We start from the raw sequence: 72089 nt of genomic DNA, 5'->3' as shown, positions 1-72089 counted from the left end.
CATTTACAATCCTACCAATTCACTGAAAGATGGCAAGTGCTTCAGATATGAAGTTTACAATAGCAAAGCTCAACAATACCAACTACCAGCTATGGAAGTTTAAGCTTGAAATGCTGTTATCCAAAGATGACTTGTGGCAGGTACTAGATACACACAGACCCAATAACAACCCAGAAGAATGGGACAGAAAAAACAGGCAAGCAAAAGCAGTCATAAGCCTGTTAGTGGAGGACGATCACCTCATTCATATAAGGAAAGAAAGCACAGCTAAAGGTATGTGGACTGCATTACAGAAACTGCATGAACGTGCAAACCTAAACAGTAAATTATATCTGCTACGCAAACTGTATAAGATGAGGCTGGAAAAAGGGCAGGAAATGGGTGAACATGTAAATGCTATGCTAGAAATTGTGGACCAGCTGGGTGCAATAGGTGAAGATTTAAAAAGCAACCATGTTGTTTCAATACTTCTGTGCAGCCTTCCAGAATCATACAGTGCCCTTATAAATGCTCTAGAAACTAGACCGGAAACTGAACTGACGCTAGAATATGTTAAGGGAAAATTAATTGATGAATACAGCAGAAGAAAGGAAAATTTGCATAGTGAAGAGAACGAGAGACCAGAGGCAGCTCTAAAGGTGCATGAAGGCATAAGACAAAGCAAAAAAACCAGGGTATGTTTTCGCTGCAAAAAGGCCGGTCACCTGAAAAAGAACTGTTCAATCTGGAAAGCTGAGCAGCGAAAGCGGGAGCTACCCACAAGAGAAAGAGCTAAAGCAGTCATGAAAGAAAATGAAAGTGCATCATGGAGTGGTACTTTTAAATTACTCAGAAAAGTACCTCACATGGATGGTACATTGATTCAGGGGCAACAAGTCACATGACAAGTGACGAGACATTCTTCACAGAAATTGATTTTAGTGTAAAAGATAAAGTCTTCCTAGCAAATGGGAAAAGTATTACAGCAGAAGGTAAAGGTCAGGGATTTCTGAACTGCAAAACGCCATCAGGGGGCAAGCAGAGCATCTTTGTAAAGAATGTTCTATATGTTCCAAGCCTAGAAGGAAGCCTCCTATCAGTTAAAACCCTTGAAGCAATGGACTCACTGTCCAGTTCAGAGGTAATGAATGCACAATTCAAAATGGAAAGCAAACTCTAGCAAGAGGAAGATTAAATGAACATCTGTACAAACTCGTCACTGAAAGTGAGAAGGTTAATGCGGCAACTCATAACCCACATGACAAGTGCATCCACCTGTGGCATAGAAGACTGAGGCATCGAAACCCAGAAGCTATAAAGGATTTTGCAAAGAGAGGTCTATCAGAAGACATGAAAATATTGCCTTGCCACACACTCAGCAAGTGCACGTGTTGCATCAAAGCAAAGGCCACCCGAACCCCTCTTCCACAGACCAGTCAGAGTAAAACCATTAAACCCATGGAACTGATACACAGTGATGTGTGCGGACCAATGAAAACCATCACACCTGGCGGGAACAGATATTTACTGACTTTCATCGACGATTATTCCAGGTACACAATAACGTATCTAATGAAGCACAAAAGTGAGACATTAGAAAAACTTCAAGAGTTTGTAGCTATGACAAGCAACAAGTTTCAAAGGAAACCTGGAATAATACGCACTGACAATGGAGGGGAATATATGAATAAAGAGATGGAATCATACCTAAAGAAAAAAGGTACTATACACCAAACAACTGTACCATACACTCCTGAGCAAAACGGTGTAGCGGAAAGAAAGAATCGCACTCTTGTAGAAATGACAAGATGTATGATTACGGACGCTGGCTTACCTAACAAATACTGGGGAGAAGCAATAATGACTGCAACATACCTACAAAACAGGCTCCCATCAAAACCTATTGAGAGTACACCATATGAAATGTGGAATGGATCAAAACCTAACGTAGGACACATCAGAGTATTTGGCTGTAAAGCATATGCCCACATTCCAAGTCAGAAACACTCCAAGTTGGAGAACAAAGCCATAGAAGGCATTCTGGTTGGCTACAGTGAGCAGAGTAAGGGATATAGAATCCTTTGTCCAAAGACCAACAAGGTCACAGTAAGCCCCAGTGTTTATTTTGATGAAAGTGAAGCATCAGATAATACAATTCTTGAAAAATGTGGAGAGGATTTACACGCTGAATCGGCGAGAGACACTGACCCATGCGAAGCAGGACAAGAGCCAGAACAAGAAGTGGAACTTACAATCAACGAGCCAATAGAACCCACTGAACAACAAGAAATCAGAAGATCCTCTCGAATGACAAAAGGGATACCACCCCGCAGGTTATCATACGCTGCTAAAACACATCAAACACAGGAGCCTACATCCTGGAAAGACATAGAAACTTTGCCGAGAAGGGAAGCCGATCAGTGGAGAAAAGCAGCTGAAGAAGAAATAAAATCACTTCAAGAAAATAAAACTTGGTCACTAACAGAACTCCCTCCTGGTCGCAAAACCATCGGAAGCAAATGGACTTTTAAAGTGAAATATGATACAGAAGGAAACATCTATAGATACAAAGCAAGATTAGTTGCCAAGGGATACTCCCAGAAATTTGGAGAAGATTACGATGAGACATTTGCTCCAGTTGTGAAACATTCTACCATAAGAACACTCCTTAGTATTGCTGCCGGAAAGGGAATGCAAGTAAAGCATCTAGATGTCAAAACTGCCTTTTTGTATGGAGACATCAAGGAGGATCTGTACATGGAACAGCCACCAGGCTTTGAGAAAGAAAAGAACCTTGTATGGAAACTGCAAAAGAGCATCTACGGGCTCAAGCAAAAGGCGAGAGCATGGAATGAAAAAGTAAACGAAATACTCAGAAAAGAAGGGTTCTCAAAAAGTAAAGCAGATCCATGTCTGTATTCAAAGAATCAAGAGAACAAATGGACATACAGTACATCCTAATATACGTTGATGACATCTTGACGTGTTTTGAACAAGAAGGGGACTATGACCAAATAGTTCACAAACTGAAACAAAATTTTGAAATTAAAGAGTTGGGGAACATTACTCACTACCTAAGAATTCAAATAGAGCGGGAAGAGGATGGAAGCTATCTTCTTAACCAAAGTCAGAAAATTACACAAATGTTAGAACAGTTTCACATGCAAGATGCAAAGGAAGTGAAAACACCAATGGAACCAGATTATTCAAAAACAAGGGAACGTTATTGTTTTCTACAAAAGAGACTAAATGTCATATAATTATGCACATGCCGTTGAGATGGGGTGTTGGGAATGCAACAGCATGTACTATAATGTACTATATACAGTATTCTGTCTTAATATCACTTGACCAGTAGATGGCACTATACACTAAAGGTTACTAGTTGTGTATATCTGAAAACTTGTTTGTTCCTCCTCTCTCTCTATCATCTTCAGGAAGTAACATGTCTGCTGTGAAATGTGCTCTGTCTGTTTGTAACTTAAGCCACACAAGTAAAGCCTGAATTCTGCTATCACTACCAGTGTCTTCTATAACACATAACCAACACCCTTTACTAATACTCCACTAGTGTATGGTAGAGACAGAAGCAGTCCTTGAGGCAGAGACCAGGTTGGCCAGGACAGGAGGGACAAAAAAAGTGGGTGTTACGTCTTTTTCCGTGTCTTCTACAGACACATCTTCTTTGGGGTGACCTTTGGGTTGGGGTACCAGAGAGGACTTCTGGAAGATGGACATCCCATTTGTCCTTCCAATTCACTGCGCGCAATTCATCATTCCTCAAACAGACTTTCTCCACCTTTTCTAAGTCGGGTATTTACAAGCCATTGGGGGAAGCCCCAGTGATTAGGTGGCACAGTGCCACATGAGCCAATTTCAAGATTGTACAAATGTCTAAATAGTGGCACACTTGTATAGAAATTGTCCATGTAAAAGTGGTACCCCTTACGAAACAAAGACATCAAATCCCAAACTATCTTGCCACTGTTCCCCATGTAGTCTGGGCAGTCATGGGGGCTCTGCTTTGCTGTCTCTTCCCTCATAAATCCTAAATTTGTACGTATAGCCTGTAACCCTCTCACAGAGCTTATACAATTTTCCCCCACACAGTTCCCCACACATGGCTAATGTGTAAGGTAAAGTCTACGGGCTTGGTAAATTCTGTATGTAAATGGATAGAAAACTGGCTAAAAGATCGTATTCAAAGAGTAGTGGTTAATGATTCATACTCTGAATGGTCTAGGGTTCTCAGTGGTATACCCCAAGGGCCAGTGTTGGGACCCTTACTTTTTAATATATTTATAAACAATATAGGGTCTGGGATTAAAAATACCATTTCAGTCTTTGCAGATGACACCAAGCTGTGCAGTGAAATAACATCCTTACAGGATGTCTTCAATTTATAAGCTGACCTCAATGCACTGTTAAATTGGGCAACTATGTGGCAAATGAGGTTTAATGTTGATAAATGTAAGGTTATGCACTTGGGGGCTAAGAATATGCATGCATCATACATACTAGGGGAGTACAACTGGGGGAATCAATGGTGGAGAAGGATCTGAGAGTTCTGGTAGATCACAAGCTTAACAATGGCATGCAATATCAAGCTGCGGTTTCTAAAGTGAGCAAAATCCTCTCTTGTATTAAAAGAGGTATAAACTCCAGAGAGAGATATCACTTTACCCCTGTACAAATCATTAGTAAGACCTCATCTGGAATATGCAGTTCAGTTTTGTGCACTGATTCACAAAAAGAACATTGGGGAACTGGAGAAAGTACAGAGAAGGGCAACCAAACTGATAAGAGTCATGGAGGAGATCAGCTGTCACGTACCTGATAGCAGACTGAAATGACGAGGTTGGCCTCACTTGTGTCACTAGCCCTGACCCCACTGGAGGTGGAACAGAGGGTGTCTAGGGACCAGGGGGACAAGAGCAGATGTTGTTTGCAGCTCTTGCGGTTGTTGACCTTGGAAGACTGATGAACCTCTGATTCAGGCACAGTAGTAATAAGCAGAGCTGGTATGGTAGGTCGCAAGGTGTGCACCAGAGCAAGGCAGGAAGCTGGGATGGGAGACAGGAGCAATGTCATAGGAATAGCCGGGGTCATAAACGGGCGGACAGTGAGGTACCAAATCAGAAGCAAGCCAAAGTCAGGACCACAGCCAAAGTCTGGAACCAGTATCAAGCAGGAGAGTAATCAGAGTCAGGTCAGGAACAAGCCGGGTCAGCAACAAGGAAATCACAGAGGAACGAGCAGGAAACGGGGAACAGCTGAAGACCAGTCAGCACTCAGCACAGGCAGAGGCACCTTTTAAATAGTCCGTCTGGTGACAATCTTCGCCATGCGTGTGCATGTGCACGAACGCGCATTTCTGTGCGCATGCGCACGTCTATTCGCCAGCCGTCTCACCGGAAATCCCTTACATCAGCTATGAGGAAAGATTAGAGGAACTGAATTTATTCTTTCTTGAGAAGAGGAGATTAAGGGGGGATATGATCAACATGTATAAATACATCAGTGGTTCATATAGTAAAGTGTAGAGCTATTCACCCTGAGGTCATCACAAAGGACAAGGGGGCACTCTTTACGTCTGGAGGAAAAGAAATGTAATCTCCAAACACGGAAAGGTTTCTTCACAGTAAGAGCTGTGAAAATGTGGAATAGACTCCCTCAAGAGTTGGTTCTGGCCAGCTCAGTGGATTGCTTTAGAAAAAGGCTGGATTCTTTCTTAGATACACAGAATATAACTGGATACTAACATTTATAGGTAAAGTTGATCCAGGGAATATCCGGTTGCCTCTCGGGGGATCAGGGAGGAATTTTTTTCCCTGCAGGAGCAAATTGGATCATGCTTTGCTGGGTTTTTTTGCCTTCCTCTGGATCAACTGTGGTTATAGGATGATAACTTTTTTTTTTAATGGTTGAACTGGATGCACTTTTGTCCTTTGTCAGCCAGACTATGTAACTATGTAATTTGACCCCATATCTGGCACGCTTGCAGGGGAAGTACCATTTTAATGCAAGGCGGCCAGTAAAGTGAACGAGGAACTCATCCACGCAGATGTTTTGCTGAAGAGTATACACATCTGCAAATTTTTCAGTGAGGTGGTTTATGAGGGGCCGAATTTTGTAGAGTCAATCATGTTCAGAGTCACCTCGAGGATGACAGTGTGTGTTATCACTGAAATGCATGAAGAGCATTATCGTCTCATATCTATGCATGGCCATGGCAGCAGAGAACACGGGCATATGATGAATTGGGTCTGTGGATAAATTCAACTGCAACTCATTCATTTTTGTAATGTTGAGGGTTAAAATGTTTAATTTGGAAATCGTAATAGGTTTCCATGCGAAGTGTCTGGCAAGGTTTGAATGTCGGTTTGCGGTGGTATATTGTTGTGCATATAAATTGATTTGGCCCACAATCAAATTGTACAAATCTGTGAAAAACAGCTCCATAAAATCAAGTGAAGTAGTTAAATTTGCTATTTCCACCTGAATTCTGGATTGGGCAGTGAATGTGGGAGGTATGGGTGTTGCAGAATCTGTGGGCTGCCAGTCAGGATTTACAAGCACGTCTGGACGGACACTAGGGGCTCTATGGGCCTGTGTGCGTGAATTCTTGGTGGCTACGTGACACTACGTGGTGAGTCCCATAAGTGCAGTTGTCAGGGATCTCCTCGATCCCCGCCGCGATGGTCCTGGCGCAGGCGCAGTGCACCGCCCTGTGCAGGGACAGGGGCACTAGGTCCGGGCCGGCCGCGGCGTTCGAGTTCGCGCATGCGCAGTAGAAGCTGCGGCCGCCCGCTGGGCACCAATGGCAGCGCAGGGCGGGATATTTAAATGGACCTGAGCTGTCATTCAGTGCCTTCTGGTCTTTCCTGCATCCTGTGATTCTGCGAACCTGTGCCCTGTAAGTTATTGACCCGGATTGTACCTGACCTTGCCTATTTCTCCTGTCCTCACCCTTGCTTTGCCTGACCTCTCTCCTGGATGCCCCCTATTGGATTTGACCTGCTGTTGCTGACCTGGCGTGTGACCCGACCATTCTCTGCCCGCTGCCTTGTACCTTACCGTCCTCTCTGTTACCGACCCGGCCCGTCTGACCTTGCTCATCCATCTGTCCATCCCTTGCAGAGGGGTCTTCTGACCTCCTATCAGACTCTTTCCCGTGGGAGCCCTTGGCGCATACCACTACCACTGACGGACGTACCCAGTAGTCACGACCTGGTCTCGGGGGGCTCCAAGTCCAACCCCACCATCAGGGGCCCTGATGAGCAAGCACCCTGGGACTTAGATTCCTTGCGCTGGGGACGCCTATTCAGTTGAGTGCTAGTGGTACCGCCGGGCGGTCCTTTACAGCACCAGAAGGCCATGACCGAGTCTAGAGGAGGGCCCTCTCCGCTTGAGGAGATTTGCAGGCACCTATCTAATTTGACACAGGCCGTATCGGCCCTGCAGGACAGATGTCTGCAGATTTAGAACCAGTTCCAGACCTGCACTATATCCGTCCCTGCCCCATAGGCCGCGGTCCCCGCACCCCCGGCCGTAGCAGCCCCTGAGCCAGCTTCTGGGGCTTCCGCACCACTCCCGGCGGCCGAACCCTGAGTACCCTTACCAGAACATTTCCACGGGGACCGCACACGCTTCAGGTCGTTCCGTGAGTCCTGCCTTCTCTATTTTGAATTACAACCACGGACCTTTGTGACTGAATCCGTGAAGGTGGGGTTCGTCATCTCCCTCCTGCAGGGTGAACCCCAAGACTGGGCCCACCGACTGCGGGGAAAGAATGACCCTCACCTAAGTTCGGTTGACAATTTTTTTGACGCAATGGCTATCCTATACGACGACCCACAGTGGGCAGCCTCTGCTGAAGCTACATTGTACACGCTCCGGCAAGGCCGTCGAGCGGCGGAGGAGTACGCATCTGAGTTTAGGCGTTGGATGGGGGACACACGCTGGAACAAGTTTGCACTTCTGCATCAGTTCCGTATAGGACTATCAGCAGCCCTGAAAGATGAGCTCACCCGGGTAGAGGTGCCTGAGACTTTAGAGGACTTAATTGCGCTGACCATTAAGATTGACCGTAGACTGCGGGAACGCAGGTTTGAGAGGTCCGGTCAGGGTCATGGAAATCCCTGGGGGTCATTTCAAGGTCCCAGCCAAGCAACTAGGCCAAACATCCAGAACCGGCAACCTGGAGATATCCCTGAACCCATGCAGCTCGGCCTGGCACGGCCTAAACTATCTCCAGAGGAACACCAGCTCAGACGATCCCAGAACCTGTGCCTTTACTGCGGTGAAGCTGGTCATATGGTACGATCCTGCCCGCAGAAACTGAGTAAGTGCACCTCTTCTTCTTCCTTGTCCATTGGCAATGTTAGTCCATCCCAGTACTTGGTGGTGCCCCTTTACTTTCAGCTTCCAGAAAGGACCGTGGAGGTGATGGCCATAGTTGATTCGGGGGCATGCAGCTGCTTCTTGGACATTAATTTTGCTCACCAGCAGGGTATTCCCCTCCAATTAAAACAAAAAGGGTTCAATATATTTTTGGCCGACGGTTCCCGGATAAAATCGGGGGTAGTGAACCAGGAAACCCCCTCCATCGCCACTGTCATTGCCGGCCAGCACCAGGAACTCCTCCGCCTGGATGCTATAGCTTCACCCCTTTTTCCAGTCATTTTGGGGCTCCCATGGTTACGGGCCCATAACCCCCAAATTGACTGGGAGACCGGAGTAATCTTGTTCCCTTCCCCATACTGTCGGGTACACTGCCGCACTTTGGGCCCGGAGGTCCCCCAGTTCCTCCTGTGCTCTGAGGGGGATGTCGATTTAAAATAGGTAATCCCTGCAGCCTACCATGAGTTTCTGGATGTGTTCAGCAAATGGGGAGCCTATACTCTACCCCCCCACCGCCCATATGACTGTCCCGTTGACCTGTTTCCCGGCTCAGAGATGCCTTTTGGGCAAATCTTCCCCCTGTCAGAGCTCGAATTGGGGGCCCTGAAGGAGTACATCGAGGACAGCCTGCAGAAGGGGTTCATCCGCCCCTCCACTTCTCCGGCAGGGGCGGGAATTTTCTTTGTTGAAAAAAAGGACAAAACTTTAAGGCCGTGTATCGATTACTGGGAGTTGAACAGGGTCACAATAAAAAACCGTTACCCACTGCCATTGGTACCGGAGTTGTTCCAAAGTTTAAAAGCAGCAGTAGTTTTTACAAAGCTGGATTTGAGGGGAGCGTACAACTTGGTTCGCATAAGGGAGGGGGACAAGTGGAAGACGGCATTCCGCACCCGCTTCGGCCACTTTGAATATTTGGTCATGCCGTTCGGGTTGTGCAATGCTCCGGCCACTTTTCAACACTTTGTGAATGATATTTTTAGGGACTTCCTGGACGTCTTTGTTATCGTCTATTTAGACGACATTTTGATTTTCTCCCCTTCTTTGGGGGAACACAGAATACATGTAGCAAGGGTATTGGGGCGATTGCGGCAGCATGGGTTGTACGCCAAGGCAGAGAAATGTTGCTTCGAACAATCCAGCATTACTTTCTTGGGCCTGATTATCTCCACCGCGGGGGTCGCGATGGACCCTCAGAAAGTCGCTGCAATACTGGATTGGCCTGAACGCACGGACAGGAAAGGCGTCCAACGATTTATCGGTTTTGCAAACTTTTACCGGACGTTCATCAAGAACTTCTCGGGTCTGGTCTCCCCCATTACTCAGCTAACCAAGCTTGGAACTCGGTTCAGATGGACACCAGAGGCTCAGGAAGCTTTTGAAGCCTTGAAGAAGCTGTTCATCTCGGCACCCATTTTGGGTCACCCAGACGCCGCCCTGCCCTACATCTTAGAGGTGGATGCATCAGAGAATGCAGTAGGTTCCATTCTTTCCCAGCGGAAAAGCACCAAGGAATTGCTCCATCCTGTAGCTTTTTTCTCACGGAAGCTTACCCCAGCGGAGAAGAACTATGATATCGGTGATCGAGAACTACTAGCGATCAAGACGGCGTTAGAGGAATGGAGGTACCTGCTGGAAGGCGCCGTGCACCCCATCTTGATATTTACTGATCACAAAAATCTGGAATATCTGAGGACCGCCAAGCGTCTACGCCCACGACAGGCAAGATGGGCATTATTCTTTTCAAGATTTAACTTCCACATTACGTACAGGCCTGGATCAAAGAACACAAAGCCAGATGCGTTATCACGTATGTACGAGGACGCCAAGGAGATCCCAGTGCCCGACACTATCCTGTCCTCGGGTAACTTCTTGGCCCTTCAGTCGGACCTTCATTCCAAGATAATGGAAGCGTCCACAACCGTCTCTACCCCAGTCGGAGGGCCCCTCCAGAACAAGGGGGGACTCCTATGGAGGGAAGATCGGATTGTGGTGCCGGAGGAAGCCCGAACCCTGGTCTTGGGGCATTGCCATGACCACCCGATGGCGGGGCACTTTGGCCCAGAAAAGACCCTGGAACTTCTCCGACGCTCCTTCTGGTGGCCGGACATGGCTAAAGATTGTAAGGGCTATGTAAGATCCTGTATCACCTGCCAGAAGAACAAGCCATCAAGGAACAAAGTTTGGGGTCTGCTGCGACCCTTACCGATTCCTGAACGACCTTGGCAAAAGATCTCGCTAGATTTTATAGTCGAGCTTCCGCCATCGCTAGACCATCTTCATCCGTGAGGTGGTGAGGCTGCATGGGGTCCCCGAAGACATTGTCTCGGACCGGGGGGTCCAGTTTACGTCAAGATTTTGGAGAGCACTGTGCAAAGCCCTGGACATCAAATTGTTCCTCTCCTCTGCGTTCCACCCACAAACTAACGGACAAACCGAAAGGACCAACCAGACCCTGGAGCAATACTTGTGATGCTATACATCTTTTACTCAAGATGACTGGATGCCACTTCTACCCCTGGCGGAATTCGCGTACAACGCTTGCCATTCAGCAACGGGGCAGTCCCCGTTCTTTGCCAACTATGGTTTTCACCCCGTCTTCCTCCCGGATTTGGTCTCGGAATGCCCAGTTCCAGCAACGCAAGATGTAGTAACATTTTTCTCCTCGAACAACAAGAAACTTGAAGAGGCCATCAGTCGGGCCCAGGAAGACTACAAGAAGGCATTCAACAGGAAACAGAGGGGAGATCTGGTGTTGCGGCCTGGGGAGAAGGTTTGGTTAGCAACATCCAATTTAAAGATGCTTTGCCCTTCGAAGAAATTGTGACCCAAATTTATAGGCCCCTTTTGCATTAAGCGGATGGTCAACGAAGTGGCCTACGAACTCGTCCTCCCTGACACACTCAAGATCCACCCAGTCTTCCATGTGTCCCTGCTGAAGCCAGTGATCCCAGATGCCTTCCCTGAACGAGAATCTAGACCCCTGGAGGCCATAACGATCGATGGAGAAGAAGAATTTGAGGTAGAAACAATCCTGAAGTGCCGAAGGAGGGGGGGCCAGACCCAATTCCTTATCAAATGGAAGGGCTATGGCCCTGAGGACAATTCTTGGGAACCAGCCCATAATGTCCATGCACTCAGACTTGTCCGGAGGTTTTTTCGCGATCACCCGTGGTGGAGAGATCGGATGGGCATCCGGAGGTTGCCCGTAGGGGGGGGCAATGTCAGGGATCTCCTCGATCCCCGCCGCGATGGTCCCGGCACAGGCGCAGTGCACCGCCCTGTGCAGGGACACGGGCACTAGGTCCAGGCCGGCCGCGGCGTTCGAGTTCGCGCATGCGCAGTAGAAGCCGCGGCCGCCCGCTGGGCACCAATGGCAGCGCAGGGCGGGATATTTAAATAGCCTGAGCTGTCATTCAGTGCCTTCTGGTCTTTCCTGCATCCTGTGATTCTGCGAACCTGTGCCCTGTAAGTTATTGACCCGGATTGTACCTGACCTTGCCTATTTCTCCTGTCCTGACCCTTGCTTTGCCTGACCTCTCTCCTGGATGCCCCCTATTGGATTTGACCTGCTGTTGCTGACCTGGCGTGTGACCCGACCATTCTCTGCCCGCTGCCTTGTACCTTACCGTCCTCTCTGTTACCGACCCGGCCCGTCTGACCTTGCTCATCCATCCATCTGTCCATCCCTCGCAGAGGGGTCTTCTGACCTCCTCATATCAGACTCTTTCCCGTGGGAGCCCTTGGCGCATACCACTACCACTGACGGACGTACCCAGTAGTCACGACCTGGTCTCGGGGGGCTCCAAGTCCATCCCCACCATCAGGGGCCCTGGTGAACAAGCACCCTGGGACTTAGATTCCGTGCGCTGGGGACGCCTATTCAGTGGAGTGCTAGTGGTACCGCCGGGCGGTCCCTTACAGCAGTACAAGCTGGTGCGGTAGCTAGCACAAGTAGTGCTGGTATGAAAAAGACCAGGATATAATAGGCCGCTGGTGCTTGCCAGTTCACCAAAAGGTAGTGCGGCACTAGTACTCGCACTCTGCTGCATATGAGACAAGTCATGCTATCCTAGCACTTCAGCTTCATGGGGTCGGATATGCCTGATTTTAACAGGGACCTCTTTTCCATCATCCAAGCTACCTGTCCAGGTGCCGCTGCTGTCTACTGGTTTGTATTCTGAGGCGGATTCTGTCAAGAAAGGCTTCCCCTTCGCTCTCATCTGACATGCTCAGACTCCTGTAGGCCTATTCACTAGTGTACCTTTCGTTGGACATTTTGGGATCTAAATTTACAGGTACCTAGTGAGAGTCATGGGAAAAAGAGCGCCTGGCTGTCAGGGACTGCTTGAACTGCTACCAATAAAATTAACCTGCTAGTGCTGGCAGGGATCAGGTCTGATTCTGCGAATGCTGCAGTTTTGTGTACAATGTATTACAGGTGTCAGTGATCAGAAATTACACTGTCACTGCACTTCTTGGTACAGGTGGCGAGGGTTTGAGCGTTGGGGCTAAACGCTAGTGCTGGCAGTGAACAGGGATGATCTTGATAACACTGCATTTTTGGGGACACTAATACTAAGGGGGCACTGGTATAGTTTTGCTCGTGATCAATATATTGATCTGTACAAACACTATACTAGTAATGAAAGTGATCAGCGACCAATAGCGTGAGTGCAATAGTGTGCAGGCAATCTAACGTTAGGTGACCCTAGCTGGGAGGGACACTAACTGATCCTGATGCTCTCTGACATCGCTAGTGGCACTAATACAATGATCAGTGAAAAATACTGTACACTGACACTATACTAATGGCACTGGTAGGGTGGCAGGGGGCAATCAAAGGGTTAAATGTGGCAATCAAGGGGTTAAAATGTCTCTATCCAACGTGTATGGGTGCAGTGTGCTGCTTTTACTCATGTGTGATGTCTTTCTTCTCTCCCTGAAACAAAACTGGTTCCAGGGAGAGAAGAACCAGATAAATCCTGTGTCTATATTTACAAATACAGGCACAGCTCTGCATCTCCATTTGCTGTAGATCGGCAGAGTCTCGGCCAAAATCACTGGCCAAGACCTGCTGACATACAGTACACCTCCTACAATGAATGACAGCGGGGGTCAGCGGGGGGCATGTGTATGCGCGCTTTAAACCTGGAAGAGCAAAGCGACGTACAGGTATGTCGCTTTGCCTGCAGCTACCGCCTGTAATACCAAACATTGCGGGCGAGCGGGCGGGCGGGAAGCGGTTAAACATTTTGTTTGATGATGGTAAAATATTGTGGAACAGCATGGGATGGCTATATGGATCAGATTCAACAAACCCAAAATAATTCAGATTCTGAAGTACACTTTGTTAGATTTTTTGTTTTTTTATTCTTTTACAAAGACTTTAGGAAAAAAAACCCCACAATCCCAATATTTTGTAAAATATCAGAAAGAAAAAATTGCTCCTTGGCGACTACGGGTTCAAATTTTTCTCCAACTTGAAAAAAATTGAGGCAGATCCAAGACTAAATTGGAAGTTGAATTTACAGTTGTGTTCATTCAAAATGATGGACCTTATCTGTGAACAGTACACACAAGAATTACATCTTCTGGATATTGAAATTCAGAAGTGGCATACTGATAATAATAGTCTAATATCAAATCCCTTATTTAACCAGAAAGAAAGTACTTTAAAAACCCATCTAGAAACTTATATTACAGTGGAGCTCCACCCAAAAGGGGAAGTTCCACTTTAAGCCTTTGTCCCCTGCCCCCCATTAATGATTGACACCTTTGGGGAGCAGGGGGGTTGGAGCTGGTACCTGAATTTGACAGGTCCCTGCTCCAACTATGATCGCCTAGGTGATCAGAAGCGGACGTTGTCCTCCCTCCTCCCACCCCATAGTCTTTTGGGACATGTGACAGGTCCCAGAAGACTACAGGGCCATTCACAAAGCGCTTTTTGCGCATGCGCAGTGGGCACCCGGCTGTGAAGCCGCAAGCTGTCACAGCCGGGTGCCCCCACTGAAGATGCTGGCGCTGGGGAGAGAAGACGGCCAGTGAAACCAGTTGTGGTAAGGACACCATTGGACCGAGGGACAGGTGTCTGTATTTTAAAAGTCAGCAGCTACAGTTTTTGTAAAAAAGTATAAGAAGCGAGCGCTGACCCGTCTGCAGCTGTGCACTCAAGGTAACCAACAAACTCTTAATGAAATCAGTAAATAAATAGTGCAGCGCTAAATTGATGATTCAAATTTTAACCAGAAGAGGAAAAAATAAGCAATAAAATATGAGCGTACTTATGAGTATTAATATATATAAATATAGAAACATATGACGAGTATCAATCCTGAACAGTATATAATGACATTGGGCAAAGTGATCCGTAATGGTGAATAAATAGTGCTCTTAAAGTCCCCAAAGTTTCAAACGGTGCTTGTGCTTGTGATAGCGGAAGAAATGCGCACTCACCGGATGGGCAATAGTAATGCGTGTTTAAATATATTATCCTGATGTCATCAAGGTAATCATCTGGACCAGTAGGTAGGAACAAGGGCTCTCTCTCAGGGTGGATGGGCCCTAGGACTTTAGATGTTGATGATCCAGGGGTGTCCAGAGTTCCCCTTAAGGGATAGGTGGGTGCAGCTCACAAGGGTTAACAGGAGGCTCCCTCTCTGGAGGCAATGGGCTGGTGCTGGGCGTCTAAAGGATTAAATGCTCCCCACAGGGGTCAAAACGGAAGAATGCCCATCGTGTAGTATGTTAGGTAAACATTTATTGGTAAATAAACAGGATGCATCCAAAAACAAACATCAAAATTCGATTGGACTGACCATCCCTGAATAGAGATGGCTGCCGGAGCTCCACGATGCTCCGACGGCATGATATCACAGCGTGAGTAGGCTCCTCCTTAAGCGTTACGTGCGCACGCACATCATCTGAGGAAGAAATTAAGAATACCTCTTGCAGAGAAATGTCTACGTCCATTTTAATACACTCGCAACAACAAGCATTAACATCCCTCTTAAATAATAAGGAAATTGTTACCAAACCCTCAGACAAAGGGGGAAATATTGTGGTGATGGAACTTGAACAATACGAGCATATGGTGATTGTCAGGGCTCCGGGTATGACCAGAGGTGTGTGGACTGACACAGGGAAACGCAGGCTTCAGGTATAGCGTAAACAAGACAATTTATTAAAAGACTAAACAACACAAACGCAGTGCAAGGTAAATATAACACAGTGCAAACAACCCAACCTCCAACAGATAACCATATATACAATCAAACATAGTCGGGCAGGCCGGGTCGGTAGCAAACGGGCAAACAGGGTACCAGGAGCGAGAGGAAGAGTGGTCAGGAATAGCCGAGGTCAGGACAGGCGGAGTTCGTTCAGAGTCAGGATCAGGCAGGAAGCAGACAGGATGCAGGTGCAGGGGCTCATGGAAAACATACACCAAGGCACTGATCACAGGCCTGGTCCTGCATAAATACACCTCCTGCAATCAGCCTCAGGTGATGGCCTGATTGCAGGAGTGAGATTCTGGCTGCTGAGAGCACCCGCTGGCCAGCCTTGGTACTGCAGCCCACAAGGCAGGTGAGTCCCACCACCATTGGCGAGTCCATTCCTGACAGTGATGAATACTTTGAATAATCGAGCATGGTACAAGCCAATACCATCTAGTCGAGTCATTTCTACTACCATTGAATATAAAGCTTAAGTCTGGCATATCGTCAGGGAATTATAGATAAAAACACACTGACTTTTCTCAATGTTAAAAATCCCAAAACTCCCACCCTGTATGCATTACCTAAAGTTCACAAAAACATCCGAACACCTCCAGGCTGTCCAATAGTGTCTGGAAGAAGTTGTCTCACTGAAAAAGTGAGAAAATTGATTGATGAGTACTCATATACAGATGTGATTGCTTTTACATCGTATGTTAAAGATACTATTGATTTGTTAAAAATTTTGGACGATACGTATGTTCCAGAGGATGCATGGCTAGCTGCGCTAAATGTAGAGGTCCTGTACAATTCAATTCACCATGACTTAGAGATAATTTTTGTCTGAAAGAGGTCTGCTCATCAATATAGTTCTAGAACATTTGCGGTTCATTCTAACACACATCTTTTTATTCAACCGCTCCCACTACCTCCAGGTGCAGGGTTTTGCAATGGGGACTCAGTGTGCCTCTTCTTATGCAAACTTGTACCTGGGGGGGTGGGAGCGTCAACTTTGTTCAAGAGGGGATTTACAGGATGACATAGAAAAAATAATTACATGGCACCGCTTTATCGACGATGTCTTGTTCATTTGGGGAGGCACTTACCTTGAACTACAGTCATTCTTATCTAAGGTGATCAAAAATCAATTCAACTTAAAATTTACAATCAATTATGATCAAAAAGCTATTATTTTAGTCGATGTTACAATTTTTGATATAAAGGATGGAAATACTGGTTCCTCACTTTATAGGAAACTGTCGGCAGGGAACATCATCCTTCCTACTACGACCTAAGGCTTTACAAACATGCCTTCTGCAACGGGGCTATAGCAGATCCTGTTTAAAAAGATCATACAATCGAGTTAAAGATTTAAATAGGTCCCAATGAATTCATCAATCTAAATCGAGATCCACTCCTTCTACAAAAGTAATTATATGCTTTACAAGTCAAGATAAATTGGTACGTGAAATTTTGGGCAAATTTTGGTATCTCTTGCAAGCAGATGACATGGTTTCTAAATATATTAGTCCTTTTCCACAGATTACATTTCATAGATCGAAATCTTTGAAAGACCAATTTGTACAAAGTCACTATGTAAGGAAAGGTACGTTAAAACCTCAACAAATGGGCACATTTCCTTGTGGAAGATGTAACTTCTGTTTTCTCTTAAATGCTATTACAGCGAATCTACCAAACGGACGTGTATATACACCAACATGCTCAGTAAATTGCCAAACTATGGGTGTTGTATACCTTATGCAATGTGATTTTGAGGCATTCTATGTGAGAAAGACTAAACGCATGTTCTTTCAATGCATCCATGATCATACATTACTTATTATTAAAAAAAAAAAGACTAGAGACCCCCATTAGTAGGTTTTTATAACAACTATGATCTATCCAAAATACATTTTTGTGCATTAGAGCACATCACCATCTACGTGACAGAGGTGGGGACGTGGATTGTCTTTTATTGCAGCGTGAAACAAAGTGGATTTTCATTTTGCAAGCCACCAAACTTCCAGGTTTAAATGATTCCCTAAGCTTCAAGTCCTTTTTGTAGTTAAAACAAATGAAGAACTTGATCATGATAATAGCCACCCATAACTGTGTCTGCTTATTCTTTTTCAGGTTAGTGTATTAGGCTTTTCATTTGAATAATTGTAAAAAATTTGATGGAGGGCACCCATGTTCCAATAAATTGATATTTCAAATAGTTCAGAAAATCGAATATTGAGAGAGATATATATTTACCGTAATCTGTTTTCGGCCTGGATATGTGATGTTTCAACGGCTACGTGAATGAGTTTTTAGGATGTTCACTTTGTCCATCATATGTAAGGAAAGACATCTATTTATTGAACATTTTTGCAATGTGCTCCAAATCCCCCAGATGGCGCTACTAGTATTGTAACACTTGAAGTTAGCTAAACGTATTACATGGTAGTATTCAATGTATTATTGGTAGTTTTAATGTGCTCTCTTCCCATATTTTTCCTGCTAATGTGTGGTAAAATTAGTTATACTATATTTTGTTTGTGTCCTATTGCTGAGGTTCCACCATGTTTTAGTTGGCCTTGTGTAGGTGAGGGACGGAAGTGGCATCTGACGTTTGCGCAGCATCATGGACGTTGGGTGATGCAGGTGAGGTTCAAATTTAAAAAAGCTGGTGTGGTCTATTGCTTTGTTGGCTGATGGGGAGGTGGTGCGTGTTGATATTAATTCACTGTTTATCTTTGTTTAATAGCAGCGTTATGTATTTCTATCTGTGAATATTTTCCCCACTTGCTTGAGGGTCTTCTGTATCAATCAAATTAGTATCTGGCTTTTGCCACCCCCCCAATGGTGGATTGAAAGTTTTGACAGAGGCAAGCTGCCTATTCCATAAAACACATATTTTTTACACCATGTTAATTGCAGCATTATAGGTATTTACTATTTTATTCCATATTATATTTTGATACCCAGTTTGGGACATATGATTTCTGGCTCCTTTGAAGAGATATATCTAAGTTAAACAGGACATTAACAAGTATTCATGCTGCTTATTCATCTAGTGGTGCAAACTTCATTTCTTAAAGGTATATTTCCATCCATTGGTTTTATGGTACTTTTTTTTTTTTTTTTTTAGATATTTTACTGGTTAGTAGAGGAGTTTTCATTGTATGCAGATTAAGTTCATAGTTATTTAATTATCCAATCCAGCTTTTGTATCCCTCCAGCAGCCATGAGTGGCTAAATGGTTAGCACTTGCAGGCAGTACTAGGGTCGTTGGTTCGAATCTCAGCCATGGTACCACCTGCCTGGAGTTTGCATGTTCTCCATGTGCCTGCATGGGTTTCCTCCGGGTACTCCGGTTTCCTCCCACAATCCAAAGACATGCTGGTAGGTTAATTGGATCCTGTCTAAATTGGCCCTAGTGTGTGTGCATGTATGAATGTGAGTTAGGGACCTTAGATTGTACACCCCTTCAGGGTTAGGGACTGATGTGAATGTACAATATATATGTGTAAAGCGCTGTGTAAATTGACGGCGCTATATAAGTACCTGAAATAAATATTTTTTTCTGGGCTATACAGAGGATTGAGTGTCCAAGCAAACTACACCACGTTAGCCATTATTTCGTATATCATTCTCAATTCATGGGATATGTATAAATTACTTGGCAAGTGGCTCTCCATCAACTTTTGAAGCTTGTGCTTCACATATACATACATCACGCACAGTTTGTAAAGATATGAACTTGTTTGATGTTCCATATATGATACACTATGATACATGTAACTTGTTGGCATATTTTGTAATGAATATGAATCTGTTTGTTCTAGGTGTTATATAAAAAATATCTCCTGAAGAATCCTGAAATAGGCAAAACATGTTGAGAAATAGGACACTGGAAAATATCTTTTGAACGAGTACAATCAATAATGCTTTGATACGAAGTGTATTTCTATTATTCTTTATTTTAAATTGATTCATAAATAAATATTGTAAATTTCAGCTTTTGTTGTTATTATATCATTTGGCACTTTAAAAATCCTGTTATCTCCCCTCAATATGGGGAGGTTTCCCTTTCTCCCCCCTTTACATTATTTATACTATACAGTAGCACTCTTCAAGAGACAGGGATTCTTTTAGTTTGTGTCTGATACCATTTCAAAACTTTTCAAAATAGGGTTTAATGATGAAAATATCAAAATATTTACAGAAAAAAAAAGTAAACAAAAGACACAATAAGGCAACAAAAAATTTAAAAAGGAGTTAAAAATGAAAAATAGTTGCAAAGTCCTTGGTTTTAGCAGAGTTCAGTCAAAAAGCAAGGTGTTATCGGATCTCATAACTTCACAGATGCTCCTTTGTTGATGGTATACGAGAGCTATCAAAAAGGTCCTGACATTCCCTTTTTCTGTGGTATCAAAGGGATGTTGACAGAGACCCTCTGACTAATCAATTCAATCAATTCAAGGGGTGGGTTATGGGAGGTCACCACGTTCATGACGAAGTCCCAAATACAGTTTCTTATAATTATTCATATTTCTGCATACCTGCCGTTAACAGTTTGCTACCATGCAGATTGTTGTCCAGCATGAAATTAGCTTTAAAATGGATATTGCTATGACAGGTCTTAAATATTTGTTTCTCATAGGAGGGGTGTGGAGGCCTAATCACCCTGGTACCTCCTAGCATAGGGGTGTTTTGATTCAAAATACTACCCAATAACTGAGGGAGATAAATATGATTATAGTCTGGCTGTGCAGTCATTATTTCATTAATTATTAAATATGCTGAAGTTTTAGAGTCTTGGTTAATAATCAGTCCATCAAGGATGTGTATTCTACCAACTAAGGTATTTATGACCCAGTGTCTGGTAACTTTCTGGTCATTGAAACAGCTATGTTAGACACTTTTATGGTGCTGTGCTGTATATTGGGGGTTCGATTCTCCTAGTCCTGTTACCAGGCTGATAAGGCGTGTCTGCCAGCAACTAAGATTTTGTGGATTGCATGAGCTGCAAGTAAGTGGGAGGGGGAGAGAGGAAAAGGTCACTGTGGCGATTACTCTCTTATGACAAAATGGCATGGAAGACTTGAGACCTGAACAAGATGGTTGTTGCCTACAGCTTTCATGTGCCTAATGCGCACAACCATTACCATAACAGGATGGTGGGGCACAGCACACCACAGCTAGTGCTAGCTCGGCCATTTCCTGCCTTACTCTGCATGTATCAGCAGGGGGGATGCGATCTACCTATCAGCTTTTGTGGATCCCCAATTGAGAAACCCTGTTCTAAGCCTTTAAAGCTTCTCCTTTTTCACCCCAAATTTCTCTTTTAAGGCCTCATGCACACTGAGCAATAAAAAGACTGATTTTAGGGATGTCTGGCACTTTTTTTCTGCCTCTAAACACCCACCATGTTAGCCTATGTATCCACACAGTGGTGTATTTAATTTTTTTTACAATTCCTTTAAGAAAGTTTCAACAAAGAACAGAGTACAAAAGCACATTGCAGTGTATCATAACTGGGTATTACACAAAAAACCTTATGTCAGGCATGTAACAGCATTAGCCCAGGTAAAACTGCGAAGAGCATGTCCAGTGATCAAGATATCGCAGCCTAGGCTGCGTACGATACCAGAGCAATGCCACAGTGGGCAGTGGTCAGCTAAATAAAATTAGAGGGAAACATGGGTTCATACAACCAGCTTATCACAATTATGATGGGAGAGCCAACAAATACCAAATAATCGACACAAACACAGAATGTAGGGCTTACGCAAACATGGGGGGAGGGGATAAAGAAGAGGAAAACAGAAAAAGCAGCCTGAACAAGTAAAACAGGTACAGGTAAAACAGGTAGGAGCTCCTCAAAGAAAAAAAAAAAAGGGAAAAGAAAAGAGAAGAGAAAGGGGAGGTGTCCCCCCTCCGGGTGAGAGAGAGCCAGGGAAGTGGCATCAACGGGTTACAGACATCTCCCTAAAGTAGGCATCGGTGTATATAAAATAGTGTCATGGCCTCCAAGTTTCAGTAAAGACTTCTTCCGTATTATGTAACGTGGCCGAAAGATTTTCCATATCCCTGAGTTCATTAACTTTAGCAAACCATAGAGCTGTCGTCGGCGGGTCAACATCTCTCCACCGGAGCAGAATGCAGGCTTTAGCAGAATTCAGGAGTTGTATAGTGAGGGAGCGTTTGTATTTTTTAATGGGTCTCTCCATCAGGTGCAACAGACCATCAGGGTCACCACTCATGTCAACATCAGTAAGTTGTTTAATGACGCTGAGCACTGCTTGCCAAAAAGGTTGAATTAATGGGCAATGCCAGAAAATGTGGAGCAAGGATCCCTCCCCCGTCCCACAACACCAGCAGGAGCAATCTCAGGGGAAATACGATGGTGTAGTGGGGACCCTATACCACCTGGTGAGAATTTTATAGCCAATTTCCTGAACCCTAGAAGCAATCAAGGAAAGCATATAGCTCAGAGAGGAAATGATGTACCGGTTCCCTCTTATGTCAGACAGCCTCAAATTGTGTAAGGGGTCTAGAGATGCCGGGAATGCGAGAGCAGTGGCGGAGAAAGAATTGTAACTGAAGACCTCCCCAAAAGTCCAAGGGAGTATCCACGAGGCGAGAGAGGTCTGCAGAAATGAGAGTACCTCCTGAGGTCAAAAGTTAGGTGCGTTTGTCCAGAACTTTTTTTTTTTAGTCTAAACAACTTTTATTGTCAAGATAATAGAGAAAATGGAACAGTACTTACAGAATCCACAATGACATTACTGCAACAGCAGGATTACACATAAATGAAACAATGTGGATACGCAGATCCTGTAATAAACAGTATAACAGAAATGGTAATCAAACAAAACAGAGAGCACAAGGATCCAAAACTTTGACGATATCTTGATTTTTCTTTTTACGTCTTATTCCTTCCCGACCAGATGTAAACAGAAATGGGGGAAAGGAACAAACCCAAAACATGTCTTCAAACAATAAAAAAAAAAAAAAAAAAAAAAAAAAAACACATCAACAACCTCTGGTTCACCTGAGACATCTCAGCAAAAAGAATAGGAGATGCACATGAACTCCCACAGGGGGAGGAGTGGAGCCACAAACCTGATATAAAATATCACACCTGCAGAAGTCGGTCTACTATCAATTAAGGGGCAAGACCAGGTGTATCCAAACCAACACTGCCATACCTGCTGGAATTTACGATAAGCATTGCGATGTTGGTACATGAGTTTCTCTTGTGGGAGTAAAGAATTAACATAATCTATGCATTGCTTACTAGTTGGAGGAGCCGATGATAACCAGTACCTTGCTATCAACTTCCGAGCCAGATATAAAAGTCTAGATACCATGATATACCCTCCTGGTTGGAACAGTTCTTGGTCCAGTGCACCCAACAGACAATGCAAGGGATCCTGGGAAACTGTATATTGCGATACCAAAGAAATAAATTGGAGAACCTCACTCCAATATCTATGTAACTTGGGGCAATGCCAGGACATAGGAATGAAATCACCCTGTTGGACCCTACACCTCGGACAATCAGGTGAATTCTACCTGCTCCACCGATACAGATGCACAGGGGTCCTATACGCTCGATGGAGAATAAACAATTGAGACAATTTATGAGGAGAAAGGGAAATTCCCAGAACACATTCCAGGGTAGCATCTCAGACATCTCTAGCAAACTCTGCAATATCCCGGGACCTCTGCACCCTGGTCCGAACACTAGCTTGATCCTGTAGTGTGAACAATAGCTGGGAGTATACCTGAAAAATCATGCCCTTCTTATGGGTTGCCCGAGTGACATCCTTAAGAAAAACTGAGTCTGTCAATGTGAGATTAGAGAGCGAAGACTGAGCCTGTATCGCATGGCGTAGCTGAAGATAGCAATAAAAATGCTTTTGTGTAAATGTAAATTCCATTTGCAGTTGAGAAAAGTACTTTAGGATTGCTCCCGAATACAGCTGAGATACAAATTTGAGGCCTCGATCCCTCCAGTCGTGAAAAACCTCCAGGTTTAGCCAATTCTACATAATGCGGATTATTCCACAAGGCAGTACAGGAAAGAAAGCCGGTAATATGAAAGGGCGCTTTTATTGTACTCCAGACACGCCTCAAGAGGTCTGCAGTTGAAGCCATGGATGGAAGAACCGGTAGAGCCATCTCAAGATGAGAAAGAGCTGAAATGGTGGGATCAAGAAGGGAAATCAAACTAATAATGGGATCAGTATTATCAGGTGAATCCCAGCCAACTAGTTGCTGCAATTGGGCTGCCAGAAAATAAAACCTGAGCTCAGGAACTACCAACCCCTCGCCATCTTGCAATGTGGACAATTTTATCCTAGCTACTTGTTTTTTCCAAATAAGACTCCTAAACTGGGTCTATATGTGATGAAACCATTTCTTAGGAATCCACATGGAAGAATTATGAAAAATATAAAGAAGTTGCAGGGCCCAGATCATTTTAATTAAATTGACCCTACCCATCACTGACAGAAGGAGTTTGCACCAACTGTTACACTTTAATTTCTGCTGATGGAGTAGAGGTAAAAGGTTAAGAGAAATATACTGCTTAGGATCAGGAGAGACTACCACCCCCAAATACTTAAAAGTAGACACTACTTGGATATGTTGTGCACAGGCCAGGAGGGGGAGTTCTACAGGATCCACGGGCATCAACACCAATTTATGATAATTAATTTTAAAGCTGGAAAATCCATCAAAGCGTTCAATAAAAGGGACATAACAGCATCTAAGGATGTGGAAGTATCGCCCAAATATAAGAGTGTGTCATCCGCATAAAGGGATCTTTTCCAAAAGAACACCCTTTATAAAACCGACGATGTCCGGAGATTGTCGCACCAAAATTGCTAAAGGTTCTAATGCCAAAGCGAACAAAAGGAGCGAGAGAGAGAACAGCCCTGCCTCGTTCCCCTCTGCAACCTCAATGAATCTGACAAGTCCCGTTAACCCAGATTCAGGCACCAGGGGCCGCATAGAGAAGGCGCACCCAGCTAATGAACTTGGGACCAAAGCCGAATCTAGACAATACTTCCCATAGATAAGGCCATTCTACACTATCAATTTCCTTAACCGCATCTAAAGACAAAATTGCCCTCCCCCCAGGATTTTCAACCAGAACTTGCAAATTCCAAAAAAAAGTCTACGAATATTATTAGCGGTTGCTCTAGAAGGAATAAACCCCAACTGATCTTTATGTAAGTTATTACTGTCCGGAAGTTTGAAGGTGAAGGATTTGGAGGTGACACCGACCAGGACTAAATTCCGGATTACCCAAGATAGGGTAGGATGTGTGCCAACGTCCCTAGGTAGTGGAGCGGAAAGCCAAAAGCAGCTCAAGGCCGTACCCCTGGAGTCCTCCAGTTCCATGTCCACCCAATGTTTGGCCCCCCTGTGACAATGCCAATCCACCACTCTGGTGAGATGAGTAGCTCGGTAATAAGCCTACAGCTTACAGACGCCGTATCCCGCTTCCTCGACGACTTTCCGCCTGGCTACCCTTCTTCCTCTCCTCTGAGCTACCCACCATCATCCTTGGTGACTTCAATATCCCTATCAACGTCAACAACCCGGCTACATCCCAACTCCTCCACTTAACCTCTTCTTTTGCACTCACACAGTCCTCCACCCACACCGACGGGAACACCCTGGACCTCGTTTTCTCTCATCTCTGCACCCTCCACAACCTCACAAACGCCCCTTTCCCACTCTGGCCACACCCTCATTACGTTCTCCGTCTCTCCGTCCTCTAACACCTCCCCCCCAAAGTCAAACCATCACCAGCCGTAACCTCCGCAACCTGAACCTGGCCCCTCTCCACTCTGCAGCTGACCATCTGTACGACAGTATCCTTCCACTGTCATGCTCTAACCTGGCCACTACGGCATATAACGACTCGCTGTCAGCTGCCTTAGATTCCTTAGCACCCCTAACCACACACAACATTAGACCCCAACCGCTTCAACCCTGGCAGAACAACCACACTAAAAATCTTCAACGACGCAGTCACGCGCTGGAGCGATTATGGCGCAAAACCAGATCCCCTCCAGCGTTCTCCCTCTACAAATCACCTACACCTCCTCCCTCCATGCCGCCAAACAAGCCTACTTCGTAACCCTCATCAACACCCTCTCCACCTGTCCTCACCGGCTCTTCTCCACTTTCAACTCCCTACTCTCTCCCCCCCCACCTCCACCCAGTACCTCACTCACCGCCCACGAGATTGCCAATCACTTCCAAAACAAGATCGACGCAATCCGTAAGGACATTGCCAATACTCAATCTACACCTTAGACCCATCTCCCTGCTGCCATTTACATCCAAGCTCCTTGAGCGCTTAGTCTACAATCGCCTAAGCTCCCACCCCACTGACAACAACCTCCTCGATCCACTACAGTTCTACAGTCTGGCTTCTGCCCCCTATACTCCACCGAAACCACCCTACTCAAAATCACTAATGACCTGCTAACCGCCAAAGCTAATGGCCACTACTCAGTCCTCCTACTCCTCGACCTTCGACACAGTTGACCACCCCCTCCTCCTTATTAAACTACACTCCCTTGGCATCAAGGACTCCGCTCTCTCCTGGCTCTCCTCCTATCTATCCCAACGCTCCTTCAGCGTTACCTAGAACGCTACCACCTCCCCCCCTCTCCGTTGGGTTCCCCCAAGGCTCTGTCCTCGGGCCCCTTCTCTTCTCCATCTGCAACTCCTCCCTCGGCAAACTGATACACTCCCACTCAACTATCACCTCTACGCCGATGACATGCAAATTTACCTCTCCAGCCCTCACCTCACCCCTTCAGTCTCCGCCCGTATCACCCACCTACTGAACAACAGACTGAATGTCGCTCCATTTTCTCAAATTGAACCTTTCCAAAACCGAGCTCCTAATTTTCCCCCCAGCTCGCACCCCCCCCATCCTCTCCATCACGACCAACAACGCCACCATCAGTCCCACCCCGCAAAGCAAAGTCCTAGGTGTCACTCTAGACTCAAACTTGTCCTTTCAACCCCATGTCCAATCGCTGGCAAACTCATGCAGGCTCCACCTCCGCAACATCTCGAAAATATGTACGTTCCTAACCCCAGACACTACTAAACAACTTGTTCACTCCCTTATTATCTCACGTCTGGACTACTGCAACTCCCTTCTCACCGGCCTACCCAAACACAGGCTATCCCCGCTTCAGTCTATCCTGAACTCAGCAGCCAGACTCATCCACCTTACCAACCGCTCCGCTTCTGCCACCCCCCTCTATCATTCCCTCCACTGGTTTCTGATTGCCCAACGCATTAAATTCAAACTACTAACATTGACATACAAAGCCATTCATAACACTGCCCCAAACTACCTCACTGACCTGATACCCAAATACCACCCAACCCATACTCTTCGCTCCTCACAAGACCTCCTTTCTAGCTCCCTGGTCTCCTCCTCCCACGCCCGACTGCAGGACTTCTCCAGGACTTCCCCCATCCTCTGGAACTCACTACCCCAATCCATCAGACTGTCACCTACCCTCCTCACCTTTAGATGCACCCTGAAAACCCATCTCTTCAAGGAAGCCTACCCCACGCTCACCTAACAGCCAATCTCCCCCACTTCTCCTACCACTCCATCCCCCACAGCCACTTCCTCCTGTACCACTATCCCCTTCCTCCTAGATTGTAAGCTCGAAAGAGCAGGGCCCTCGAACCCCTCGTGTATTGTTTAGTTACTGTATTGTCTCATGTACTGTCCCCCACTATAATGTACAGTGCTGAGCAAACCTTTTGGCGCTATATAAATACTGTATTATAATAATTATAATAAGCCTGAATATCTGGAAGGCCGACACCCCCCCCCCCCCCCGACATCTTGGGTAAGGTTAGGCAATGTAGAGTCAAACGAGATTTCCCTTGCGCCCGAAGTTCCGAAAAAGGGAACGGAGTCTGCAGAAAAACGTTGGGGGCAGGCAGATCGGGATAGCTTGTAAGAGACAGGGGACTCTCAAAAGCACGGTCATCTTAAGAGCAGCACAGCGACCAAACCACGTCAATGTCAGGGAGTACAAACGAAGGAGGTCGTCCTTCAGTTTAAGAAGTGGTTTACAGTTTGCCCCATATAAATGAGAGTGATCAGGAGTAATGTTCGTGCCCAAATACCTAACGGCTTCAGTCGCCCACTTGAACAGAAAAGAGGGTCTACGTCCCCGTATAGTGATTGCGTCAGCAAATATGTTATGATATGCATGGAGGATTTTGACAAATTGACCTTGAAGTTAGACAAGGAGCCATAAGTCTGTAAGGCCTGCAGTATCAAATGATATAAGCGGGTTTTTGAAAAAAAAAAAAAATCAGGTCATCCGTGAAGGCTGCAACTTTGTGGCATCCCGAGGGTTTGCAGTAACCGATTATACTAGGGTACGAACGAATCATATACAAAAAGGGTTCCAGTGTTAAAATAAAGATAAGAGGAGAGAGAGGACAGCTCTGATGCATCCCGTTCGAAATGGGGAAAAAGTCCGACTGCGTCTCATTAACCTTCACCGCCGCTGAAGTGGAAGAATAAAGGGCAGAGATCCACCGACGCATAGGGGTCCAAAGTCCTATATATTCAAGCGTTGCTTGCATAAAACGCCACTAGACTCTATCGAATGCTTTCTCCGCATCTGTAGAAAGTAAAATCAGTGGACGCTTACAGGTCTTAGCGGTATGAATTAGGTTAAGCACCCATATAGTATTGTCTCGTGGCTCTCGCAAAAGGACAAAGCCTGCTTGGTCCTTGTGGATCAACTGGGGAACATGTGGGAGTAACCTGTTGGCGATAACCTTCGCAAGAAGTTTCAGATAAGTATTGAGCAGGGCTATCAGCTGATAACTACTGCAGAGGGCAGGGTCCTTGCCCTCCTTGGGGATCACTGAGATATAAGCCCAGAGAGAATCAGTGGGCATGGTCATCCCCTTCACCAGGGCATTCCATGTGGACACCAGGTGGGGGCCCAGTAAGTCACCAAAGGTATTATAGTAGGAGGCAGTGAAACCGTCCAGGCCCAAGGCCTTTTTTGGCTTGGATTGGGACAGGGCCACGCTGTGCTCTTCCAATGTAATTGGTGCATTCAGTTCCTTCCTGATGGTGGAAGGGATGGCATCCCGGAGGCGGTAATGCAGGAACGGGCGTCCAAGGAAGAATCCCGAGCAACCGAACTGATAGAGGGCGACGCAAGGTTGTACAGGTCATGGTAAAAGGAGCAAAATTCCGAGGCCATGTCCTGTAAGGTATTCAGTTTGGAACCAGACTAGGAAGTGATGTGGGAAATAAAAAAATGAGCACGGGGGCCACAAAGTGCCCTAGTCAGGAGAGTACCCGGCTTGTTAGAAAACTTGTACATCGTGCGATGGGATCATGCCAATTTCTGTTTAGCTTTATAAAAGAGGAGAGAGTTCAATTCCTCCTGTGTCTGGAGAAGCTCCCCATAAGTGGCGTGTGCTATGCTAGCCTTGTGCGCACTCTCAAGCCGGCGTAAACTAGCTAGCAGAGTTACAACCTGTAGGGTCCTTTCTTCTGTGCATTTAGGTTTTGTGCTGCCCTAGGCAACACAAAAATCATCTGCCCCCCCCCCATGGAAAGAGCCTGACATTGACCAACAACACCCATGCCCCCCACCTGTTAGAGCCTTCCTCTACCCCCCTGGTGATAGAAAGACACATCTTCATCTCCAGACATTCCCGGGAATGAGAGTCAGGCTTTACATAAACCATCAAGCAGCCTCTCTCAGATCCCACCTGGCTCCCATGGCGCATGTGTCCTCCTTTCATCCCTTCTTCTGGGGGGAGGTGCTGCCCCCCTGAAAAATGCCACCCTAGGCAAGTGCCTCGTGGTAAATACACCCCTGCACACACACATAAAAGTTTAGAGGCAGCAAAAACTCACTGGCAGCAAATCCAGTAGCAGCAGCATTTTGGCAGAAAAAAAAATGCTGGATTCCTGTAAATGTGTGACAACGCTTAAGCATTTATTAATTTCAATAACCAGAACAAATTATTATTCTGGCCAATTAAAAAAATACCCAAGCGTTTGACGCCCCTAAACATGTCTAGACCCTTTAGCGCCCATTCACACCAGATGCAGTTGGATGCATTTTTGACTGCACTCCATAGTCTAAAATCCAGGTTATCCTATGGGCATAGTTCAATCCATAGCGGAGCAGTGAAAAAAAAAAAAAAGTACAGCATGCTGCATTTTACACACCACAAAAATGCAAACACATCAAAGTGCACATAAATGCCCAGGGAAAGGAAGAAATTGGCCTTACAGGACAAATGCAGATAGCAAAATGTGCATCAACTGCATGCATACGTTCAAAGAAAAAATGTGCAGATTCTAGAGCGAAGAGGCCTTTAGGGCTCATGTACACGGGGCGTTTGGAAAACTCTTCTGAACGATGGAAACTGACTGCTGAAAAACGTAAGTTAAAAAACGCCAGTTTAGCAGCGTTTGCATACTGCATTTATGCGCATTTGCATTTAGAATTATTTTTGAACAATAACCTCAGGAGACCCTCCCAAATGCCCAGAATGCACTGAAAAATAGTAAAATATTAATTATTTCAGACATTTTGAGAGGAATAGAGAGAGCAGAAGCAGCGAGAGCAGTATGTGTTGAGATTATCTGTCTTTTTTGGTTGTATTCACTATGGATCCCATCATGAGCACAATGCAGCACGTTCTAACATTTTTCCCATAATGCAAAACCTGGAACTGACAGCGCTGGTGTACCGGGTCCATTTGAATAAATGGAAAACACTTTGCATGCATTTCTGATGATCTGGACATGGAACAGTTAAAAAAAACACTTATAAATGATCCTACTTCTAAAAGCAAGTTTGGTACATTAAAAAAAATGACTGTAAACTCAACTGCCTGTAAATGACTATGAGTACATGGACACATAGGAAAACAATAGGGAGAGTTCAGAGGCTGCAGAAAAACCGCTGAACAGCTCCTCAACGTCAGCTCAGGAGCTGCAATATACATGAGACTTACACGCATCAGGCATTTTTTTTTCAGCCAAGAGAAGACTTACATAGCTTTGGCCATACTTTTATTTTACCGTGTCCTAGAATCCCAGGACCTGGCACTGCTTTCTCAGCTTATCACCCAGGGTTTATTCGTGCACACCAATGATGCTTCTTCCAATGGTGGGCTGCCTAAAACCCTCAGGGCACACACGGCTTAGCTATACGCCTGCACTCCCACTCCGCTCCCCGGCCAGTCACTGGCGCCAGGTGAACATGACTGAGGAAGAGCTGCAGCGGGCACGAGCGCGGAGCGGAGGGCAAGAAACGTGCGCGCTCCCTGCAGTCGTTGTACACTGGGGAGGGTGAGCCTGGCTAGGAATGCGCGGCGTGTGTAGGAATGTGATCCAGACAGTCAGCGGCTAGAAGGTGCGATCGGTTTCCCGTGGAAGTTTGGATCACAGAGCGGAAGGTGAGCATGGTGCACGTTGTATTAGGCCGCCGTACGGAGCGGGCTGGTAGTTAGACGGAGTTTGCGGGGCGATGGGGAAGTGCTTAGGCCGAGATGAGGAGAAGTTGTTGGTCGGTGTTGGCGGTGAGGTTCTGGAAGCGGAAAGCGTGTGAAACAAGCCGGGGGAGTGTTCTGAGCAGAGCGGGAGGGTAGAGGTGACTGGCTGGGGAGTTAGGTGGACGTTATAAACTTCCACACGGCCAGTCCCCCCTCTCCTGTGCTGTAAACATGGAAGAAGCTGGGCCAGAGTGTGACAGTAGGGGGGGCTAGCGGCGGCGTCCGCTCCCAGGCCTCAGCAAAAGTTTGTTGAACACGGAAAGGGGGGGGGGGGTTGTCTGCTCGTCGTCACCCCCTGTGGGTACTCCTCCCCTGGTGTTGGCGGTGGGAGAGGGGGGTGACCAGGCGAACAATGTGCAGCTCTCACGGCCCCCATCTGGCAGTGTGTCATCGTTTGTGAGCTCCCTGTATGAGACTTGAGTGGCATAGGAAGTGTGTTGTTGCGGCCCCCCCCAGAGGCCTCCTGTTCGGAGACGTGGGCGTGTACAACCTACAAGTTTAACAAGAGGAGCGGAAACGGCGTGCACGACCATCACTACTGGGCTATGGACTGCTCCTGTGGGATTCTATGTGATTCTACACAGCACACTGTATACACTCCGGGACAGTCCTCGCGCTAGGTCCTTATGACAGAGAGGACATTGGCCAGCTCAGGGTTAAGGTGGCCTTGTGTTCTTCACTCTTACACTATATTGCTAAAAGTATTGGTCGGCCTGCCTTTACATGTGCATGACCTTTAATGGCATCTTAGTCTGTAGGGTTCAATATTCAGTTGGCCCACCCTTGCCGCTATCACAGCTTCAACTCTTCTGGGAAGGCTGTCCACAAGGTTTAGGAGTGTGTCTATGGAAATGTTTGACCATTCTTCCTGAAGCGCATTTGTGATGTCAGGCACTGATGTCGGATGAGAAGGCCTGGCTCACAGTCTGTGCTCTAATTCATCCCAAAGGTGTTCTATCGGGTTGAGGTCAGGACTCTGTGCAGGACAGTCAAGTTCCTTCACCCCAAACGCGCTCATCCATGTCTTTATGGACCTTGCTTTGTGCACTGGTACGCAGTAATGCTGGAACAGGAAGGGGTCATCCCCAAACTGTTACCACAAAGTTGGGAGCATGAAATTGTCCAAAATGTCTTGGCATGCTGACGCCTTAAAGTGTTACTAAACCCACAACAGTAAAATCAGTCTGTATATGCAGTAAAGCATGCTTGTTATACTCACTGTGGAACCTAAGGGGTTAATCCTCTGCATTGTGTAAAAAAAATGCTGTTTAATCCTGACTTCTCTGACCCTACCTTTCTTCCAGCGTCCCCCTTTTTATCTTCGGATAAGACATAAATCGTGTGGAGACACTCTGCACATGCTCGGTTTGGTGTGTATTGCTAGAGAGGTTTTTTTTTCTTAGGAGAGTGCATGTGATCAGCACTGTCCAGACAGGTCATGGGTCCTGCATCCTCCTAGAGCAAAATTAAAACTCCTACAAGCTTTAATGTGCTCTGCTGGACACTGATAGAAGTCACTAGACTAACTGCTGATGAGAAAAAGTATTTAGCAGTTTAAATTTACTAAAATAATTGCATTTCCATGTTCTGTGGGAGACTGGATATAGTGAATGCAGGCTCCTGGGTTTTGTAACACTTAAAGAATGCCCTTCACTGGAACTAAGGGGCCAAGCTCAACCCCTGAAAAACAACTCCACACCATAAATCCTCCCTCCACCAAACTTTACACTTGGCACAATGCAGTCAGGCAAGTACCATTCTCCTGGCAACCGCCAAACCAAGACACGTCCATCGTATTGCCAGACAGAAGTGTGATTCTTGACTCCAACGAACACGTCTCCACTGCTCTAGAGTCCAGTGTTGGCGTGCTTTACACCACTGCATCCAACTCTTTGCATTTCACTTGGTGATGTATGGCTTGGATGCAGCTGCTCGGCCATGGAAACCCATTCCATGAAGCTCTCTACTCACTGTTGTGCTAATCTTAAGGCCACATGAAGTTTGGAGATCTTTAGCTATGGACTCTGCAGACAGATGGTGACTTCTGCTCACTGTGCGCTTCAGCATGCGCTGATCCCGCTCTGTCATATTACGTGAACACTTGAATCCGATGATTTGGAGGGGTGTCCCAATTATTTTGGGAATATAGTGTATGTTCTGATGGACAGCTCAGCTATTCAGGTTTTGTACAGGAAACGACTTAAGCATGATGAGAACATTGGAGTGATCGTTTGTGGTTTTTGCACACTACTCATAACAAATACAAGAGTGCTACCAAGAGTACAAAAATTCTCATACGATCCAGTAAAACTTTCCTTGTGCATAACAATGTAGCATCGTATAATCATTAGTGATGTTATATACAGCCTTACCCGTTCAGAATGTTGCTGCGTGTTCGTGCATTGGTCTACGCACATAGATTCGTTCTCAAGTAGGTTTGTTCATAGTCAACAGTCACATCTTTCAAATAAAGTACTTTACAGTACTTTTTTCTAACCTGAAAACCATGATTTTTTTCTTATCTAGTAGGGTTGCACTGATACCAGTTTTTGCACAGCGAGTATCGATACTTTTCCTCAAGTAGTCGCCAATACCAACAACCAATACCTTATTCATTTTTTTGTGCGGTTTGATTTGAGCCCATACAAATGAATGGGCTCAAATCGCACTGCAAATAATCGCATGTGATTTGAACAGGAATGCGGTACAATTCCTGTCCGAATCACATGCGGTTTCCCACACCAACCCAGTGTCAACCCAGTCTTGTCATAGTGACTTAAGCCTGGGTTCACACCGGACCACTCTTGTTCAAATTACATGTGATTCTTTGCAGTGCGATTTGCGCCCATTCATTTTGTATGTGCTCAAATTGCACCGCACAAAAAAAATCTATCGGTTTTGGTATTCAAGCAAGGCTTAGTATCTGCACTGAAACTGGTAATATCTTTAGTATGTAGCAGCATTTTCCTTGTAACTGAAGATTGTTTTCATTGCCCTTTTTCCTTCCAGGTTGTTTTTGTTTCCGAACATGTGCGGTCTTAGTCTTTCTTTTGTATGAACAAAACCTGTACTGATTAAACGAAAATCATTAGCTCGTCGCTATTTCACAAGCACGTACAAATTTAAGCTTTGACAAGTTGGATATCTATTTACTCGATACAAGCTCATCTTTTTTATTTTACAGAAAATTGCAGTGTAATGAGCCCCTTATAGGTCATCAGTATAGTGTTATGGAGGATGTCTCATGCTGGAATTATTGCTCTCATTCTGGCGTGCGTGGTGACATGAAATGTGTATTGTAATTCATGTTTTCATGCGTTGGTGCTCTGGCGTGTGCTTGTAAGTTTGTATATGTGGGGGGGGGGGGGGGCTTTTTTTTTTGAGGGGATGGTATGTGCTTGGCTGTAACTTTTTAATTTTTTCAGTTTAAAAAAAACAACTTTTTTTTCACTTTTTCTTTTCATAACATAGGGGAGAAAAAGTCCCCTATGTGATGATTGTTGGTGACAAGCTCTTTATTGAGACATCCAAGGTCTAAAAGACCCTGGATGTCTGCTCTGTACTGCACTGAATGTAATGCAACACACATCGCACTGCATTACATTCTTTCCCAGCCTCTATGGCTGTGAATCTATCAACGGGAATCCGGAAGTGACATCATAACGTCACTTCTGTGTCAGGACAAGAAGGGGAGGGGGAGCAGATGTGTCCGCCCTCCTTTTCTAGTTGACAGTGGTGAACTGGTCCAGGGCCCGCAGATGGGCAAGCGGGGCCTGGGAGACAGTGGGCGGGGGAAGGTTCACGTGTATTCGGGGTGGGGGTGCAGGTACAAACTGTAGGCTGTGTGAAAGCAATTGGGCGGCAGGCCGAATGCTTTCACCTGACTGGTGAGCCCTGCTGCATGGCTAATGGTTAAACAAAACTACCTGCCCCGTGTCCGGAACTACATGTATCGGGCGATATAAATTTAACATCCCTGATATATGTTAATGAAATATATGAAATTAAAGTGGAGTCAGCCAGTCGCTGACATCTTGGGTGAGGGTTTCTGGGTTGCCGATCACTGGCTTGACTGAGATGATGTTAGGACGGGAGTTAATTCATCTTGGCATCAACAAAATTGTACAAGTTGCACATAGCAGGTAAGTAACTTGAAGCAGAAGAGACATAAGTCTGCTGAGGAATTTATCCTTGGCTTTTGGCTAGTTCCTCAGACTGTCCCATACAGTACCTCTGTGTTCCTGTGCCCCTCTTTCAGCTCACCCAGCTTTCCAGGCTCTCAATAGGCAATCTCCGGACACCCCCGGCTGTCTCAGTCTCCTGAGCCCTCTAGATTCCTTTCGCTATCTCAAGGAACCTCCTGTATCCTGAGCAGAGCACACCTCTCTCCTAATGGGAGCTCTTAGTGACCCCCAAGCCTATCGTTAGGACAGGATACCAGATTCCTTCAAACATATTAAAAAGGGTCTGCTCTGGCATTATTTAAATTGCTGCCCAGGCTATTATTGCTAGGTAGTGTCGTAAATCAAATACAAACCCCAGTGGAAGCAACTGGGAACAACAGCAACTCAGCCACGAAGTGGTAGGCCATGTAAAATGACAGAGCGGGGTCAGCGTATTCTGAAGCGCACAGTGAGCAGAAGTCGCCAACTGTCTGCAGAGTCAATAGCTACCTTCAAACTGCGTATGGCCTTCAAATTAGCACAACAGTGCGTAGAGCGCTTCATGGAATGGGTTTCCATGGCTGAGCAGCTGCATCCAAGCCTTACATCACCAAGTGCAATGCAAAGCGTCAGAGTTCGTGGTGTAAAGCATGCCAACATTGGACTAGAGCATTGGACATGTGTTCTCTGGAGTGATTAATCACTCTTTTCTGTCTGGCAATCCAATGGATGTGTCTGGGTTTGGTGGTTGCTAGGAGAACGGTACTTGCCTGACTGCATTGTGCCAAGAGTAAAGTTTGGTGGAGGGGGGATTATAGTGTGGGGTTGTTTTTCAGGGGTTGTCTTGGCCCCTTAGTTCCAGTGAAGGGAACTCTTAAGGTGTCTGCATACCAAGACATTTTGGACAATTTCATGCTCCCAAATTTTTGGGAACAGTTTGGGGATGGCCCCTTTCTGTTCCAACATGACTGAGCACAAAGCAATGTCCATAAAGACATGGATGAACAAGTTTGAGATGGAGGAACTTGACCTCAAGCCGATCGAAAACTTTTGGGATCAATTAGAATGGAAACTGCAAGCCAGGCCTTCTCATCCAACATCAGTGCCTGACCTCACAAATGCACTTCTGAAACAATGGTCAAACATTCCCATAGACACTACTAAACCTTGTGAACAGCCATCCCAGAAGAATTGAAGCTGTGATAACGGCAAGGGTGGTCCAACTCAATATTGAACCCTATGGACTAAGACTGGGATGCCATTAAAGTTCATGTGCGTGTAAAGGCAGGCGTCACAATACTTTTGGCAATATGGTGTACCTGTGAAAGCTGTGAAAACTGTCCATATGTGACCATTCTATTTCTGCTTCTTTTATCTTATTTTTATCCCTGCCAAATGCACACCACCCCCCTTTTTTTATTTTCTTTCTTTTTCTATCCTCTCCTCTTCCCCTTATTTTTTTAATTCTCATCAACTCTATTAGAGTCCTTTCAAAAATATGAGTATTTTCTCACTGAGAACTATGAGGTACCATCTCACTGTCCTTTGTGGGTTACCTACAAGAGTAAGGAGAAACATATACTGCTTCTGTATTATCGCTTATTAATTCTTATACTTTTAGGTTGCTATGGAGATTATTTACTACTAGTTATATCTACCACAGAAACACAACCGTTTGTTTACCTTTATGTATTTGTGATAACTTGTCAGGGGTTATTTGCATTAACTTTGGGTAGGGACATTACACTAATCTTTGATTTCCATGGATCTATCTGCCTTTTCATATGCATATGCATTGTATCTCCCTTTTATATTCTCAAAAACTTGAATAAACAGATTAATACAGAGTCAGATTTTGTTTTAGATCTGATCATGCAGAAAAATATCTGATCAGTTAGAAATAATACGATATAAATACCTATTTAGTTTAAAGACCTAAACTAGACCTTCATGCTGTACAAATGTTAGAATGGATTGACACAATTACTGCATATACTAGGACTGCATTCCCCTCGTGTTCCAACTCCCTCAATAAAGTGTCTATGACACAGACCTTGGAAATAAGGTTTAGCCAGCTGTGCAGCTCTGCCCCCAACCACAAACTTGCTGAGCCATTCAGCTCAGTGCACAACAGCTGTCCCGTTGTTCAAGAGGTGCTTGGCAGGGGTCGGAACCACCTGTCCAGGGCCTCACTTTAATGATATTCTGATTCTAGCCATAAGATTTGTTTATATCTGAAATAAAATCAAAGTATGTAACATCAGCATTCCTTCAATCAAATGCAGAACCTAGATATTTGTAGATATGCTCTTAACTTGTTAGCTTTACTATGGTTGCAGTAGTAGAACAAGTAAGGAAATGAAAAATGCAGTCTACTGGATTTAAATCAAGTTGATTTAAATCACTAGAAAAGGCTCGATTTAAATCATAATTTTTAAAGAGTAGCTGTCATCTCTGTCCCGCAGCAGCTCCTCCTTTGATCCGCTGTTGACTTACCAACCATCCCATTCACTTTAATGGGATGGCTGTTGATGTGGCAGTGACACAACAAGGTGAGGGACGTGGCGGCGGCAATTGAGTGGATGCCCCCTAACAGGCACTGCCATGATGGATCTAAAATGACAGGTGCTCTTTAAATATAAGGAATCCAACTTATTCTTGCTGGGTAGTTTGCAAACCAAATGAAGGTTTCCTTTTCAGAATAATAAGCAGTCAGGTTAGTAAAACAGAAATATCCGAACCGATTTTAGGCTAATAGGTTAATCATACATAGTTGAACTACTCAAATTCTTTTATTTCATGTTTTTTTTCATGGTTACTGTGAAATTGTGTGAATGCATCAATGCAGTGCATGTTATCTTTTGCAGAGCTTGGATTCATTGAATGAGTTTACCAAAAATGTAAATTTTGCAGAATATACAGCCTCATGCTACATTATTAAGCTCCATTTCATGCTAAATAAACTAAATTATTAATGTATCTTAACCTCCCTAGCGGTATGATTATGTCAGTATTTCTGTGCTCAAAGCGGTACATTGTTTTCAATGGAAATATGTTGTTTTTTTATTGTAGGCCTGTAATTCTTAGGAATAACTCATTGAAATCTGTTTAAACAAGAGTCTAGTAGACATCCTTGGTGCAATAAAGTTTAATAAATTAAATCAAGTTATAATATAATAAATTCTGTCCAAACAATATTATATAGACCCTGCATATTGTAGAAAACATTGCGGGTGTGGTATATTTTGAAACATGGGACTGCACAAAGTCCGACATTGCAATCAGGACAGTGGAACCTCGTTTCCTTGCGGATTTTTTTTTCCACTCTCATCTTGCCGAGAGCAACATACCATGCACATCTGTGTAGGTGCTGCCTTTTTTTTGGGTTGGTGGGATGTGGTCCATAAAATGACATCCAGTCAGACGTTCTGGGTTGAAAACTCCCACAGCACGTCGTCCGGATCTACCTACAGACACTGATGGTGTTTGATGCTTGAAGAAAATGGATTCCGCCACTTTCCACATGAACCACAGGCTTGTCACTGTTTTTGTGGAACAGAATATAGGCATTCCACAAGCACTGTTCCAGAAGATGCTGGAAAATCTTTTTGTAGTATTTCTTCTGCTGCTTTCTCATTGCCGGATAGAATGTCTTGGTCAGCTCTGTCGACACCTCCCATGGTGCTGTTGTAGTCCATGACAACCTGCGGCTTTTAGATGTTTTTCCCACCTTTTTGTTTCTACCGTCACTGGAGGCATTGTGAACGGTACTCATTAGGCACACATCCTTCTTGTCCCGCCATCTAAGTTTAATCATTTTGCCTTTCTGCCAGGCAACTAATTCTCCCGACTTCAGTTTGTTTTTTGCAAACATGGATGGCAGGTTGCGCCGGTTAGCCCGAACGGTTCCATATGCATCTGTTTTGTGCTGAAGAAGAACCTCGTAAAGTTCTGGAGAGGTGTAGAAATTGTCCGTTGTTACACAGTAGCCTTGGTTTAGCAGAGGTTCAATCAGTGCCAGGACAGAAGATGTTGCCATTCCATAGTTGCTGTACTTGGTATCAAATTTTGTGCCTTTGCCTGTGTATATAACTGTGTTCCAGATGTAGCTGATAGAGAATTTGTACAGCAGGTAGAATTTGACGCCAAATCGTGCTCTTAGACGCGATATACTGTATCCATCTGAGCCTTCCTTTGTAGGCCATTAGACTTTCATCTATGCTAATGTCTCTCTCTGGCACATAGCTCTGTTGGAAATTTTTGACAATTATTTGGGAGACTTCCCAAAAATTTTTTAGCTTGGGAACCGGTTGAGTTGTTTCATCAAAATCCTCATTCTTTGCGAAGTGCAAAAATTTCATAAGGGAAAAGCTGTACTCCGACATGACTGTGCCAAAGAACGGTGTGGCGAGCATTTTGTTGGTGGTCCAGTACCACTTCTGCAGCGGTTTCCCCACCATTCCTTGCAGAATAATTAGGCCGAGAAACAGCCAAATGTCCTCTTTGGTCACAGGTTCCCACTTTCGGCTTCGTGAAAACCTGCTGTGTGGAGCAGCTAGTTGCGCTACGTACCTATTTGTCTCCGTCACGATAATTTCAATCTTATCGGTCAGAAACAATTCCAACTACACCAAGGGGTTGTCACCTTCAACGTGGATTTTCATACCAGGTGCTCCTGTTACCGGAAATCTTGGTGGCGCTGGCGTATCGCAATCAATAGTGCACCACGTGCGCAGATCACTCACGTCAGTCTCAGATTGAAGACAAATCGCCACGAGTCATTATCGCTCAATTCAAGTAGCTTGTCGCTGTTCCCTAGCTCATCATGAACCGCTTTGGCGCTAGCAAGACGCTTTTTGGAAGCCATGAGTGCAAAACCGTTTTTAGTCACAGAAACTGAAAAACTGCACTGTAGAAATATCTGAGGTAAAGTTACATTGTATGCACTAGAGTAACACTTTATTTTGACACTGATCTATTTTTGTAACTCCTGCCTCCCGCAAGCCCCGCCCCCCGACGGCACAGCATGGCAGGCTCACGCTGATCACACTGATCAGCATGAGATACCAGGGAAGGAGACGGGACGGACGGAGGGGATGGCTGCATGCGGCTCAGGACCCAGGACACGGATCGCAGGGACCAGGTACTTCGTTTGCGGTGACCCCGTGTCTGGCTCGGGGTTACCGCTTTTGACCGCTAGATTTAACCCCGAGCCAGACTCGGGAAACCCGCTAGGGAGGTTAAATAGAAAACTCTTAAGATAGATTTTACTGTAAAAGTATTTTATTAAAATAAATTTGATAGAAAGGAAAGGAAAACGTTTGAACTAAGAATGATAATTCTATTTGACACAAGAGATAACGGCCTGAATTTGGACATGGGATTCCTCACTCATTATCCAACAGTTTTTTATGACCCCCTCTGTGAGTGTTGTCGATTTTTATCCACCCTGCTACTGGATCTTGTGGTGTTTGTAAAATTTGATCAGTTACTTGTCTGGTAAGTAATGCGGTATTTGAGAAATAATTTCTGAGTACAATAAGTCATAAGCTTTCACAAGTCCAACAAAGTTAGCCTAGGTACCCAACTAACACAATTGGCTATATAGTACTGTACTGTAATAGTTTTAATAATACACAACTCCATAAACAAAAAATAAAAACCTTTTTTTACAGTACGTACCTTTTGAAAAGTACACTTGTGCAGCTGGCATACAGGGCGACAATGTACACCGGATACATGAACTAACCTATGTGATTGGTCATGTGAACATACATTCACATATTTGAAAGTTCACAAGTTGAACATTCGTATGTAGGGGACCTAGTGTATTCTTTGTTGTATCTAGTTGTTTTAAGTTAACTTTTACTAGTCAAAGCGTGCTTGGTTTCTTGTTTAAAATATAACTTGTTACCATAGGCATATTTTGCTGAATTGTTGATTTTGTTTTGACTTTTTTTTTTTCTTTCTATTTGTAGCTCTCACGATGGCTACTCAAATGGTGAGCCAAGCCAGCAGCAACAGCAGCAGCTTATTCTGCAATAGCAGCAGTTTTGGGATTGGTGACATGTATGGCTTACATGATCTTTCTAAAGCAGAAATAGCAGCTCCTCGATTGATAATGCTAGCAAATGTTGCTCTTACTGGAGAAGTTAACAATGGCTGCTCTGATTATGCTTTGGAAGAGGACAAGCAAATGGCTGAATTGACCACTGTCTATGAAAACAGTTTTTCTGATAGTGAAGGGGAAAGGATGGAAATGGAAGAATCGGCCTTGGAGAGTGAGGCACCCATTTTTGAGATAATGGAAATTCCACCCCCTCAAGTGCAGGCAGAAACTGTATCTGACAATCAAACCCCTACTCTTGATAATCCTGTAGAACCCGAACAAGAAAAAGATGTGGATGCTCCTCCAGTGGCTGAAGAGAAAAACAAGAGCACCAAAAGCAAGCCTTTTCAGTGTAGGCCTTGCCAGTATAAGGCTGAATCAGAAGAAGAGTTTGTTCATCATATTAAGGACCACAGTGCTAAGAGATTCATTGATCATGACACAAATAAAAACACAAAAGAATCAGGATCTTGCTCATCTGAAGAGGTGGACACTTCTAAAGGACCTATCAGATGTGACCGATGTGGCTATAACACCAATAGAATTGATCACTATTTGGCACACTTGAAGCACCACAACAAAGCAGCAGAAAATGAGAGAGTTTACAAGTGCACCATATGTACATACACAACAGTCAGCGAATATCACTGGAAGAAACATCTCCGGAATCACTTTCCAAGGATTGTTTATACATGTTCACAATGTTCTTATTTTTCAGATCGTAAGAATAACTACATTCAGCATATAAGAACACATACAGGTAACTGAATCTGTTGATTCTTTCATCAGTAATTTTGCTTCCAATGCAGATTATAAGGTTATACTGTTGTATCCTACAGTGTTCTGTGTGTGAAATTAGTTCTAACTGTAACTATAACTAGCTTTTCTTTGTTCCTAGGAGTACAAGAATATAAAAATATCAATTAGATCTGCAAAGTATTCATAAAAACCTGTTATCTTTCTTACGCAACTAGTTTTGGTATTCTGTAGAACAGCATTCAGATTGGCCCAGGAAGGGTTTCCACTAGGAGATACTTGGGCTTTGTTGTATGTACATGTGCTAATAAGAAACATACCGAGTAGAAGAATGAGTACAATATGATGCTGCAACTTTCATTTATCAGCATTCAGCTGTTTTGTCCAGGGTTTTACATTTTTAAAGCTCAGTCAAAACCTTTTTGTTAGAAAAGGAATAAATACACTGTTTGCCACAGGGACAGGAAGTAAGGGGCAGTCTCTTCTGCCAGGGCAGCAACCTCAGCTTCCCAAATTAACCACTTGCCTACAGGGCACTTATACCCCCTTCCTGCCCAGGCCAATTTTCAGCTTCCAGTGCTGTCGCACTTTGAATGACAATTGCGCGGTCATATGAAATGTTTATCATTTTTTTTTTTTTTAGACAGCTTTCTTTTGGTGGTATTTAATCACCTCCCGTGTTTTTTATTTTTTGCTAAACAAACCAAAAACTACTGAAAATTTTTTTTAAAAAGTTTTTTCTTAGTCTCTGTTATAAAATTTTGTAAATAAGTGATTTTTCTCCTTCACTGATGTGCGCTAATGAGGCTGCATTGATGAGGCACTGATGGGCATTGACAGACATCACTGATGGGCATTGATAGGTGGCACTGATGGGCATTGATAGGTGGCACTGATGGGCATTGATAGGTGGCACTGATGGGCATTGATAGGTGGCACTGATGGCTAGCACTGATTGGTGGCACTGAAAGGCAGCTCAGATGGGCACTGATATGTGGCATTGATGTGCACTGATGGGCACTGACAGGTGGCACTGATGAGGCTACACTGATCATCAGCGCCCTGATGATCAGTGTACATGTCCCCTCTGAGTAATGCTGATTACCGGCTCTCCTCTCCTCACGGGCTGTCAGCGTGACAGCTCGTGAGGAGAGGAATGCCGATAACCGGCATTTCCTTATTTACATGCGATCAGCTGTGATTTGACACAGCTGATTATATGACAGAGCCAACGTCATCGGCTCTTTCCGTTGATCGGTGATCTGCTGTGTCCCAGGGACACCGTGCACCACCGATCGCTGCGTGCCCTGGGGGCTCGCACGTGGGGTTAGAGTGGGAGGATGTCATATGACGTCCTCCCAGAACGAGAGAACCGCATCGCTCCCGTCATTTCCTTATATGGGAGGCGGTTAAATAAAAAACGTGCTTTGGTCAAAGTGAAACTTTAATTTGCCTATGCAAGGTAAACTTTTCACCTAACTCTCCCCTCCCCAATACCATACAATTACATTTCCTGATGCTGCATTTAGCTACTGGGATCACAGAAAAATTGCCCTTTGTAAGCTCTAACCTGGGATATGGACTTCTCCTCTGCCCTGATGTGACAGTACTGGAGCAAGCAGGATGCACCTACCACTGCCACATGGAAGAGGTGGAATGAATAACATGCTCACCCATACCTGGAATTGACCAGTATTTCATTTTGCTTTTGACAGCTGAATGGAGGAGCATGGGAGAGGAGTATAAGCTGCTGGGGAGGGGGGATTAAATTAAACTGCTATGATTAAAAAAAGGTTTAGTGCTATGCCATATGTGAACTTATCTTTTTGGTTAATACTTTTTTTTAAGTAAAGTAAATGTTAAAGAAAACCCTTTACAGCTTAATTAGCCGACCTTAATGTAGCCAGCCACAGCTTCTTACAAGCTTGGGTCTTGTGGCATTTAGTTGCCTGACTATTGATGCCATTTGTCATGTAAAATATATGTCTGCAGGGATGTGGAAATTTTTGAAAAAACTGCTTGTCCAGGGACTAAATCAAAGCCCCAATCTACTTGTCCCTCATGACAATCAACTTATCCAGATTAAAAAAACAAAAAACAAAACCGTATTTAAATGGGAGGTAATTTTTAGGAATGTCTGGGGCTTTTAAAAACAAGAGGCTTTATGGTGACTTAAACGTGTAATATTTTTAACATTGCGCTGTTTATCTCCCCCTCCCCTCCCTGCCTGTCTCCAGCATTGCACCCGGGGACTAGCAAGGAGGAGAGAGACCTTGCAGTGTAATGAGCACTGATTGGCTGCTCGTCAGGAAAGGGTGGGTCAGGGCTTATACTTTATCCCTTTTGCTGCCAGAGCCGTTTTTGCATTTTTTGCACACGTTTAAAAAATCATTTTAGGCCTCAAGATTACATAAAACACCCAAACATTATATATTTTCTGAAAGCAGAGACCCTAGAGAATAAAATAATGGTAGTTTAATTTTTTTGTGTCCCATGATATTACCGCAAAATTTCTGTAAAAAATACAGGTAAGTTAATTTTAGGGCACAAAAAAGCAATAAATTGCCTTTTTTGGAAAATATAAAAGACGAGGTTGCAGAGAGTAAATAGATATCCAACTTGTCAAACCTTAAATTTGTGCGAGCTCGTGAAATGGCGACGAACGTCAGTACCCTATATTTTCTATAGGTCGACACTTTTAAAGCTCATTTATAGGTCACCAGTTTAGCGTTACAGAGGAGGTCTGGTGCTAGAATTATTGCTCTCATTCTGGCGTGCGTGGTGATATGTAACGTGTATTGCAATCAATGGTTTCATGCATAGGCACCCCAGCATTTGCTTTTACGTTTGTACGTGCGTATATGTGGGGGTGGGGGTACTCAATATTTTTGTGTGCTTGGGTGTAGCTTTCATTTTTTACAATAAAAAAAAAAAAATTCAATTTTTTTTTTTTATCACATAGTGGTCTCTGAAAGACCTTGGATGTCTCCCCTCTGCTCCACTGGGGATTGCTCTTTCCCAGGGATCGCATTACTATCTCTCAACGGGGACCCAGAAATGAAAACATAACGTCACTTCCAGGTCAGCACAAGGAGGGGAGCGGACTTGTCCGCTCTTCTCCCTCCCCTCTTGCCGATGGCAAGCCTGGCCCGCAGATGGGCAAGCGGAGCCCGGGAGACCTCACGCCAAGGGGCCAAGGCTGTGTGCAAGTAATCTGCCCTTTCATTATCTAATCAAACCAAGATCGGTGTGATCAGATGCTTTCCCAATTTACAAATGGTGCTGTTTATATCCTGCGAAACTGAAGTGATGAAATGCTTGTAGTTTCTGATTTCTTAGGCAATAGAGATGATTGGCCAATTAGCTCTATGGTCAGCTGGCAGAAACACTTGCTGCTTTCTCGTGTTCCCCCGATGGCATGGAACTGCCCTGGAAGGCAGCGGGGGAGGGGGGGGGGGTCATCATCTCCTGCTGTTGTAAAAGCAACCCTTCAGCTACTTAGCCACTAAGATTGCTTTTACATGAAAGCCGATCGCCGGCTGAAAAAACTGATACCAGGATGATGCCTCCAGTGATGTACCAGTACGTCGCTGGTCCTTGTTGGGTATATATGCTATGTGCGTTTTTTTTTTTTTGTTTTTTTTTTTTTTTTTTTGTATGCAGCCTGTGGCCTGAATGAAAAAAAGGGAAGAAATCTCTGCCAGAAAAAGTGTGTGGTATGCCCAGGGTGGATTTAATTTAAATCAAACTGATTTAAATCACTAGTCAGGCTTGATTTAAATCATAGTTTTCTACATAAAGACTAATTCTTGCTGGTATAACTTTAATATGCAAGTAGATGAAGATTTTTAGAATAGCAATTTTTCATATTAGTTTTTTTATCCCCAGTTTAATAGGTTAGTCATTCATATTTGGACAACTTTTCTGTTGTACTTAGGAAGGAGAAAAATAATCATTACCTTTAATAATAACAATTTAAATATATTTCTTCAACTGAAACAATAACATTACAGCATATGTTATTTGCTTAAACAAACATCCATGTTTGTTAACTAATTTGGCTAAACAAAATATATATATTTTAAGAAACTTAGACTGTCAGCCCCTTCCTCCTCACACTTAGTTTCACTTTCTTCTTGTGCAGATCTATTCCACTCCAAACAATCAGAAAAATATTGTTTCTATTCTATTCACTGAACTTCTTGAAACTTCGCACTGAAGGGGTTGATTCTGTATTCATGGGTTTGTAGAAGTTAGGATTAAGGTCTTTTTCTTAACTCTGTTCATGTTATAACATTTTTGCTGTGAAGAAGAGGCATGTGATTTCCGCTGAGTCAAATTCAGTTTTGAGAACTGCAAAGTAAACCAAGCATCTGTGATAATATCTTGTAGGCAGAGAAACTGCCCAATAATCTTACAAATCCTCTGGAAGAGCATGACATTGTGAATGGATTAATGGAATTTATTTACCAAAAAAATTAAACATATACAGCCTTATTCTACATAATTAAAAAACTAATCTTTATTTCATGATGGAATAACCTTTGGATGGTAATATATTTTCCTCAAAGCATTTTATTCAAAAAAATCCGATTTTAAATCAAAAAAATCTGGGTTTTTTTTTTAATTTTTTAAAAAAAAATGATTGATTTTTATCCACCCTGGGTATGCCTACCATTAGAATATACCGCCCAGCATCCATCCACTAATGGTGGGCACACATTAGGTCGCACTGTGCCACATGCGCCAGTTCCAAGATTGTACAAAATAGTAGCATGCTTGAAGAAAAATTGTCCACGTATAAGTGGTACTCCATATGGGAAAAGGATAACACCAAGTCCCAAACTATCTTGCCACTACTCCCCATGTAGTCTGGGCATCCGAGGGGCTCCACGTGACTATCTTTTCCCTCTTAAATCCGAAACCTATAAGTATAGCCTGTTGCCCTCTCACAGGTCTTCTACATCTTGAACCCATATCTGGCACGGTTGCTGGGGCGAAATTGTTTGAATGCAAGGCGGCCAGAAAAATTAGTGAGGGACTCATCAATGCAGATTTTTGGCTGGGGATTATAGACGTCTACAAATTTTTGGTTAAGGTGATTTGTGAGTGGCTGAATTCTGTGGAGCCGTTCAAATTCAGGGTTACCCCGAGGATGACAGAGTGTATTGTTGTTGAAATGAATAAAACACATTATACTCTCATATCTATGCCTGGCCATGGCAGCATACAACACGGGCATATGATGAATCACCATAGTGACACTACTACTTGTGGGTGGTGATGAAGATTTTTTTTTTTTTTTTTTACACTGATTGCTTTTACACCCATAAAGGCTGTAAAAGCAATAATTTCTCCTTCTCTCTGGCTGCATTCTTGCAGCCATTGAGAAATACTGTGTGAGCTGTGATTGGTCACAGCTTGTCACATGATACAAGGCTGTTGTGAATAGCCTTGTACCATGTGACCTCTGTGATCATTCACAGATTTCACTAGTAGTAAGCAATGATGTTAGAAGTGACAACTTGCTTACTACTATTCATGTGATCACTGATTGGCCAATCAGTGATCACATGATCGGGACCTCACACAGAGTTCCTGTACAGCGATCGGTGTTCTGCTGTGTCTGGAGGATCGCGGTGCCGCGTGCTCCCTGGGAGTGCGCACAGGCGAGGAGGATGTTTATAAACGGCCACCCGCTCCTGCAAGTGGTTAATGCACTAACAAAAGTGAAAATCACTTAAAATGTACTTCAATGCAAATACTTTTACATATGCAATGGTATGTTCCTCCCTTTTTCACATTCTGTGCAGGTAAAAAAAATAGCTTGAGTTGGCCTTTTGTGAGCAAACATTAAAAAGATGGTGCCATTTTCAAAAGTTTGTGATTGCAAAAATTATGACTGCACACAGAATTACATGAGCATTTCATGGAATAACTGCATGATGTGGAAGGAGGTGAACCTGTCACTTTATGCTGAAATTTCTGCAATGATCTGTTACTGGGATAGGGGCTGGTGTCAGAGCAAGGTTGGACCTGGTTTTTACTGCTCCAAATCTGCCATAAAGCAGACACATCCCAATTACATCACAGCATTTCCTCTATAACCGTATTGAAGTTCCCTGACAGCTGCTGGTTCCTGCAAAACATCTGTTGGAGACACACTTTGCACCAAGAACCATTTCAAAACTGGCCCCGGGAGAGAGTAATACTCATGAAGCACTGTTTTAAAATGGCCACTAGATTATAGATGGCTACAGAGACCCTGCAAACGTTTATTACCACACTCTCTGTTAAAATGTCAGGTTTTTGTGATGTAAAAAAAAATTGGACAACGATAAATCATTTCAGAACTTTCCACCTTTTAATGTAACCTGTAAACTGTACAACAGTTGAAGAACAAACTGAAATCTTTTAGGTGGAGAGAAGTAAAAAAAAAAAAACTAAAAAATGGTTGCATAAGTGTGCACACCCTTAAACCAATACTTTGTTGAAGCAACTTGATTTTATTACATCACTCAGTCTTTTTGGGTATGAGTCTATCAGGATGGCACATCTTGACTTGGCAATATTTGCCCACTCTTCCTTGCAAAAACACTTCAAATCTGTCAGATTGTGAGGGCATCTCCTGTGCACAGCCCACTTCAGATCACCCCACAGATTTTCGATCGGATTCAGATCTGGGCTCTGGCTGGGCCATTCCAAACCTTTAATCTTGTGAAGCCATTCCTTTGTTGATTTGGATGTATGCTTTGGGTCATTGTCATGCTTAAAAATGAAGTTCAGATTTCTAGCAGAAGCCTGAAGGTTTTGTGCCAATATTGACTGGTATTTGGAACTGTTCAGAACTCCTTCTACCTTGATTAAAGCCCCAGTTCCAGCTGAAGAAAAACAGCCCCAAAGCATAATGCTGCCGCCACCATGCTTCACTGTGGGTATGGTGTTTTTGCGTTAAACATATCTTTTGGAATTACAACCAAAAAGTTCAACCTTGGTTTCATCAGACCATAACACATTTTCCCACATGCTTTTGGGAGACTTCATATGTGTTTTTGCAAAATTTAGCCATGCTTGGATGTTTTTCTTCGTAAGAAAAGGCTTCAGACTTGCCACTCTACGCCATAGCCTAGACATATGAGGAATATGAGAGATTGTTGTCACATGTACCATACAGCCAGTACTTGCCAGATATTCCTGCACCTCCTTTAATGTTGCTGTAGGCCTCTTGGCAGCCTCCCAGACCAGTTTTCTTCTCCTCTTTTCATCAATTTTGGAGAGTGTCCAGTTTTTGATAATGTCACTGTTGCACCATATTTTCTCCACTTGATGACTCTTCACTGTGTTCCATGGTATATCTAATGCCTAGGAAATTCTTTTGTACCCTTCTCCTGACTAATACCTTTTAACAATGAGATCCCTCTGATGCTTACTTTGGAAGCTCTCTGTGGACCATGGCTTTTGCTGTAGAATGCAACTAAGAAAATGTCAGGAAAGACCTACTAGAACAGCTGAACTTTATTTAGGGTTAATCAGAGGCACTTTAAATGATGGCAGGTGTATACTGACTTTTAATTTTGAATGTGATTTCTTAATTCTGAACACAGCTACATCCCCAGTTAAAAGAGGGTGCACTGCTTTATTTTAGTTTTTTTTTTATGTTTACATTAAAGGTGGAAAAAGTTCTGAAATTATTTATCTTTGTCTCATTTTTTTCCATCACAGAAACTTGACATTTTAACAGGGGTGTGTAGACTTTTTATATCCACTGCATATTTTGGGAAAAAAACTTCCCATACTGCTCTTTTAAGGCATTTCTAAAGGTTAATTTTTTTGGGGGGGGAAATAACAAAGATGTCTACTTACCTGCTGTGTGCAGTGATTTTGCACAGAGCAGCCCCAATCCTCCTTCTCGGGTCCACCGGAGGCTCTCCTGGCTCCTCCCTCCTGTCGGGTGCCCCCATAGCAAGCAGCTTGCTTTGGAGACACCCACTGCTCCGTGTGTTCATTCACACGCAGAGCCGCTACTGGCCCCCCCTCTTTGGCTGACTGGCTGTGATTGATGCCAGCGGGTGCCAATGGCTCCTGCTTGCTGTTTTCCCTTGAGAAGGCAGAGACCTGGGACAGCCAAGAATGCATGAAGGGAAGTGAAGAATTCAAGATTAAATGTTTCTTTATTATCCACTGAGGATCACATGATAGTGGTGGTTCTTGTACAGTGGGTTGAATTGCCGCTTATAGGAGGTTCATACACTGGCAAACACATTAGGCCAGCCCTTGTGTAACCCTGCTTCCAACTGTCATGTCTGTGTCCTAGGAGTGTGGGTGCTTTTTCTTTAGCTCTGCTTAGGTGTGCTTCCCAGACCCCCACAGTGTTAGCTGCACAGCACCTTCTAAGTCCAGTGCTGTGACCCAGTCTCTGCAGTCTCCCTTTCGCCTCCATGCACAGTGGGTGTTTTAATAACACTGGTAAAGTTAGCTGTGTAAATTTGCGTTAAAAACGCAAGTTTGTAAGTGTTTTTTAGCATTTTTGAATTAGCTCTTAGCTGCGTTTTTCCACATTTGTATTTTTTAGTGGTTTTTTTTTTTACACAAAATAAAATTTTTGCTAAAAAAAAAACCCACAGGTTTGTTGCATTTTACTACGTTTTTCAGCGTTTGAGCGTTTTTACTGCTAAAAGAAAACTCTAGAAAACCAGTAGTTCTGGGTGGGGGAGTGGGGGGTGGTTTCCAGCAAAAAAGCACTGCTTAAAGCCTATGTGTGCATGGACACATAGGATAACATGCTGGGGAGTTTACTGGCTGTAGAAAAAAAAGCCAAAAACAGCCGCTGTATTAAACGTCCAGTGTGTGAGGGCTTATGAGTAAGCCTTCTGGCTGATGTACATTGGTATGTCCTCAGCTTTGCTTTGGAAATCCTATTCATGCCTACTACACTGGTAAATTGTGCACTATCCTGTGCTGTGACTGTCAAACAATAGACTGTGCATTGTGGCTCTTTTCAGACTTCTGTGAACTGTTGGTTGGCCTCAAGGCATTCATGAGCTCCAGAGCTGTGGCTTGTGCCCTGTGTGACCAATTCTCGGCAGACTCACTTGGTACGCAAGGCCATCAAACTTAAACAATTTTGACTTTTCTTTAGCCATTTATAAATCCATTTGCTCTGTCAGCCAATTAGATTTACAGGATTAGGACTTTTCCCAAAAGTTGGTGTACTGTAAAGTGCTTTTCAGATTCAGTCATGGCATAATCACCATTGTGACTCCTGTCTCTGAATTCACATAGTGGGTAAAAAGCCAATTAAATCAAAGCACTAGGAGTTACTTTGCTGTTTTGTGCTGTTGCACACTGTTTAAAAATTTCTGCCACCGTCATTTTATTGCAGGAACAGGCTGAAGGAAGTCATCTGACCTCTCTGCGGCCTTCGACACAGTCGACCACCCCCTCCTCCTCAAAAAACTACACTCCCTCGGCCTCAGAGATTCTGCTCTCTCCTGGCTCTCATCCTACCTGTCACAACGCTCCTTCAGCGTTACCTATAATACTACCACCTCCCCCTCACTCCCCCTCTGTTGGGGTCCCTCAAGGCTCTGTCCTCGGGCCCCTTCTCTTCTCCATCTATACCTCCTCCCTTGGCCATCTCATACACTCTCACGGCTTCAACTACCACCTCTATGCCGACGACACACAAATCTATCTCTCAACCCCCACCTCACCCCCTTGGTCTCAGCCCGAATCACACACCTACTGAGCGACATATCAGACTGGATGTCACTCCACTTCCTTAAATTGAACCTCTCCAAAACCGAGTTTCTTGTCTTCCCCCCCCCCCAGCCCGGACACCACCCCCCATTGATTTCTCCGTCACATCCAACAACGCTACCATCAAACCCGCCCTGCAGGCCAGAGTACTGGGTGTCATTCTGGACTCCAACCTATCCTTCCAGCCCCAAGTCCAATCTTTAACAAACTCGTGCAGACTCCACCTCCGCAACATCGCCAAAATCCGCACGTTCCTAACCCCAGAAACCACTAAACAGCTCATCCACTCCCTCATCATATCACGACTCGACTACTGCAACTCCCTCCTCACTGGCCTGCCTCGCCGCTGGCTATCCCCGCTTCAGTCGATCCTGAATACGGCTGCCAGACTCATTCACCTTTCCAACCGCTCTGTCTCCGCCACCCCCCTCTGCCAATCCCTCCACTGGCTTCCGATTGCGCAACGGATCAAATTCAAAATCCTAACGCTGACGTGCAAAGCTGTCCACCATACTGCCCCATACTACATCTCTGACCTAATATCCAAGTACCGCCCAGCACGCACACTCCGCTCCTCACAAGACCTTCTTCTCTCTAGTTCCCTGGTCTCCTCCTCCCATGCCCGCCTCCAGGACTTCTCCAGGGTGTCACCCATCCTCTGGAACTCCCTGCCCCAACCCATCAGATTATCACCTACTCTCCTCTCCTTTAGGCGCACCCTGAAAACCCATCTCTTCAGGGAAGCCTACCCCACCCCCTGCTAACTTGCCGACCTCCTCCACTCTTCCTACCACTCCATCCCCCACAGCTATCTCCTCCTGTGCCACCACCCCCTCCCTCCTAGATTGTAAGCTCGAAAGAGCAGGGCCCTTGATCCCCTCCTGTTTTGCATTGTATTGGTATTGTTCTGTCACATGTTCTGTCCCCCTTTGTAATGTACAGCGCTGAGCGAACTATTGGCGCTTTATAAATACTGTATTATTATAATAATAATCTGCTAGAAACTTTTTTTTTTTGGCCCATCGGCTCCAGCTGCTTGGGTTTGTGAGTTTGCAGAGCCTTGCCCTACTTTGGATGTAGCTGTTTTCTATGTGGTGCAACATGCCTTTTGTAAACACAAAGGGTAGTCTTTCTTTCACAGGTGGCCTCGGCCAATGCTCTTTTTTATTGTTGATAGGGGCGATTGTTTAGTTCTCCTAGAAGGGAATAACATTGGCAATATAGATCCTAGGACCCCTATTACCATAGGGTTGTGCCCTTCAGAGTGTATACAGTTCAGCAGTGTGAGGCCAAGACCTGCTATATATCCAAAATTCTATTTAATTTTTTTTTTTGTGTTTGTTTTTTTAATCAATCTGCACTTTTAGTGCAACATTCTGATCACGGGGTTCTAGGCACACTCTGGTGCACTTGGCAACAGAACCCACTTCTGTGCCTCCTCCACCTGTTTGCTTTGGCTCCTGTTAAAATCTCTCATTCTGATCCAAAGCCTGCAAAGTCCCTTGTAGAGCTGGTATTCTAACAAGTCCCGTATGACTGTTTCACGATATGTTTTTGATCCTCCCATTGATGTCATCATAGAACTATGGCCTCTGAAACTTTCCCATTACTTTCTGTTTCCAGAACTGGAAATGAGTTGGGGAGTTGACTCCCTGGGGAATTTATTGATAATCATCCACCTTAGAGTGGTTGTAAACCTAAAAAATACAAATCAATCTAATCTTACAGTTGAATAGATTTTAGATACTAAGCATTTGAGCTTAGTTTGGTATCTTGAAGCAATCCCCTTCTCCAGAACCCCCCCGCTCTCTTCTGAACAGAGTAAATCTGACACAAGCAGTAAAATGGTGTCACCACTTCCCTCTTCCTGTGAGTGACAGGCTGTGCTGAAGACTAGACCAGCATGAGCCTCCATGTAATACACTGCAAAGGGGTGGGAAAGCAGGTATCCTCTCCCTGCTGGTCTCTGCCTTCACAAGATCGAGAACTCTGCACCAGTGATTTATGACATAGATCGGCATTACTTCAGTAATGCTGTAGTTATTTAGGTAAGTCTGCTGACAGCTGATTAATGTCTTGCTCTTTTCACAGCACCTAGCTTATGACTTGCTGTTTACAGAGTTTTACAAGAAAATGTTTCCTGGTCCACATTGCCACTTTAGGCTGCAGGATTCCTGGGGTTTTTAACATTAACCCCTTCCTACCAACTTTCTCCTGATTAGCACAGATCCTGTGCTGTAAGCAGAGCTGACATAGTCACTGGCACCTGTGTATTCCCCTTAGTGCACTCAAGAGACATGCTCTCAGGCATAGAGATGTCAGATAGCTGTGCACGTTCTTGAGCTGAGTCTGGAGGGTGTATATAGCTGAGGGATTCTGTGACATCATATCTCCGCCTACTATTCTCTGGTCCTAAGCTACGCTCACAGACCAGCAGGGCTGAGAAAAGCTAAGGGAGCATTTTTCTGAGGCACACTCACAGCTGTGTTTACCACATGTACGTTTGTTTACCAAAACCACTTTAACCACTTCTCGACCGCCCTATAGCAGATGTACTGCTACAGGGCGGCACGGGTGCGCAAAATCACGTGTATATATACGTGATTTTACATTTCTGGGTAGGGCTGCGCCCTACCCACGCTGCCATTCGCAGCCTCGTCTGTCAATCACCGGGTCCCGGCCAGTGATTACTTGCCAGCGCCCTAGTGATTCACGAGCATCTCCGACGGGGAGGAGAAATGTAAACAATACAGTTCTCCTCCCTGTCAGCTCGTGCATGCTGCTTTGGATGGCTGTGCACAGCACAGCCATCCAAAGCAGTGTGCTTACAGTGAAGCATACAGACACAGCACAGAGTAAAACAGCACACAGTTAACCCTTTGATCGCCCCACATGTTAACCCCGTCCTGCCTAATGCTATTAGTAAAGTGTCAGTGCTTTTTTTTTTTTTCTTGCACTAATTACTGTATTGGTGTCACTGGGGATGTCAGTGACACTAAGTCAGTTCTACCCTCCCAAGTGTCAGAATGCCCACCACAGTCCTGCTATAATTCGCTGATCGCCGCCATTACTAGTAAAAATAAAATCCCAGTATATATTCCGCCATTTGTAAACACTATAACTTTCACATAAACCAATTCATTTACACGTATTGGGATTTTTTTTTATTTATGACAAAATTTTCTTTTTTAAATTTTTTTTACTGGACATGATTAATAGCAAAAAGTCAAAAATATTGTTTTTTTTCCTCAAAATAGGTCGATTTTCTTTTTTTTTTTTTTTATAGCACAAAAAATAAAAACGCACAGGCGATCAAATACCACCAAAAGAACACTCAATTTGTGGGAAAAACAGGACGTATATTTCATTTGGGAGCAGCATTGCATGACAACGCAATTGTCAGTTAAAGTAACGCAACGCCGTAACTGAAAAAGCCAAAAAATTGCCTGGTCAGGAAGGGGGGTAAATCCTCAGGAGGGCAAGTGGTTAATGAACATTCCACCAACAGATTGATGTAAAATACCTGGAAATTGGTTGCATTTTATTGGATGCAGGTACTGTTTGGCCAACAATTTTCCACCTACCTCCTTCAGTTTTTCAATCGAAGGATGTTGGGCAGTGGAGAACACATTTTAGCAATTTTACCTTTTTTTTTCCCCATGTTTCTTCCTTGCTGCTAAGATGCATACCAAGAGTAACTGTAATTGAGTGCTGTACTAGGACTAGTAAGCAAAATGATAAAGGTATTCTGATATTTTGTAAATAAGACCAGATGCAAGGGAAACCCTCTTTTATTTTTAGTACAGGTACAGAATTCCATAATGTATAACATGGAAAACAAAAAAACAAACTAAGCTAATAAGGCAGGAATATTCAGAAAACTTACTTTGTATAGAAGGAAGCTTGAGCTTTTACAGATCTGGGAGCAGGGTGTTTTTGAAACTCAACTGTAGATTTCTCTTTTCCTATAGTGATGCTGTTGCCATTTGTGCAGGGAAGGGAAGTAGGGAATTGGAGTCAGCTTGAAGCTGTAGTCTGTAATTGAAGGAAAACGTGTAATAGTCAGCTCTTGTGTACATGCCTTCTTGTTTAAAAAAGTCATGGGGCAGTCAAAAAGCCCATGGCTTTGGGTAAGGAGGCCAGAAATTTACATGTAGTTACATAGCTAGTCTGGTTGAAAAAAGACACAAGTCCATCTAGTTCAACCAATAAAAAGGAAAAACATTTTTTTTTTTACAATCGTATATACAGTCATGGCCGAAATTGTTGGCACCCTTGATATTTTTCCTGAAAATCAAGTATTTCACACAAAAAAGGTATTGCATTAACACATGTTTTGCTATACACATGTTTATTCCCTTTGTATGTATTGGAACAAATATAAAACAGAGGCAGAAAAGCAAATATGACATAATGTCACACAAAACCCCAAAAATGGGCTGGACAAAAGTATTGGCACCCTTAACTTAATATTTGGTTGCACACCCTTTGGAAAACATAACTGAAATCAGTCGCTTCCTATAACCATCAATAAGCTTCTGACACCTCTCACCCGGAATTTTGGACCACTCTTCCTTTGCAAACAGCTCCAGGTCTCTCTTATTGGAAGGACACCTTTTCCCAACAGCAATTTTAAGATCTCTCCACAGGTGTTCAATGGGATTTAGATCTGGGCTCATTGCTGGCCACTTCAGAACTCTCCAGCGCTTCTTTGCCATCCATTTCTGAGTGCTTTTTGACGTATGTTTGGGGTCATTGTCCTGCTGGAAGACCCAGGATCTTGGACGCAAACCCAGCTTTCTGACACTGGGCCCTACAGTGCGACCCAAAATCCTTTGGTAATCCTCAGATTTCATGATGCCTTGCACACAGTCAAGGCACCCAGTGCCAGAGGCAGCAAAACAACCCCAAAACATCATTGAACCTCCACCATATTTTACCGTAGGTACTGTGTTTTGTTCTTTGTAGGCCTCATTCCGTTTTCGGTAAACAGTAGAATGATGTGCTTTACCGAAAAGCTCTATCTTGGTCTCATCTGTCCACAAGACGTTTTCCCAGAAGGCTTTTGGCTTACTCAAGTACATTTTGGCAAACTGTAGTCTTGCTTTTTTATGTCTCTGTGTCAGCAGTGGGGTCCTCCTGGGTCTCCTGCCATAGCGTTTCATTTCATTTAAATGTCGACGGATAGTTCGCGCTGACACTGATGCTCCCTGAGCCTGCAGGACAGCTTGAATGTCTTTGGAACATGTTTGGGGCTGCTTATCCACCATCCGGACTATTCTGCGTTGCAATCTTTCATCAATTTTCCTCATCCGTCCACGACCAGGGAGATTAGCTACAGTGCCATGGGTTGCAAACTTCTTGATAATGTTGCGCACTGTGGACAAAGGCAAATCTAGTTCTCTGGAGATGGACTTGTAACCTTGAGATTGTTGATATTTTGCCACAATTTTGGTTCTCAGGTCCTCAGACAGTTCTCGTCTCCTCTTTCTGTTGTCCATGCTTAGTGTGGCACAGACAGACACACAATGCAAAGGTTAAGTGAACGTCTCTCCTTTTTATCTGCTTTCAGGTGTGATTTCTATATTGCCCACACCTGTTACTTGCCCCAGGTGAGTTTACAGGAGCATCACATGCTTGTAACATTCTTATTTATCCGCAGTTGTGAAAGGGTGCCAATACTTTTGTCCAGCCCATTTTTGGAGGTTTGTGTGACATTATGTCGAATTTGCTTTCTTTCCTCCCTTTTTTTGTTTTGTCCCAATACACACAAAGGGAATAAACATGTGTATAGCAAAACATGTGTTAATGCAATACGTTTCGTGAGAAATACATGATTTCCTGGAGAAATATCAAGGGTGCCAACAATTTCGGCCATGACTGTACACAATCCTATACCCATGGTTGATCCAGAGAGAGGCAAAATCCCCCAGCAAAACGTGATCCAATTTTCTCCATCAGGGAAAATATTCCCTGGATCAGCTTTACCCATAAGTGTTACCGTATTTTTTGCTCCATAAGACACACTTTTTTCCACCCAAAAAAATGTCAGTGCGTCATATGGAGCTGCCGGTGCGGTATTTCCACCGTGTCAGAATACCGGGCCAGCCGCTCAGCTCTTCTCTGCAGCAGGACCTTACCTGTTCCTCGGTCCAGCTCTGTACAGTCTTCCTGCACCAGCATCTTTAGTGTGGGCACCCGGCTGTGAGAGACAGGTGCCCACTGCGCATGCGCGACAAGCGCTGCTCTTTGTGAATGGCCTGGCGTCTTCTGGGACACATGACAGGTTTTTTTATTTTGTTGTTTTTTTCATTGATCGACTTGGGTACAACCAGCCTTTTCAAATTTTTATACCTGCAATTACTGCCAATGGCCATATCCACTAGCAGTAATCATTGTATTCTGCCAGCAAGAGAGTCTCCCCGCACACCCCCTGCCAACAGCACACCATAGTGCTGCGGGAGGGATTTGAGCGGTTTTCTAATAATCTATGGCCTGCTTTATTTACCATGACGTTATAGAAACAATACATTTGAAATTTTTTTTAGCTGAAGATAACAGAAGTCAACTTTTAATTATCAAATTGCCTTGCAACATGCAAAGAAGCAAGGGGGGGAGTAAATAATAATGTTTGAAAATAAGTCAACATGCATTAGTTGGTTTATGCAGATTTTAGAACATTTGTAGGCCAATAATCGAGTATCCTGGAAGGTCCAGCACAGTTGAATATCACCAGATAAAACATCCAAGCGGTTATGCAAAATAGACTTTCCTGGAACCATTACAGAAAGGTGTGTACAACAGGAATACATGCAGTGTGTTTTAGTTTATTACGTCACGATCATCAGCTTCTTCTAGTGCTTCCTTTTTAGAATGGCTCCTTGATAACTCAAATAATTCTTCTAAATTGGTGATTCGTTCAACATGAATAAACAGACTGTATGGAAAACACTTTTTAATGGGAAATAGTTGAAAGCTATCAGAGGACAGATACACTATCAGTAGGCGCTTATTTTTCATATGGTTGAGACACATCTTGTTCATTGTATATCAGGTATACTCTCCATAGGCTGTAATAGATAATCACTTTATCTCTGCATCATAAACAGCTCAGAGCAGAATATTTTAACCCAGCACATATCTTGCAGTAGTGGTGCAATGACTAAAAAAAAAAAAAAAAAATATTTCACCACAGCATAATTTGGTCTTTTAGAAAGGCTGGATGGATTCTGACTGGCTGGCTTGAGGTGCATTTGAACTTCCTTACTTATTGTCAACATACTTTTTACAGTTCTTGTATCCTGCAATAGATTTAAAATCTAAATGCTCAGCCACGTTCCCTTTTTTTTTTTTTTTTTTTTTTTTTTCTTCTGGTTCTGAAAGTGTGCTGACTTGTTAAATAAAGAGCAACAAATGTCCTGAGTTAGGAAGTTTTGTGCATAGATATTTATAGGCTGGAGTTGGGCTTTAAATCAGACCATAGATAAATTTGATGTGTATCTTAACCTAAAAACAAATATTTAATATATTGAAGCTTACTAGTCCTTAGAGGTTGTATTTGTGACTGTGGCTTTTACAGAGTATACAGTCAGAAAAAAAATAGGACAGCATGTAAGTTGTACCCAATTGCTTGCAGTAGCATAATCGGCTAATTAGCAATATCTAATTTGGATATGTTTTTCCTGTTTAATTGCATGACAGTTGTATGGAAACGTTTGCATTTATTTAACCAGATTTTTTTTCTTTTGTCTAACCTTTTTTTTAATAGGCGAAAGACCTTATCAGTGTATAATGTGTCCATATTCCAGCTCACAAAAAACCCATTTGACTCGACATATGCGGACTCACTCAGGTTAGTTAGTAATTTATGTGATTCATATATTGGAATGTTTACTTTGATGGAAAGCAAAAATGAAATTAAAACAAAAGTTTAACTAAAGGCAAAACCCCCCTTTTTAGTTTTGAATAGAATGGAGAGGGATTAGAAACTGTCAGTTTTATTGCTGTCTGTACATCCGTTAAGGAAATTCACCATCTTTATTTGTTCTGTTTACAATTGTCATTGAAAGTAGGGAAAGAGAATCCCAAATTTTGGGTTGTCCCCAGAAAAGTAATAGAGGGGAAGTCTTCTAATGGGGACACTAGTTTTGGTTGCCTGGCGGTCCCCAAGGAATTCTCTTAATTTGCAGAGATTTCTTCTCACTTCTTGTTTGGCTATGGGACAGGAATTGAACGGAAATCTTCAAAATGGGACACAGATGGCAAAAAAAAAATCTGACGGTTATAACCCTCTCTTGCTCTGTCTAAAATGGGGGAAAAAAGGTTTGCCTATAGTTTAACTTTAGGGGAATATTAATACATTTGAATAAAGGTTTATTGTTCTCCATGACGTGTTTAAAGTAGCTTGTACTTCCCTTAAAAATTTTAAACTTTGGCTCTGCATAGAGAGCTTTGCTGCAATCAAGTAAAAATGTTTTAGGTGATATATGTTCAAGGCAGATAACCCATCTGTGCCTTGATAACCCTGGAGCACTATATTTTCTCTGCCCTTAGGTTATTTCCTTTGCATGAAGGTTTTCCCCATCTATTGGCAACAGTGTGGGGAAATGGCTGTTAGATATTTCAGATACTTAGATTTTACCAAAATGTCTCCCCTGCCCTGTTGTGAGTGTGTGTGTGTTGTTTTTTTTTTCCCTTTTTGTCTCTACAGCCTGCAGCAGCAATTTTTTTTCCAGGTTGTGCCGTATTTAAAACCCCGGAGGTTAAGGTCACTGTCACCCCCCCCCCCTCCACAAATCCACCTATCCCTGTTGAAATGATTCTTGGATGGTGATGGTTCAGTCTGATCTAGCCTATCTATTAAAGTTGGACTGTGGATGCTCAAATATGTACTTATTCTTAATAAGGAGTAAATATGCTTAAGGACAAACTTTCATTAACCTCTGTAGCTGCCAATGTTGTGGGGCAATTACCTAAATGTAACAAAAGGAGCTTGTGAAGTTATTCAAGTCCAGTTTTCACGCTTTTCCCTTTCCAGTGCATTTGCTCTTTGTTTAGAGATTAGAAGGCTGGTAAGCATTGGTGGGAGGAGGGGGAACAGTATGAAGTGTTTGTGAAAAGAAAGGAATGTGCTTTCTGCTGTAAATTTTGAGGAGGAATTGCTCCATGGTACCTAATAATAGTTGAAGAGGTCCGTAATGGTTGCTCCTTAAGGGAAAAGTCATTATTCTGACTAACAGTAATAGAGATTAGCTGCTAGTGAAAAGTGTTCATACAGGAAAAAACACCAAAATAATATAAAATACAATTGTTTGCAGCGCTTTTAAACAAAACAAAAGGCAAATAAAATACTAACGCCTGTGACAAGTGTATTAATCAAAAAGGAATAAACAGTCCAGCAATATCAAATATTTAAGGATAGTTTTCTCTGTGACTTTTCTTCATATAGTAACTTGAATAGTGTTTAACCTCCACCTTGAATAAAATGCACACTAACCAGACACAATTGCTGTCTATATGAATAGAACAGCAAATAGCGCTTTGTTCACCACTTGCCCTCCAAAGGATTTACCCCCCTGCCTGACCAGGCCATTTTTTGCGTTATGGCGCTGTGTTACTTTTAACTGACAGTTGTGTGGTCATGCAACGCTGCACCCAAATTAATTTACGTCCTTTTTTTTTTCCCATGAATTTAGCTTTCTTTCGGTGGTATTTGATCGCCTGTGCGTTTTTTGGTTTTTTTTTTGTTTTGTTTTTTTGTGCTGTAAAAAAAAAAAAAGTCCAACAATTTGAGAAAAAAATATTTTTTACTTTTTGCTATTAAACATGTCCAAAAAATTTTCAAAAATCAAATTTAGTCATAAATTTCTGCCAAAATGTATTCTGCTACATGTCTTTGTTAAAAAAAAATGCCAACGCATGTTAATTAATTGGTTTACATGAAAGTTATAGCATTTACAAATGGCGGTATATATACTGGGATTCTTTTTTTTTTTTTTTTTTCTTTTACAATTTTACTAGTAATGGCCGTGATCAGCGGGACTGCGGCGGGCATTCTGACACTGAGGGGAACTGACTTGGTGTCACTGACATCCCCAGTGACACCAATACAGAGATCAGTGTTAATAAAAAGCACTGACACTACTAATGGCACTGGGCAGAAAGGGATTAACATGTGGAGCGATCAAAGGGTTTCACTGTAAGCGCAATGCTTTTTATGGCTCTGCTATGCAAAGCCATGCCTAGCAGTGTGCAGGAGCTGACGGGAGAGAACTGTATTGTTTACTTACAGTAATCTCCCTCCGTCAGTATTGCTCCTTGATCTCTGGGTGCCAGTGAGTAATCACCGGCCAGGACCCGGGGATTGACAGCCAAGGCCACAAACGGCGACACATGTAGACTGATGATGCGCGTTTGCGCGTAACAACTGTAGAGAGAGATTGTATTTTGATACACCAGATGTCTCGCCACTACTCTCATTTGAGTTTGGCGGCTAAGCATGTAAGTGAATTCCTTTTGGTCAGTTATTTTAATATGGTCTCAAGGGGCTAAGAGAGTGATGAGAGATTGATTCATTTGGAACACCTTTTCTTGGAGAATAGCTTCATTGTTTAACCACTTGCCCTCCAGAGAATTTACTCCCCTTCCTGACCAGGCCTTTTTTTTGCTATTTGGCGCTGCATTATTTTAACTGGTAATTACGCGGTCATGCAATGCTGTACCCAAACAAAATTTATGTCCTTTTTTTCACACAAATAGAGCTTTCTTTTGGTGGTATTTGGTCTCCTGTGTGCTTTTTATTTTTTGCACTATAAACAAAAAAAAACAGTATTTTTTTTACTTTCGGCTATAAAAAATATGTAGTAAACTCAAAGTTAGTCATACATTTATGCCAAAATTTATTTTGCTACATGTCTTTGGTAAAAAAGAAAAAATCCCAATAACTGCATATTAATTGGTTTGTGTGAAAGTTGTAGCATCTTCAAACTATGGTATAGATAATGGAATTTACAGCTTTTACTTTGACTGCCTATCACATTTCTTGAGGTGCTAAAATACCAGGACAATACAAACACCCCCAAATGACCCCTTTTCGGAAAGTAGACACCTTACGCTGTCTGCTGAGAGGCATGTTGAGTCCATGGAAGATATATTTTTTTTCCATAAGTTTTTGGAAAAAAACAAAGAATGCTTTTTATTTTTAATACACAAAGTTGTCACTTAAATGATATATTACTCACACAAGCCATGGGTATACTGTATGTGGAATACACCCCAAAATACATTCTGCTACTTCTACCGAGTATGGGGATACCACATGTGTGAGACTTTTTGGGAGCCTAGCCACATAGAGGATCTTGAAATCCAATGACCACTGTGACTTCCTCACTCCCTATCACAATTTCAGAGGCCCTGAAGAGCCAGGGTAGCACCAAACCTCCCCAAATGACCCCTTTTTGGAAAATAGACACCCCAAGGAATTTAAAAAGTAGCATGGTGAGTATTTTGCAGATCTCATTTTTTCTCACAAGGTTTTGAAATATATAGAAAAAAAAGAAAAAATATGTTTTTGTTTTCTTTCTTCATTTTCCGAAAACATGTGGCAAACAAGATCTGCAAAATACCATGCTTCTTATCAAATTCCTTGGGGTGTCTACTTTCAAAAAAGGGGTCATTTGGGGGGGTGGGGGCATTTTATGCCCAGCATTAGAAGTTTATGCCACACATCACTCACTCTTCTTATCCACCTGAAGACCAAGCCTTTTCTGACACTTTTGTTCACATGGAAAATTCTGTATTTTTTTGCTAGGAAATTACTTTGAACCTCCAAACATTATATATTTTTTTGAAGCAGACACCCTAGTGAATAAAATGGTGGGTGCTGCAATTTTTTATGTCATAGTACTCGCGCAGCGATTTTCAAATGCAAATTGTTTGAAAAAATACACTTTTTTTTTTACTTTTAATGCACAAAAACACAACATATTGGCCAATTATTTGGGGATATATAAAAGATGGTATGCGGAGTAAATAGATGCCAAACATGACCCGCTTTAAAACTGCGTACGTCCTGTGCAATGTTGACAAATTGCATACATTTTTAATATCCATAGACAACGCTTTAAAAGCCTTTACAAGCTACTATTTTAGATTTACAGAGGAGGTCTAGTGCTAGAATTACTGCCCTTGATCCGACGTTCGCGGTGATACCTCACATGCATGATGCAACCGCTGTTTACATACTGGCACGGGGTCAACACTCGCGCACGCGGGGGGGGGGTGAGGGTGCTTTTTTTTTTTTTTACACTGTTTATTTATTTTTTTTTAAATCACTTTTAATGCTATCACAGGGAATGCAAATATCCCCTGTAACTTCAATGGGCATTAACAGATATTCTTTTTTGAGAAATTTGGGGTCTACAAGTGCATGCAAATTTTTTAAAAAACTACTTGTCCAGGGACTAAATCGGTGTCCCAGTCTACTTGTCCTTCATGACAATCTACTTGTCCTGGTAAAAATAACTGAAATTTAACCAAAACTGTATTTAAATCTGCTTTAAGTAATGTCTGGGGCTTTTAAAAACAAAAGGGGCTTTATGGTGACTTAAATGTTTAATATTTTTAACATTGCACTGTTTTTCTTCTCCTCCCCTCCCTGCCTGTCTCCAGCCCTGCCCTCAGGGACTAGCAGGGAGAAGAGAGACCTTGCAGTGTAATGAGCACCGATTGGCTTCTCGTAAGAAAAGGGGAGTGTCCGACAAAGTCCCCTATGTGATGATTTTTGGTGACAGGTTCTTCTTTTTTTTTTTTTTTTTTTTTGAGACATCCTGGGTCTAAAAGACCCTGCATGTCTTCCCTGTTCTACACTTAATGTAATGCGGTGCACGTTGCACCGCATTAATTCTTTCCCGGCCTCAATGACCAGGAATCTGTCGAACGGGGACCCGGAAGTGACTTCACATCACCTCCGGGTCAGGAGAAGGGGAGGGGAGCGGAGATGTGCCCGCTCTCCTCCCTCCCCTATACCACATCCCATGGCACCCACCAAACCAGTCTCAGGCCCGCAGATGGGCAAGCGGAGCCCGAGACATATAGCGGGGGGAGAGGCTGACACTGTGGGCTTCTCCCTCCCCTCTAGCCGACGGTGAGCCGAGCCTGCAGATGGGCAAGTGGAGCCATGGAAACCTCACGCCGGGGACGTGGAGGGCTGGCACTGTGTGAAAACAATCGGCGGCAGTGCTGCCGCCGATTGCTTCACCTGACAGGTGAGCCCGCTGCTTGCCCGCAGCAGGGCTACAGGCCAAAAAAACTACCTGCCCGGCGCCTGGAACTACATGTACCGGGCGTCGGCAATCGGAATTGCACATCCCTGGTCTATCAGTCTCTAGATATCTCCTCTGCCCTTACATTATCTAATCCCACCAAGATCGGTCAGGAAGCAGTTAACAAAGTGCTATTCGGTGTTCATTCAATTAGACAGCAATTGTGTCCGGTTAGTGTGCATTTTATTCAGGTTGGAGGTCAAACACTATTCAAGTTACTATATGAAGAAAAGTCACAGAGGAGAAGACTATCCTTAAATGTTTGATATTGCTGGACTGTTTATTCCTTTTTGATTATTCTGACTAAGCTAAGTACCGGATTTGGTGCTAAAAACAAATTTTTAGTAAAATATAAACTGGCTAATGACTGAGATTTCACATGTGCATTGTTTGACCGGAGATTGGAGTGACAAGTTGATCTGTAAATCTGGACACTTTTATCTGTATGTCTACACATACTGTGTTTGTGTTAATGTCTGTGGGTGGATTACCATTGCTCTGTAATCCATTAGGATACAAAAGATTAAAGTGACACAAATATGCTGCCTCTTGGCATGTGGGCCTTGCCGCGGAGAGGCTGCATATTTGCTTACCAAATTGTAAACAAACCTGTCCCGAGACAATGCGGTCTCCTGGCACAGTTACCGGTGCCTAACAGCTCCAGATTGCTACTTGCGATCGGGAGCATTTCAGTCATGTGACAGCTAATCATGGGGATCACGTGATCATAAACTCATGGCATCAGAAATTCCTTAAAGAGCTGGTAGGTAGTGGTATTAAGAGGTTAAACAATATTCTTATTTTTCAAAATCTACTGCTTATTAGCTTTGTAATCTGTTTTTCATTAAATTGTTTCTTATGGTTTTTTTATGCCTCCTTGTTGCATCGTCTGTGAGCGCCCAATCCTCTGTTTTTCCTCTTCATTTCTTGTCATGTGCACTTCTCTATGCACACTATACCTTTCATAGAATATACATTATTGTTACTTTATTATGCAAAGTCCATGAACAGGAAGCAGTTGGTGAGAATTCAGCTCTTTTTGATCTGATGGCACCAAACTGAAATAAATTTGATTGCTATGTACAAACAAGTAAATGTTGAGAAATTTGCTCTGCCATTTTTTTTTGCCAAAGTATACTTCTACCTATTCACTATGAAGTGTAACAGAAAAAGGAGGTACACTTCTTGTGTTGTGGAATCCTTATACTTTGTACTGGAGCTGGATGTAGCCGCTTAGTTCCCCTGATTTGAAATACTGTCCAGTATCTGAAGGTCATGGTTATAGCCCTGTAGAATGCGGTTTTACATCTAGTATTTTGGCTGGTAAATCAAAAACAACAAAGAGGAAAATTAAAAAATTGGGTTGGATATATGTAAGCACAGAGTGGGACAAACCTATACCCTCTGGGTTGGTACTCCTATATCTACTAATTAGAAATGATATGCTTCTGTATCATGACTTTCATATAACTATATTAGCAGACTTTACCAAGATTTTGTGTGAACTAATCTTTCTTCAAACACGCATTGTTTTAACAAGATGTGTTTTTTTTATTTTAATGCCTTCACAGGAGCAGCTGGGTATGGATTTTATATTTTTACAGAACTCTGCATGTTTTTGTTTTTAATAGTGTGGTGATTAAAGTTTCAAACCCTTGCCACGTTGTATTAATATTTTATTGTGTTGTTTAGGTGAGAAGCCATTTAAATGTGAGCAGTGTAATTATGTAGCGTCAAATCAACATGAAGTGACACGGCATGCCAGGCAACTCCATAATGGGCCAAAACCTTTAACATGCCCACACTGTAACTACAAGACGGCAGACCGCAGCAATTTCAAAAAGCATGTGGAGTTACATGTCAATCCACGTCAGTTCTTGTGTCCTGTTTGTGATTATGCTGCATCTAAGAAGTGTAACTTGCAATATCACATCAAATCTAGACATTCTGGTTGTACTGACATCACAATGGATGTTTCCAAAGTGAAACTGCGGACAAAAAAAGAAGTGCCAGTTTCAGAGCTTAGTGTAAATAAGCAAGAAGAAAAAGAAAACTCACAAGTAAGATCTGAGTCAGTAGAAAAGAAAACTGATGGGAAAATAAAACTGAATAAAGAAAAATGTGAAACCCTTAAATCTGCTTCCATTGGCCAGGTGACCAAACGTAGTTGCAAAATCTCTTCACATAAGACTGTTGAGAATACAAGCGGTGATAAGAATGCCTTAAAAGCTAAACGTGCAAAAAGAAAATATGGTTCGGTACCTGAGAAGCCACTTAAGACCAACGATGCACAGAATACCAGTATGAAGAAAAGCAAATTGAGTCAAAATAACCAACGAGTGCGTGAAGCGCTTAAAAAAGGAAACCGAGCTGGAAAGTCCCAGAAGCAGAAGTTATTTATGAATAAGGGTAGCCAGCAGAAACCCATTAATAAAAAAAAAACTATATTGGAAAGCACTGATACTGCAAAAAGCAAATCTAAGAAAACACCTGTGGATAATGATCCAAAAGCTAATATCATGCAGAACCAGGACTCGGGCAGCGCACCTGACATACCATTGGATGCCTCATTTGCTGCTGAAGCTGTAGCTGATCAGTCTGGTGCTAAAGAACCAGTAGAAAACAGACAACAGGAAGGAGAAAATGGTACTGAAGAAGAGGCTATTGTAAATGATGCAGTTTCTTCTGATAATCTTTCTTCAACTGATGACAAAATAAAGACTTCTAATGAGCTGCTCCTAGAAAGAGACAATAGTTTGAGTGAAGGAGAAATTGCTCAGATAGATAATACACCCACCGATAACACTGAAAAAGAAGACACAGAAACAGAATCCTTACAAGAGGTGCAAGACTCAGACCATAATTCTCAAGCAGATCCATCTGCAGCAGTAGCTGAAGAACTTCAGGGTCACCCTATAAAAGAAACAGAGTGCAATGCACAAATGGAACCTTCACTACAATGCAAATCAGACGACTTAAATTTGCCTCAGTCACCATCAAATGCAACAATTGATCAGGATACAAAATGTAGTGAGCATAATCCCTGTGACCTCATTAGAAGTGCATCCTTGGATGTTGAGGAAGATGAAGGAATCCATAGTCATGAAGGTAGTGATATAAGTGATAATGTTTCTGAAAGAAGTGATGACTCTGGCTTAAATGGTTTACAATATGCTCAAGAAACTTTAGGCCCAAAACCTTCATGTGAATTGCCTCCTGTTGATAAAACTCTTGGTGCTGAAAGTTTTGTCTGCATTTTTTGTGACCGTACATTCAGGAAAACAGAGGAATATACAAAACACCTGAAACGCCACTTAGTCAATGTGTATTACCTTGAGAAAGCTGCACAGGATAGACTGTAAACTGAAGCAAGTTTCATAAACACTGTTACTTACACTTTGATCATACATTCTCTAAAATGGTACAAAACTTTTGCAGTATACTTTAATGACTTGATGACAGCCCCACTCCTATTTGCCAATTCAGCTATTTACTTTCAAAATGTTAACATTCTAACGTCTGATTTTTTTTAATTTTTTTTTTTTTGTCTTTCTTTTTTCCTAAAGCCCCTTTAGCACTGCTATTTTTTCATTGAATAGCTGTTTAAGGTAAAGAAAATGGTATAAAAAAATATTCTGAATGCACTGCTGTATTAAAACTGAATAACTTGCAGTATAGTATTTCCTGCCTTTCTTGAGCTCACTAATGGACAGGTTTTCTAGCTCATTCCAGGCAAGTTTTTTTTTTTTTTTCTTCCGCTGTAATAAAATACCAGATAGGATAGAAATGAGAGTTGACAGTACTGCAAGTCAGTAAGCCAGCACTAAAGGTCTCCATGTTTGTTTAAATTGTTACTTTTATTTAGCAGTGAAATAAGGATGAATGGATCAATCCTGGCACTTGTACCTTCACAAACAAGACAGCAGAAGCCCCTTCCATGTTCTGCTCCCTTTTAAGAGGACCAATAAAAATTCTGCCTTAATTTTAAATGTGCAGAAAAACACTTGCTTATATAAGGGCTGTAAATGGCATTTACGGAAATGTTTTTCTTACACATAGCTTATGTCCTTGACTGACCGTTCTCTTGACATGGCTTTTAAATTATTAAAAATATTTAAAAATGTTTTCTATTAATAACTGGATTAGCCTTGGCTTTTTGTATTGTATAGCTCAACAGTCAGCCACAAGGAAATAAACCCATATACCTTATGTGCTAGGCCAGTGCCTCTAGAAAGTGGGGACCTTGCATGTATTTTGTTGTATTTGCTTAAAAATTCAACTAACAAAAGTTTTAAATCTGAAAACGATAAATAGACGTTAATACAGTTTTGTTTTATCACAGTAAAATGTAAGCATTGCAACAGACATTTCAGGTACTAAAGCTTGAAACATTCCGCTTTTTATGTGACCTAAAGTGGCATAATCAGAAAGGATAGCAAGTGACCTAAAATATACTTAATGCTCCTAAATGCGTGAGTGCTATCAAATGTAATATGTGAGGGTAGTAGGCTATTTTGCTGTTATGATTAAGCAATACTTGTACATGAGCATTTTGTGTGCTATAAGAATACAGAAAATTACCAAGATACCATTTTTACATTGTTTGCAGAGGCCTCGATAGCCTGAATTGTCTATTTTCTTTAAGTTTGCATTGTATATACATTATGTATTCTGTTTAAAAGTGAACCTGTGTTTTAGCAATACAGGTGAAAACAAACACCTATATTGTAAGTTAACAAAATGTTTAGGAATACCCACAAACTCTCTGGCTGCAAAAAATCCAACATCTTGAAAACTCTTCATTTTCTAGGCTAGTGGAAGCTGGTATGGGTGGTAGAGGAAGACCTCAACAGAAAGCTGTTTGCATCTATAATGGGTGTTTTATTAGAGAGGCTAAATAACATCAGGAATGGTATGCTGGTAAAAAATAATTTCTGAAAAAGTGGTATACATAAGGAAGGCAATGATGTCCGAAGGCCAAATTTTGCACATTTCTCCATACATGGAAGTGCTGGATATTTTTCTTCCCTCATGATCACTGAACAGAGTACCAAGAAAGTATAGGAAAGTAGAGCATAGGCTGCTGCAGGGGCCAGCATTACAGTGAGCCAGTTGCTCTGAAGTGCCTTAAACTAATCATGTTCACCAAAATGTGTAACGGAATATTGTGGAACTTCCCCATACTATTTGTCTGCTAGAGTGTTAATGGGAGTAGATGTGAGGGAAAATCTCTCCAAGGGGAGGCATAGAACCTTACATTTCGAAGCCTTCTTTACTATATCCAGAACTGTCTTTGGGGATAGGTTAAAAAAAAAAAAAAGCACAGGCCCATTTCAGAATAATAAACACAATTTCTTTGTATTCCAAGAATGCTGGAGGATTGTGGTAAGCAATACACCACTTTTAAAAACTGTTCTGATGCTAGCTTTCATAGAAATAAATTAACTGTAGGTTAATCTATTTTGATTTCATTTCAATGATTTGGAAACTTATTGAAAACTTTATGAAGTTTAAGAATTTTCAATTAATTTAGGAAAAGATAAAGATTAGATGTTAACCAACATCTATGTGGCCATTTTCAAACCGTTTCTGTGCGCCAGATATACTCAGGGGTGTTATCTTTTTAAACATAAAGGACAAAAAAATAGTTTGATAGTTTTTTACCCCTATTAAATGTTAATCTTTGTTATATCATGTCATATATTGTCACATCCATGGACAGCTTTACTCATGTAAAAACAAATTTATGAGGATTTTATAGTTCACGTCCATTGCAGACTAAGTGCTCATATGAGCTATGTTACCTTTGCAGAGTTTTGTAAAGGCTTTGTAAACATTTGAATGTGCACTCAGTGGCCACTTTATCCATACACTTTTCTATTCTCCAGGTGAATTATCAAAAATAATGCTGTGGAATGCTGATTTGATTTTAGCGGCTTAACTTTTTCTAGAACACATTCTGTGCACCATCATACCAGCCCCATCTAGAACTATTGGCTTAAAATATGTGAACCCTTACTTTGTTTTAAAGAAAAAAAAAACAAAAAAACCTCCGTTTAAAATTTGTGTATAGATATAGAAAAATTACTTTTTTTTTTTCTTTTTATATAAGCAATCACGTGACCTCTGTTCTCAGCTACATAATGGGCTTAGAGAGCTGAGGGTGGAGACTGCAGGGGGTGTGCCAGCAGGAGGCAATGCACTGTTTTTCCTAGTGAAGAGCTGTGCAAGGTGGCATGTCAGCCCAAGTCAGGACCATTGAAGGACACGGCAGGCTGTGCTCCCAGCACAGCCAGAAAAGTGACCACGTTGGGGTGGATCTGCTTTCATGCCTAGCATAGTCAGTTTGAAATGGGAAAGCAAGGGGAATGGACAGGATCACTAAGTATTTCACAAAAAAGGAAGGAATGCAAAAAAAAAGACACCTGGATTATTAAAAAGTTGGTGTAACATACCCTTGAAGACATGATGATCCATTGATTTATGCTTTAAATAGATTCCCACTTAACAGAAGTAATAGACTTGTCAGATCTGTTAATTTTGTAGTACTACTTTTTAATAAACCATCGCCCACTGTAGCCACATTTCCTGTTATTGGATGACCACTAACCACTGTTGTAAAGAGTGATTATTTGAGCAGTTGTGGACTACTTTGGGCTTTAACAACTTAAGTCCCCAGGCCTTTTTCTCTATAAGTCTTATTGAATCCCGGAACTTTTTTGATTCAGTGAGTCTTTGTTCCGCACATTTATATGTTTTAGCATTTGTAGTCTACCCTTAAGTA

At 43.1% G+C, this 72089-nt stretch overlaps 1 protein-coding gene across 1 annotated transcript; it reads left to right on the top strand.

The window, feature by feature from the left end:
- The first annotated feature begins 30982 nt into the window (after positions 1-30982).
- REST (RE1 silencing transcription factor) lies at positions 30983-70765 on the top strand. Its single transcript, XM_089687898.1, has 4 exons — positions 30983-31100; positions 41338-42228; positions 59752-59835; positions 66998-70765. Exons 2-4 carry the CDS (start codon positions 41346-41348, stop codon positions 68665-68667), a joined length of 2637 nt encoding a protein of 878 aa, XP_089544024.1. The 5' UTR covers positions 30983-31100; positions 41338-41345; the 3' UTR covers positions 68668-70765.
- The last annotated feature ends 1324 nt before the right edge of the window (positions 70766-72089 follow it).

This window comes from Staurois parvus, unplaced genomic scaffold, assembly GCF_062004578.1.
Source record: "Staurois parvus isolate SC_StPar_1 unplaced genomic scaffold, SC_StPar_1.0 ptg000439l, whole genome shotgun sequence".
Classification (NCBI taxonomy): domain Eukaryota; kingdom Metazoa; phylum Chordata; class Amphibia; order Anura; family Ranidae; genus Staurois; species Staurois parvus.
Note: the sequence above shows the minus strand (reverse complement) of the source record. Positions and strands in the feature narration are given on the sequence as shown.

Coding starts and splice junctions, on each gene's coding strand:
- REST (XM_089687898.1), top strand. CDS start 41,346: ATGGCTACTCAAATGGTGAGCCAAGCCAGCAGCAACAGCAGCAGCTTA. Junction 42,229..59,751: donor GCATATAAGAACACATACAG/GTAACTGAATCT, acceptor TTTTTTTAATAG/GCGAAAGACCTTATCAGTGT. Junction 59,836..66,997: donor ACATATGCGGACTCACTCAG/GTTAGTTAGTAA, acceptor TGTGTTGTTTAG/GTGAGAAGCCATTTAAATGT.